The 72,089-nt window shown below is 41.9% G+C and overlaps 1 protein-coding gene across 3 annotated transcripts; it reads right to left on the bottom strand.

Annotated features, from left to right (window-relative positions):
- Positions 1-11,951: 11,951 nt before the first annotated feature.
- Positions 11,952-71,535, bottom strand: LOC124545436 (fatty acid-binding protein, muscle-like). 3 transcript variants are annotated; one of them, XM_047124357.1, is made up of 3 exons: positions 71,469-71,535; positions 22,931-23,214; positions 11,952-13,155 (listed from the first exon to the last, which is right to left on the bottom strand). In XM_047124357.1, exons 1-3 carry the CDS (start codon positions 71,491-71,493, stop codon positions 13,099-13,101), a joined length of 366 nt encoding a protein of 121 aa, XP_046980313.1. In that variant the 5' UTR covers positions 71,494-71,535; the 3' UTR covers positions 11,952-13,098. The 3 variants fall into 3 exon arrangements, with proteins under 3 accessions (XP_046980313.1, XP_046980314.1, XP_046980311.1); XM_047124358.1 differs by lacking the exon at positions 71,469-71,535 and adding an exon at positions 57,219-57,293; XM_047124355.1 differs by lacking the exon at positions 71,469-71,535 and adding an exon at positions 43,567-43,650.
- Between the last annotated feature and the right edge of the window lie 554 nt (positions 71,536-72,089).

The raw sequence follows: 72,089 nt of genomic DNA, 5'->3' as shown, positions 1-72,089 counted from the left end.
TACAGGAGATAGAGGAGAGGGGAGAGGACAGAGCCCTGGCGGACGCAGCAATGGGATAAAAGATACCAGAGTTGGCATCGTGGAGGGCGACAAAGAAAGGACGGCGTGAGAGGAAGGAAGCTACCAGATGGACAAAATTGATAGGCAGGGCGTAGGTTTGGAGTTTGAGGAGGAGACCGGGATGTCATTCATGGCCGTAGGCATTTTGGGATGATAGGAAGAGGTATAAGAGTATGCGCAAAGTCTTCCACAAGTTCGGGTAGAAGCCAATAGAGAGGATGACGTTGTATAAATCGGCAAGGACAGTCAGGAAGGAGAAGGGGCATTCGCTGAGGTGACAGTAGGTGACACAGTCGTGACCAGGGGCCGTGTTGCGTTTTGACCAGAGGATAAGATGAATGTCCTGTGGTGTGATTGAATTGTTTATGGCGGTGGGAGCAACCGCCCCAAGTACTGGAGACTGGGAGAAGGTGGAGCAACTGAGGTATCGGTGCGTTCTATGATGGTGGGGAGAAAAGGGAATAATTAATGGTTGTTACTGTGATCTTCATTTTAAAATACAGCTTCATATGGAAAGTATGAGAAGTTGGTTTTATTATACAGTTTTTCTTCAGACGACTTGTGATTTTTTATTTTGATTTTTAAATTTGAGAGTTTTTCATTAAAAAAGATAAAATTGGTTTTATTACAAACTTTTGTTTAAACTATTTGTTTGGTCTGGGCTGTTCTTGTTTGTAAACGATAGCTCATGTAGTGTTTTTGTGCGCCGAGTGTGGCGCAAAGTGTGTTCCTTTATAAATGAACTCCCTGTTTTGATTTGAGAAACTCTGTACAAAGAAACGATGTATAATTTCTCAGCGGTGTGACTCATACACTACTTTAGTCATTATTGTGTTATATTGGTCATAATTATGGTATGCAACAAAGACTTCCTTACACGTTCGATAGGGGCGCCACGTGCAGGAAAATTTCCTCAGGCTGACTGAAGTTAGACTGTCATTTTCTGTTTGTATCCGGTTTCATAATCACTTGCATTGTACTCCTTTGGATAACGATTGTCGTGATTTTTTCTGTGTGGAGTAATATTTGTTCTCATTGGATGGTACATATTTTTATATGTTAGACATTGCACTTTGTCACACGCATTGACTGTTTGGTACTTCATGTAATAAATAGTAATATTAGCCTGTTGTTGCACAGGATGATTTGAGAATGGGTTATAAATAAAAACCCGAAACTAGTCATCATCTAATAAGAAGAAGAGATATTTTGTAACTTCGTCTGTGTGTTTTATTGAAATTGAACATAATTGGAGACACCCGCCTTCTTTAGTTGCAAGCTGTCCCCATCAAAGCAACTCTGCACAACTTACTATCAAGAACTGTACACCGCATGTTCTGAGGTTCGTTAGTTACGACACTCGTTAGAAGGTGGCTCCTTACACTATACACGGACCATAAATGCTGAGGTACACTTTCAATAAGAACTCAGAGAAAGCATTACCAAGACAACTTCAACACTTGGACTATGTCAGTTTACGACTCACATAGTCTACGAGCAAGGGAAATCCATTACGAGGTCCTCACTCAGTCCGGCAGCACGATGCAAGTTATTGGATCACCCAGGGGGGTAGAAGTTACAACTCATGACGTTACCAGCAACAAAATTCGTATAATACTGTAAGCAAAAGTACGACCGTTCTTACCCCACCAATTTAGTTCACAAGTAACAGCTTCTGTGCACAACATGGCTCATGACGGGATCTGAGACACAGCGACATTAGTCAAACAGAGTTTCGTCTGGCCAGAAATGGATGCGGACCGTGAGATGTGCGTCACACACTGCATTGCGTGCCAGAACAATAAGGCCACTCGGCTCGTCAAGGCGCCATTAGTCACAGTCCTCCCAGACCGCCAGCGCTCAGAACGCGTGCACACAGACACGGCGGGCCCCCTTCCAGTGAAGGCACAGCTCCTTTCTCAAGGCCGTGGATCGATTTTCGAGATGATCTGAAGCTTTTTCTATGTAAGACAATACAGCCGAGACAACAGCACAAACGATATCCCGCGGATGGATCACGCAGATTACAACAGATGAAGGACGCCAATTCGAGGGATACGTATTCAAAGCATTGGCCAGTTTGTTGGGCACTAAGCGCTTTCGCTCTACTACTCATCATCCGACAGCAAAGGGAATAGCAGAACGCCTGCACCGCCAACTCAAGGCAGCAGTTCAGCGTCACGCCATATAAAATTGGCTGGAGACGTTACCCATCGTCCTCCTAGGTCTCTGTACATTATTTACGAGCGATCTGAAGGCTACAGAAGCTTAATTAGTGTATGGACAAGCACTGCGCCTGCCAAGAGAGTTCATGCATAATATGACGTATGATACGGTCGATGCGTCAGTCACCGAATTATGAGGGCACATGTGACAACTCCGGCCAGTGCCACCTAGAGAACAAAGTTGACGAGACATGTTCTCATTCGAGAACCTCTCTCTTCATTTATTCTTACGGAACGATACGGTAAGCAAGCTGCTGCAGCCTCTATATAAAGGACTATGTACAGTATCTGGTAGAAGCAACAATACCTTTTAAGTTACAGATCAGGGTTGTGCCTACCACCGTCTCCATTGACAGACCCAAATCTGGCTTCTTTGATACGACTGCCAAGTATAAAGATGTAATTCCAGAAGATACACATATCCAACATGATGACGATAAGATAAAACACACGGGCGCTGTGTTGAAGAAAGTGACGTCCAGTGCAGTCCCCCCACAACCCGCTGGTATCATCAAGCTCAACAATATGCTACCAGGTTTCCAAAAAACAGCGACAATGGGTACAGGACTTCATGTCCGATTCAACATCAGATACCGTTGATACTTTTGGGGGGGGGGGAGGGAGGGAGGGGGGAGTCATATAGAATGTCACACCACGACAGAAAGCACAATCATAGCGTACGTAAATACTGTATCACGCCCATGATTCTATGTGTTATTTTTTGTCTCTTGATTTAGTTTTAGTATTCTATGCTACATGTATTGGAGGTCACAACGTATCCCACCAGAATTAACGTAATAATGTGGAAATAAGTGATTAATTATCAAAAGATAACCAAAACCGTCTTGTGTCTTAGTTGGATGAACGTATTAAAGGTTACAGCGACTACTTTTGAAATAATAAAGAGTTTACTTATTTTTACCATGGGTCTCCTTTTTCTTTTGGCTACCCTTGTATTTCTTTGTCTTTCCGGATAGACACATCTTTGCTTCTAGAATCGCTAAAGAAAGGGCAACTAGGGACGGAAATTTAATTCACGTAATAGGGGATAAGTAAGTAATGAGGTAAGTTACGATACCTGTATTTCATCTCTTATATTAGTCCTTTTTAATTATAAATCTATAACTGCTATTCAAGGTTGAGTGATATTTGAATTTGTTTAAAAATTACAAATTACACCCATTATCTGCGGTAATCAGTCTTTGTAGCTCAACATAGTAAGCTACATACTACGGAATATGAGTTGAAATTGCATTATCGGTACACAGTGTCTGCAGCGACTCCATAAAATCAGCATTCCCGTATTACATAGCTGTACACATTGGATAAGCTGTTCACTTACCTTGGGAATAGAGACTGATGTTAGCGACCCTGTAAAACAGAATATTCGCACAAGCCGTCTTGTAAAAGAACCTGATCTATCTTCAACACTTATATGTCAAGGTTTGTTGCGCACAACAGTGCATGAACTTAATAAGAATTTTTTATTGGCAAGAAGGGAATATCTGCAGAATGACAGAGCTTAATTTTCGCACAAGTACAATGGCTTCAGTGGACTACAGTAAAACATACTGTTTTTCGACGTAGTTCAGGACAGCAAGGGTAACATGCGGTCTTGTGTTATCTTGTTGAAAGTTAACACCACGGATATCTCGAAGAAACGGCACATCCCTACCCCCACCATACTGTATTAGAAATGCAGCAGGTGATCCAGATTTCAGGCTTTGCGAATCAGAGATGACTGTGTTGTCAACCCAATGCTAACTTATTCCTTCTAACCGGGTGGTTCACCTGAATCATAACAAACTCAGTCTGACAAAGTTTATTCCCCTCGGAGCATAGATACCTGAATACATCTGTCGTGATGCTGTGAACACAACAACCAGAACTCGTCCCGAAAATCATAGTGCCACTCTTGGGTCGTGTCGCCCGTCCACATGTGTTCCTTGGTTTGGAATTATTAGTATTTCATATCTGTGTTCCATGTAGTGCTAACGCACCTTATGCAAAATAAACACACCTGGGCATGTCTGCACACTTCGTCGCCAGCGATTCATAAGGCGATCTACGGATTGGTTTGTAAGTTTTTGAACCATCCTGTAGCTGCTTTTTGTGACGTAGTGCTGTAGACAATATGGGGAACTGTCTGCTCGCTCTTCATTTTATAATTCTATCGAGGAGGGTAATGCATGGTAACAATCTAGCGAACTATCTTCCCTCATGCTTTTAACCTCCACCCCCACCACCGGAAGACGATTTACCTCTTTTATGGCTCTACCACACTAAGATGTGGTACAAACATTTAATATTTGTTCTTAACCAACTTTTTTTTTTTTTTGACAACATTAAAACTAACAGGACCGACCGACCGCCGTGGCGTCACTGGATTCACATATGGAGGAGAATGTGGTCAGCACACCGCCCTCCCGGTTGTATGTCAGTTTACGATAGTGGAGCTGCTACGTGGAAACTGCACTAGAGAAAAGATTAATGGGATATTTGTTGTGGAAAATTTAATGTACTTTTGCTCTGGAAAACATTTTCGCAAGAAACTGCCTTTTTTTACATAAACGATAACAACCTTAAAAAGTTATCTTCAACGGTATTTTTTAGCATATTATTCATGACACTCCCTCCAATGACTGTCCAAAAATTTGAGAATACATGAATTTTTCCACCTCATTTTTCTTCTTTGACTGAACAGGTTTTCAGATATTTGAATGTAATTAGAAGAAGAGCAGTGATATAACTATCATATAGTTTACATGTACATCTACATGGATACTCTGCAATTCACATTTAAGTGCCTGGCAGAGGGTTTATCGAACCACCTTCACAATTCTCTATTATTCCAATCTCGTATAGCGCACGGAAAGAATGAACACCTATATCTTTCCGTACGAGGTCTGATTTCCCTTATTTTATCGAGGTGATCGTTTCTCCCTATGTAGGTCGGTGTCAACGAAATATTTTTGCATTCGGAGGAGAAAGTTGGTAATTGGAATTTCGTGAGAAGATTCCTTCGCAACGAAAAACGCCTTTCTTTTAATGATTTCCAGTCCAAGTCCTGCATCATTTCTGCGACACTCTCTCCCATATTTCGCGATGATACAAAACGCGCTGCCTTTCTTTGAACTTTTTCGATGTACTCCGTCAGTCCTATCTCGTAAGGATCCCACACCGCGTAGCAGTATTCTAAGAGGACGGACAAACGTAGTGTAGGTAGCCTCCTTAGTAGGTCTGTTACATTTTCTAAGTGTCCTGCCAATAAAACGCAGCCTTTGGTTAGCCTTCCCCACAACATTTTCTATGTGTTCTTTCCAATTTAAGTTGTTCTTAATTGTAATACCCAGGTATTTAGCTGAATTTACGGCTTTTAGATTAGACTGATTTATCGTGTAAGCGAAGTTTAACTAGTTCCTTTTAGCACTCATGTGGATGACCTCACACTTTTCGTTGTTTAGGGTCAACTGCCACTTTTCGCACCATTCAGATATATTTCATAAATCTTTTTGCAGATTGTTTTGATCTTCTGATCACTTTATTAGTCGATAAACGACAGCGTCATCTGCAAACAACCTAAGACGGCTGCTGAGATTGTCTCCCAAATCGTTTATATAGATAAGGAACAGCAAAGGGCCTATAACACTAACTTGGAACCGAGCGAGGTGGCGCAGTGGTTAGCACACTGGACTCGCATTCGGGAGGACGACGGCTCAATCCCGTCTCCGGCCATCCTGATTTAGGTTTTCCGTGATTTCCCTAAATCGCTTCAGGCAAATGCCGGGATGATTCCTTTGAAAGGGCACGTCCGATTTCCTTCCCCATCCTTCCCTCACCCGAGCTTGCGCTCCGTCTCTAATGACCTCGTTGTCGACGGGACGTTAAACACTAATCTCCTCCTCCTCACTAACTTGGGGAACGCCAGAAATCACTTCTGTTTTACTCGGTGACTTTCCGTCAGTTACTACGAACGGTGGCCTCTCTGACAGGAAATCGCAAATCCAGTAACATACCTGAGACGATATTCCATAACCACGCAATTTCACAACGAGCCGCTTGTGTGGTATAGTGTCAAAAGCCATCCGGAAGTCCAGGATTACGAAATAGATCTGAAACACCTTGTCAATAGCACTCAGCATTTCATGTGAAAAAAGAACTAGTTGTGTTTCACAGGAAGGATGTTTTCTAAACCCATGTTGACTGTGTGTCAATAGACCGATTCCTTCGAGTTAATTCATAATGTCCGAACACAAGATATGTTCTAAAATCCCGCTGCATATCGACGTTAACGATATGGGCCTGTAATTTAGTGGATTACTCCTACTACCTTTCTTGAATATTGGTGTGACCTGAGCAACTTTCCAGTCTTTGGGTACGGATCTTTCGTCGAGCGAACGGTTGTATATGATTGTTAAGTATGGAGGTAATGCATCAGCATACTCGGAAAGGAACCTAATTGGTATACAGTCTGGACCAGAAGACTTGCTTTTATTAAGCGATTTTAGTCGCTTCAGTACTCCGAGGACATTTACTTCTACGTTGCTCATGTTGGCAACTGTTCTCGACTCGAATTCTGAAACATTTACTTCATCTTCTTTTGTGAAGTCATTTCGGAAGGCTGTGTTTAGTAACTCTTCTTTGGCAACACTGTCTTCAACAGTATCTCCATTGTTATCGCGCAGAGAAGGCATTGATTGTTTCTTGCTGCTAACATACTTCACATACGACTAATGGTTCAAATGGTTCAAATGGCTCTGAGCACTATGAGACTCAACTGCTGTGGTCATAAGTCCCCTAGAACTTAGAACTACTTAAACCTAACTAACCTAAGGACATCACACACATCCATGCCCGAGGCAGGATTCGAACCTGCGACCGTAGCGGTCGTGCGGTTCCAGACTGTAGCGCCTTTAACCGCTCGGCCACGCCGGCCGGCCACATACGACCAGAATCTCTTTGGATTTTCTGCCAGGTTTCGAGACAAAGTTTCGTTGTGGAAACTGTTATAGGCATCTCGCATTGAACTCCGCTCTAAATTTCAAGCTTCTGTATAGGATCGCCAATCTTGGGGAGTTTGCGTCTGTTTAAATTTTGTATGTTTGTTTCGTTGTTCCTGCAACAGTTTTCTAACCCGTTTTGTGTACCAAGGAGGATCAGCTCCGTCGTTTGTTAATTTATTTGGTACAAATCTCTCGATTGCTGCCGATACTATTTCTTTGAATTTAAGCCACATCTGGTCTACACTTATATTATTAGTTTGGAACGAGTGGAGATTGTCTCTCAGGAAGGCGTCAAGTGAATTTTACGAGTATGCATCTTAAGTTTTCTGATATTACGAAAAGTAACTACTTAGTGGAACAGGAAATTATATCCATTACAGGGGATAACTTATCTTTGTAGCACAATATTCGAGGTTAAGTACCTGAGAAAATACAGAGTGAAGAAAAATTCGCGTACGCGGACTTCACAGCGCGATTTCTCGAGTACTAGCAACGCAAAAATAACTCTCACAAAAAAAAAAAAAAAAATAAAAATAAAAAAATAAAAAAAAAAAAAAAATTCGTCCTGCACATATTCCCGGCCGTAAATGGACGTTAAATATTGGCAATCTGGAAACACTGTAATCACATGTACGGTAACTACCTGTGTCAGCGTACAGCAGCAGTAGCGCTGTGCAGTTGGTGCTGTGTACAGCGTTTTGGCTAAACATAGCAGCAGGTCGAGGAGTAGTTGTTTTTATTCGCCAGTTTCATTCTGCTATGTAATACTGTAGTATACACTGTTTCTTAAGCCACATGTATTCAACGTTTAGATAGTACACGTTTCGAAATTATTTGCAAAGCACGTTGCTGGGCCTACTGGGTACGTAAGGCCATAACGAAATGTAATGGTCCTGAACATGGAAAGAATAATAATTGTTATTAATCTATGGGACCATTGAACGAGGATACACAGAAAACAGGTTTGGAACCTAATAGTTACAGTGGTATGAAGTTTTTCGTGTCCAGTGTTTGTAGCGAGTACGTAAAATCTGCTTTCTCATATTAGACTGCGTGCTTCGGCTGCCACTTTTTACGTAACTCACAACGCCTTCTAATACCACGCAGGAAATTCTCATGTTTTCTGGATCGCTACTTGCTAATTGTTAGTCATACAAAAAAAAATGAACAGGACTTTTTGTAGGAAATAGATGTAATTAAATTTTATACTGGAATACGATTTCGCTAGAGGTCGTTATTTTAGAGTTATTCAAGAAAAACATACAAAAGTGACCTTAAACGCACTACCGTCCCGTTTTTTTTAATAACTAAGAAACTGTGATTTTCTAGGAAAACATGTCCCAATATAAAATTTAATTACATTAAATTTCCTACGAAAATGTCCTGTTCATTTTTCTGTAGGATTGATAGTTCGTACTGAGCGAGAAGATATCAAAATCGCGTGTAGTTTTTAAATACGTCGCAGTTTGAATAAACTCTGTTGGTAGAAGCAGCTGAATCACCTTGTGTAAATGTAAATAATAGATAAATTGTTTGCCTAGCTTGGAAGTAAAATCTGGTATTAGTGATCCTATATAAGTGAATATTCGTACAGACAACCATGTAAAAGAACTTGGAACAGCTTCAATATCTGTAAGTCAGGTGTCGTTTCACACAAGACTGACTGAACTTAAATAAACGAAAATTTTGTACTGACAAGGAAAGAAATGTTTGCAAGAAGAATAGGGTTTATTTTTCTTAACAGTGCAGTGGCTTCCGTGGTGAACTAAAACACCGTGTTTACCGACATAGGTCAAGACAGAAAGGGTAGAATGCTTTTCTGTTTTATCTAGTTGAAAGATAACGCCACGGAGATCTCTAAGATAGTGCACAACCACTGACCCTAATGTGCGAGAAATGAAACAGCTGCTCGAAATCACAGACTTTGCGAACCGGAGGAGACACTGTTGTGTAACCAGTGGCAGCCTGTACCTTCACGACAGGTAGTTGACCTGATTGATGGTGAACGCAGCGTCCTACTGTTCGTTGTTTCCGTAATATCGACACGTATTACATGTATCGTGATGCTGCACATGGAACCAGCACTCGTCTCAAGAAGTGTGGTGCCACTCTAGTGCACTCGTTGGGCAGACCACTTTCGACACGTTTCTCTGTTCTGACGCGACAAAGAAAGCCGGAATAATCGTTGCCGTGTTGATGATATTGGGCTGTCCCTGTAGATGCATGTCGTGCTTGGAACTAGCCCATTTCCTAGTTCTTTCAGCTACCCAGGCTCGACTCAGCAGGGGACATCACAGCTTCACTTCCTCCAGTACTTCATCTCATACTTTGCAAACTTCACAGAAGTTCTCCTGCATACCTTGCGCGACTAGAACTCCCGGTAGAAAAGATAGTGCGCAGAAATAGCTTTTAATCTGTGAGGAAGTTCCAGATCAATGCACATTGTATAGCAGATTGAAAAACTCATTCTCAAAGTAGCTCCTTACTTTCTTTTAAAGTTAATAAAGTGGAAGTTGAATATTAATTTAAATTGTTGTTTCTCACCTTTTTTTATGTAGTTCATGGTTTAAAACCGACCTTCAAATGAAACACTGTTCAATGTATTTACAATAGCTTTTAATTTTGTAAATTTTCTGTATGTTCTTCGTCCTATGCCCTGTAGTTTAATCTCAATTTTCTTCATTTTATAACTTGTTGTATGACCCATTGCTGGAAGATATTTGCAATAAAGTCAAATCTTCAGAAAGAATTTTTCACCCTGCCGTTGGGTGTGTGCTGTTTTGAAACACTACGCCAAATTATGTGCGGAATCTATAATTGAACCCAGAACCTCTGGCTCCGGTTTCAAGTCCCACGTTGACTAGTCTGGCAGGACTAGTGTGGCTGGAAGCCCCAAAAGAAACAAAAAAATTAAGCTCCGCATTACATTGATACGTGTTTTTATCTCACATCTGTACTTAATTTAAAGTATAAATATATTTCGACAATGTTACCTTTACCTGTTTGTCTCACACCATTCTTGTAAACCTCAATTTACAGTATCCAATTCGCCTTGAACATCTTTGCTGTTAGCAGTTCCTTTTTTATTGTAGGGTGAGGGGTGGGGGGAGTCATCAGTCTCCTGACTGTTTTTATGCAGCCGGCAACGATTTCCGCTCCTGTGACAACCTCTTCATCTCAGAGTATCACTTGCAACCTATGTCCTCAATTATTAGCTGGATGTATTCCAGTTTTTGTCTTCCTCTACAGTTCTTGCCTCTACAGCTTCCTCTAGTACCATGGAAGTCACTCCCTGATGTCTTAACGGATGGTCTATCATCCTGTCCTTTCTCCTTGTCAGTGTTTTCCACATATTTCTTTCCCCTACGATTCTGCGCAGAGCCTCCTCATTCCTTACCTATCAGTTCACCTAATTTTCAACATTCGTCTGTAGCACCACATCTCAAATGCTTAGATTCTCTTCTATTCCGCTTTTCCCAGTCCATGTTTCGCTACCATACAGTGCTGTACTCCAGATGTACACTCTCAGAAATTCCTTCCTCAAATTAAAGCCATTGTTTGATACTAGTAGACTTTTCTTGGCCAGGAATGCCATTTTTGCCAGTGCTAGTCTGTTTTTGATGTCCACATTGCTCGTCCATCATTTGTTATTTTTTGCCTAGGTATCAGAATTCCTTAACTTCATCTACTTCGTGACCGCCAATCCTGATGCTAAGTTTATCTCTGTCCTCATATCTGCTGCTTCTCATTACTTTCGACTTTCTTCGATTTACTCTCAGTCCACATTCTGTAATCGTTAGATTATACATTCCATTCAATAGATCATGCAATCCGTCTTCACTTTCGCTGGGGATAACAATGTCATCAGCGAACAGTATCATTGATATCCTTCCACCTTGAATTTTAATTCCACCGCTGTACCTATCTTTTAATTCCATCATTCCTTCTTCGATGTATAGATTGAATAGTAGGGACGAAAGACTACATCCCCATCAGCGAATAGTATCATTGATATCCTTCCACCTTGAATTTTAATTCCACCCCTGAACCTACCTTTTAATTCCATCATTCCTTCTTCGATGTATGATTGAATAGTAGGGACGAAAGACTACATCCCTTCTTAATTCGAGCACTTCGTTCTTGTCCGTGCACTCTTAGTCATTACGAAAGCGTTCTTAAATTCGATCTGTGTGGCTAGGGACTGGAGATTGCCCAGAGGCAAAGGTAAATAATTCATTTAATAAATAAAATAATTTAACAGCAATAGCGTCTGTTACTGGAATATCTACATACTTTATTCTGATAAAACATAGTTGTGATATTAACACACTGTTGTTTCCATTTTCAAATAGAAACACAAATGTAGAATTCGTAAATGACCTTTTCCATTGGTGTAGCGCGACAGATTACAGCTTGAACCGATAAAATTATTAGATACACAACTGTGGATCAAACAGGTAAAAAATAGAAAATTTAAGGCGCTTTCGACGAAATTCCAATCATATCACACACAAATGCAAATAGACATTAAAATATGCAGCTATCAAACAAGTAATAACCGTTAGAACCATGTTAAAAACTGGATAGGATTGATTGTCGAGGATATAAGGAACAAGTTAACCAGAGAGTGCCTTCCACGAAAAGAAATTTCCAACATCCGAAATTTAGTATTATTCAGTTTAATTTCCATTAACAGATACTGAATGTAACAAATACTATGCATTAAAGGAACTTTGCAGAAAATACTTATGCTAGTTACAGCGTACAACGTAATTAACAATATCAAATTTTCTGTTGTTGAACTCCAGTTTTAATAATTTACTTGCAACTTTATTTTATCCACTTAGGTGAAGCATCTGTGCTAATAGACTAGGAACTCTTCAACGTAATTAGTCGAGTTAACGTTAGTCAAAAGTGATATTTCTACTGACTGTTAGTACACTGTTTATTAATGGTGATTGTCAATAAGTTTCATAGAAGCATGCTATTCATACTGTAATAACACGCATTACAGAGAGTATTTTCAATGAAGTTATCAACTGGGTTGTGATAGCTCATGTAGTAAACCAATTCACCTAGTTTAATTTCGTATAGTAGTACGTTCTAACTCAATTAATTTCATTTCAGTGATGACGTTTACTTTGATTGCATCTCTTGTTCAAAGCCGTCGGAACCAGAGGTAGTAGCATTATTCAGCCCTATAGTTCATGTTCCACTTTCACCACAGCGAGCCTGAGTATACACAGTATGACAGTGTTATTGCACTCCTATAGCCTCGTTCAAATGTCCCCGTACTTTTTTTAGTTTACGTTAGACTAAGTGTTCACAGTCGATTAACATTATCGAGTACTTATTATTTGATGACTATTCGACATACTGCACATTTTTAGTCTAGCGTCTATGTTGCATCAGTTTTTCTGGCTCTCAGGTGAAACAGTGGGTTGCGCGTCTGTGTCACTGCAGATGTCGAGCACAATGAATTACAATGGATAAACGAAGATAACTCCATCGATGAAGGACCGAAGCTGTACGACGCTCATTAATGTTCAGTTCTTCCTTGCAGGCGCTTAGGCACTAATCTTCGAGTAGACCACCTCACTTGCCGATTAGCATTCTTAGTGTAACCCATAACAACAAAAGACGTTGAGATGCAATCACATTGCACAGATCGCACTGACTTTGTGAGCAGATCACACCACGCCACGTCATAGTAGCCGTGTTGGAGAACTCAGGTCTACTGCTTTTAAAACTTAAAATGTCTTCAAGAAAATTCAATTTCAAGTGGTTCTTGAGATTTTAGTAACTGAATGTCACTTATTTACAGCGAGGTATTCTCGCCTTGCGACGATATCCTTGAGGGTGAGAGTCTGAAAAAAATAAAAGAAAACCAGCCATTAGTCGTACGCCCGTCACGTGAAAAGTAGGAAAGTGGAACTACAGCAGTAAAAATTGAATTCTTGACTTTATAGTAAATAAATTTCTACATTATCACTGTTTCTAGCTTTGTCACTCATAGAGCGCATCTGGGACGCTATAAGGAAACGCATACTTTATGTCAACCTCAATCCAGAATTCTGCACCACCTATCCATCACAAGTGTGTCAGATGTGGGAAGAACTTCCTCGAGATGATATTCGGAGGCTGTCTACTTCCACGGCTTAAAGAATACCAAAGTGTATTTATGCCTGTGGGGCCACATCTCATACTGATGTTTACGATGGATATTAGTTTTGAATGTATTTAAAGTTTAATTAATTGATACGAGACTTATAATAACATCTCCAATGATTAAGAGCGGACTAATGCTCCGTGGTAAAATACCCTCCCCTACCCTCCAGTCTATGTGTTTAAGAAATGTTCTTCTGGCTCCGTCCAGATTATAGCGCTTCGTTTGGCCGGGAATCGTTTGTTTTGCAAACGTGTCGTTTGCTGGAGGAATTAAATTAGGAAATAATGCAGTAAGCTGCTATAACTGTTTGACTATTTCGGCAGGAAAGTAACTGATAACAGATGAAGTAGAGAGTATATAAAATGCCGACAGGTAGTACTAAGATTCTGAGAAAGATGACTTTGTTAACGTCTAACATAAATTTAATTGGTAGGAAGCCATTTGCGAAAGTTTTAATCTGGGGAGTAGCCTTGTGCTGAAGTGAAATGTGGACTATTAGCAGTTCAGTCAAGAACAGACTAGCGACATTTGAAAAGTGGTGCCAGAGAAAAGTGCTGAAGGTTACATTGGTAGATTTGACTAACTAATGAGGAGGTACTGAACAGATTTGAGGGAAAAAGAAATTTATGGAAAATCTTGACTAAGTGGTGGAGTCGGTTGATAGGACATATCCTCCACACTTGCCTCCAGTACCAAATTCACAATTATTTAATAATATTAAATATATAACTATAATATAATAATATATAAATTCACTGTTATTTAATAATAGTGAATTTGGTACTGGAGGCAAGTGTGGAGGGTAATAAACTTACAGGGAGAGTTAGGTATGAATAGTGTAAGTATGTTCTGTAATTATTCCGAGATGAAGTGACTTTTACAAGATAGAATAACATGGCAACTTGTCTCCAACCAGTATTCAGTTTGGAGATACGCAACAACAACAACAATGACAACATAGTCATTAAGTTATACTGGACATTGGCTTTTCCGCAGTTATCATCAGCTCCAGATGTAATTTAAGCAATTTTGGTGACCAACTCTCGTTATTCGTTTTGATAAGTGAATGTCGCCGTAGTGGGCGAGCGGTTCTAGGCACTTCAGTCTGGAACAGCGCGACCGCTACGGTCGCAGGTTCGAATCCTGCCTCGGGCATGGATGTGTGTGATGCCCTTAGGTTAGTTAGGTTTAAGTACTTCTAGGAGACTGATGACCTCAGATGTTAAGTCCCATAGTGCTCAGAGCCATTTGAACCATTTGAATACAGAACCTCTTCAGAGATTTCTAACGAATGTCTTGAGAATTCTCTGGTTACCGGAAGGGATAGTGCATACCGCAGGCATTAATGTTCGACAGTACCGACGGGGGACAAGCTGTGGGACGTTGTCTCAATTCTATTTTACGATCTCATCTATTAGTAAACTGTGCGGGAAGTTCGTCTCTTAGATTTCTGTAAAATTCGGACACTGAATACTTCGTCTACTGAATATGCGGCTTCAGCTGCAGATCGACGGCAGCTGCTATGACGATGAATGTTCTGATGTGAACAATATGCAGACTGAAGGTATACAGAGGACAGAGTCTACTTCGACAGTCACAAGGAAAGAAATGAGGAACTGTTTGGCCTACGTATTGACTCTAGAAAATGAAATGACTGTGACTCACTTTATCGCTCGACTTGTGTAGCGCAACATTCGCTCAACTGCCTTATCAATAAACACGTACCTGTACTGAAAGCCTACGTACGCGACAACAGAGTCTGTTTCATATTACGAGACGGAGCGTGAGTAATTCTCTGTATCATTATCTCTGCAGATGAAACACGAAAGCACTTCAAACCGAGTACGAGCTGATAGCAGACAAAATATCAGAATAATGACTCATATGTGGAAATACGAAATAAATGAATAAATTTTTAGGGAAAAAGTGAACACTAGTGAAAATTAGAGATATAAGAAAATAATTGTAAGCAAACGATACCAAAAACTCGGAAATAACAGCAAAAAAAAAAAAAAAAATTTGAACAAACTACTAAATTTAGAAGGTTCTGAAAATAGAAAAAATAACAAAACATTGATGGAAGGAAGGGGAAAATCAACTCGGATAGAAGATGAAGCCGGCCGTTGGTGGCCGAGCGGTTCTAGGCGCTTCAGTCTGGAACCGCGCGACCGCTACGGCCGCAGGCATGGATGTGTGTGATGTCTTTAGGTTAGTTAGGTTTAAGTAGTTATAGGTTCTAGGGGACTGATGACCTCAGAAGTTAAGTCCCATAGTGCTCAGAGCCATTTGAACCATTTGAGAAGATGAAGGAGTGTTGGAAAAACAGTATTTAAGAGAGAAGAGGAATTTTTCACTTGATTCTAGTTGTTCACTGCAGTGGGTCTTATACTGAACTTTTTAAATTTTTTAAAATTTTGGCTCTATTACAATAAACAATGATCTGCGCTATATTTGGACGCAGTAGGATAAAGGGAAAGAGTGAACCTTACAACTCAGGAAATCATGAAAAAACAATCCATCTTCTTCATAATATATAACTTCCGCATAAAGGTTCATATATCACTTAATGTAGACAAGTTGGCTACTTCACGTTTCGTTAACTGAATGCTTTCTCATTTCAGAGATTGCATTGGTCGAATAACGTAAAGAGTCAACGATCAAAAGAGAGGGAGACAAAGGGCACAGCGAGGCGAGCCGGTCTCAGGGCAGACAGCAGTCCTTATATTTGTGTATATTGTGCCCCATCTGACGCCAAAGCACCGTATTTGGATTATTTGGATTACCGTATCATTTCAAAGCTTTGTTGTTGTTGTGGTCTTCAGTCCTGAGACTGGTTTGATGCAGCTCTCCATGCTACTCTATCCTGTGCAAGCTTCTTCATCTCCCAGTACCTACTGCAACCTACATCCTTCTGAATCTGCTTAGTGTATTCATCTCTTCGTCTCCCTCTACGATTTTTACCCTCCACGGTGCCCTCCAATGCTAAATTTGTGATCCCTTGATGCCTCAAAACATGTCCTACCAACCGATCCCTTCTTCTAATCAAGTTGCGCCACAAACTTCTCTTCTCCCCAATCCTACTTAATACCTCCTCATTAGTTACGTGATCTACCCACCTTATCTTCAGCATTCTTCTGTAGCACCACATTTCGAAAGCTTCTATTCTCTTCTTGTCCAAACTAGTTATCGTCCATGTTTCACTTCCATACATGGCTACACTCCATACAAATACTTTCAGAAACGACTTCCTGACACTTAAATCTATACTCGATGTTAACAAATTTCTCTTCTTCAGAAACGCTTTCCTTGCCATTGCCAGTCTACATTTTATATCCTCTCTACTTCGACCATCATCAGTTATTTTACTCCCTAAATAGCAAAACTCCTTTACTACTTTAAGTGTCTCATTTCCTAATCTAATTCCCTCAGCATCACCCGACATAATTTGACTACATTCCATTATCCTCGTTTTGCTTTTGTTGATGTTCATCTTATATCCTCCTTTCAAGACACTGTCCATTCCGTTCAACTGCTCTTGCAAGTCCTTTGCTGTCTCTGACAGAATTACAATGTCATCGGCGAACCTCAAAGTTTTTACTTCTTCTCCATGAATTTTAATACCTACTCCGAATTTTTCTTTTGTTTCCTTTACTGCTTGCTCAATATACAGATTGAAAAACATCGGGGAGAGACTACAACCCTGTCTCACTCCTTTCCCAACCTCTGCTTCCCTTTCATGCCCCTCGACTCTTATAACTGGCATCTGGTTTCTGTACAAATTGTAAATAGCCTTTCGCTCCCTGTATTTTACCCCTGCCACCTTCAGACTTTGAAAGAGAGTATTCCAGTTAACATTGTCAAAAGCTTTCTCTAAGTCTACAGATGCTAGAAACGTAGGTTTGCCTTTTCTTAATCTTTCTTCTAAGATAAGTCGTAAGGTTAGTATTGCCTCACGTGTTCCAACATTTCTGCGGAATCCAAACTGATCTTCCCCGAGGTCCGCTTCTACCAGTTTTTCCATTCGTCTGTAAAGAATTCGCGTTAGTATTTTGCAGCTGTGACTTATTAAACTGATAGTTCGGTAAATTTCACATCTGTCAACACCTGCTTTCTTTGGGATTGGAATTATTATATTCTTCTTGAAGTCTGAGGGTATTTCGCCTGTCTCATACATCGTGCTCACCAGATGGTAGAGTTTTGTCATGACTGGCTCTCCCGAGGCCATCAGTGGTTCTAATGGAATGTTGTCTACTCCTGGGGCCTTGTTTCGACTCAGGTCTTTCAGTGCTCTGTCAAACTCTTCACGCAGTATCTTATCTCCCATTTCGTCCTCATCTACATCCTCTTCCATTTCCATAATATTGTCCTCAAGTACATCGCCCTTGTATAAACCCTCTATATACTTCTTCCACCTTTCTGCCTTCCCTTCTTTGCTTAGAACTGGGTTGCCATCTGAGCTCTTGATATTCATAAAAGTGGTTCTCTTCTCTCCAAAGGTCTCTTTAATTTTCCTGTAGGCAGTATCTATCTTACCCCTAGTGAGACAAGCCTCAACATCCTTACATTTGTCCTCTAGCCATCCCTGCTTAGCCATTTTGTACTTCCTTTCGATATCATTTTTGAGACGTTTGTATTCCTTTTTGCCTACTTCATTTACTGCATTTTTATATTTTCTTCTTTCATCAATTAAATTCAATATTTCTTCCGTTAGCCAAGGATTTCTATTAGCCATCGTCTTTTTACCTACTTGATCGTCTGCTGCCTTCACTACTTCATCCCTCAGAGCTACCCATTCTTCTTCTACTGTATTTCTTTCCCCCATCCCTGTCAATTGTTCCCTTATGCTCTCCCTGAAACTCTCTACAACCTCTGGTTCTTTCAGTTTATCCAGGTCCCATCTCCTTAAATTCCCACCTTTTTGCAGTTTCTTCAGTTTCAATCTGCAGTTCATAACCAACAGATTGTGGTCAGAATCCACATCTGCCCCAGGAAATGTCTTACAATTTAACACCTGGTTCCTAAATCTCTGTCTTACCATTATATAATCTATCTGATACCTTTTAGTATCTCCAGGATTCTTCCAGGTATACAACCTTCTTTTATGATTCTTGAACCAAGTGTTAGCTATGATTAAGTTATGCTCTGTGCAAAATTCTACAATACGGCTTCCTCTTTCATTCCTTCCCCCCAATCCATATTCACCTACTATGTTTCCTTCTCTCCCTTTTCCTACTGACGAATTCCAGTCACCCATGACTATTAAATTTTCGTCTCCCTTCACTACCTGAATAATTTCTTTTATCTCGTCATACATTTCATCTATTTCTTCATCATCTGCAGAGCTAGTTGGCATATAAACAAAGCTTTATACATCTCATATTGTCACTTGTGACATCCCTATTGTGGCTTTACAAAAACTCACTCTGCCCGTCTTTCATCCCGGTCATCTGCTGAATGAAAAACTAAAATGGTCAATGCACTGAAAAATGAGGCACGACAGTCTGACACAAATATTTAAAGGTCTGATGCAGGAATCGATCAAATTTCAGAAATGACCAATAATTGGGATGAACAGTTTCATAATTTTTAACATTTTTATGCAGCGACAGCAACTGATGTTGTTTATATAAGAACATACAGCCTACAGTTGCAGGTTAACTTTATCGTTTACCTAGGTTTCAACGTTAGTAATAACGTCTTCTTCAGAATGGGGCTCGTCGTGTGACGAGGCCCATACAACGGGCTTAAAGTGAATTTGCTACAGCTTCTTTTATATAAGTGACAAAACCTTATGGTTGACTTAGGACATGGCCTGTTTTAGGCAAACGTTTAATAATATTTTATGTTCTGAAGAAGACGTTATTACTAACGTTGAAACCTAGGGAAACGATAAAGTTAACCTGCAACTGTAGGCTGTATATTCTTATATAATGAACAATTTGTTTCTAAGGAAATAGGACAGTTGAGTACTCAGTTCTTTAAGACACACACTTCGAATTAGCGTATAAATTAAGACATTTAGCTGTCAAACTGAAAGTAGTAAACTGTGATGAATTATTTGCAAATAAATAAATAAATATAAAAGAAGAGACAGACAGAGAGAAGCAGAAGGAATATCTTATTCTGTTAGTATCCAAATACATAGTTTCCTTGAGAATAAAAAATGATTTCATCACAGAAAAATAATTTTTAAAATGAAATCTCATTTCCCACCGTATTTGCCTCACAGACGCTGTACTCATTAGGTTTCATTAGTTTCATATATTATGTTCCCGTCGTATTGGTCAACCAACTAAATCTGTACAACATTTTCAGTGTTAAAAAGTGAATAAGAATTTTATGGATTTTTTCGTTTTTCTCCAAGTATAAGGACCCAAGGCACACCTTCCCGGGGACGAAATTGCACACAGTTCTTTTCTGTGCAACGAAACCGAACAGGAGGGTAGGATTAACAAATAATCAATCTCGGAAAATAAGAGTCAATGTTACGATGGAGAAATTAAATAGTAATCAAGATAACCTTTTTAAGAATTGATGAAAACTCAAAACCAGGAAAAATCACCTTTCTGAAATTTACCGAGGAAACACAAAAGATCAGTCAGTCACTGTGTAAGAGACAAGTAGGTGTGCAAAATCAACATGAGTCTTACGATTTCACGCCTGTATCCCTTGTTGTGGTCTTCACTTTCCCAGCTAGACTGTCCTGCGCAAGTCCCGTAGCTACTGCAACATAAAGCCACTTGAATGTGCTCATTCTCGTCAAACTTTGGACCCCCTTTACAATTTCGATCGTCTATATATCCCTTCATTATCAAAGTAACTAATGCTTGACGCCTCAAGATATGTTGTGTTAAGCTATCCCTTATTCTGAACAAGTCTGCCTTAACTTTATTTCCTCCATGATTCATTTGAGCACTTCTTCATCGGTTATCGAATCTACACATCTAACTTTCAGTATTTTTCAGCAACAGCAGGGTTCAAAAGCTGCAGTTCTCTTCTGGAATGTAGAGTTTCCATCTTTCACCTGCATGTATGGCTACACTGCGGACAAATACTCAGTAATAAACATTGTAACACATAAATTTGTATTCTTAGTGACAATGCCCCCTTTTTCTGAAACGATTTTATTGTTTTTCATAAGATGCTTTCTATAATTTGTTTATTGTTGCCGTCGTCTGGTATTTTGTTGTCCAGTTGGTAGAACCGGTGAACTACATCTCATTTCCTCATTCCCTCTTTTGACTTATTGATGTTCACTTTAGAAACAATTTTCAAGAAATTATCTTTTCTTTCGGTTGATGTACCAGGTCCAATGCAGTCTCTGACAATCACAATATCATCAGCAAACCTAAATAGCAGCCCTGTCGAATGTGAGCAGTGATGATAAGACAGTCTCTACTCGGATAAGTAACATGCCACGGTTTTATAGAGCTATATATTTTTGACTCTAAAGACCTCACCATGTAATATTCGCTGAAGATGATCATATGACTGAAACCAGTTTCGAAAAATAAAATAGAAAATACAGCATCTTAGTTTTTAATTCCTTTCCCTACAAATGGGTTGCTTTTCTAAATTTCTTCTTGATTTTCTCCACTCTTTGTTGAATATACAGGTCGAACAAATGGGAGACAGGCTAAGCCCTATCCCATTTCATCTCTTATGCCTACAATCTGGTTTCTGTACAAGTTGTAAATAGCTTTTGTTTGATTGTATTTTATTAGTGATAACTTCAGTATTTCAATGAGTACAGCCCCTTTACCATTGTAAAGAGCTGTTATAAATCTACAAATGCTACAAATGGTTAATCTTGTTCATTCCATCTTTCCAGATACATCATAGGGTCAGTATTGCCTCTACTGCACCTACGTTTCTTCTGATGCACCTACATTTCAACTGATCTCCCCGGGGTCGGATTCTACCAGTCGTCCAAATCTGTACTCCATACGACTATTAATTAAATTTCAATACGACAGGCAGATTTTCAATACTTGGAGAAGTACATGATACACACTGTGCTGTCTTACGAAACATCTATTCAATACTATTAGTGCCAGAGTTGTAGCGTGTCTCCTGTGTTATTCAATGGCGTAAATATTGATCAAACAGTAAAGTAAAGCGAGGAGAAATTTGGCAAAAACAGATTAAAGTTCAGGGAGAAGTAACGAAACTTTAAGGTTTGTTGATGGCATTGTGCTCGTGACATAGACGGGACAGGACGTGGGAGATCATTTGAATGGAACTGATTACGTCTTGAAAATATGTTGTTATTGCTGCTGTAGTCTTCAGTTAGAAGATGCGGCTGCTCAGAACTGTAGTCTTTATCAATTTGAACCTTCTTACTTTTGTAATGTCTTGATTTCCCTGTACAATCTTCAGCCGTTGCAATTTATTCCGTTATTAAATTGACGATTCCTTCATGTTTCAAGAACTGTTTTATTAACCTATCCTTTCATTTACTCAACTTTTGTCAAAAATTAGTTCTACCCGCTCATTAGTTGTCCGATCCACATGTCTAATCTTCAACACCCACTTATAGCACCACATCTTAGAAGCTACTATTCTTTTTTTGTCTGAACTGTTTATATTATAGTATGAATACTTAAAAAGTGAAAACAAGTTGATATAATATAGAATTAAATCAGACGATGTTGAAGGAACTAGATTAGGAAAGTACACATGTATTTGTGCAGATAAAATAAATGTAAACAGGTGATATAGAGAGGATATAAAATGCACACTGAAAGTATCAAAGAAACAGCGTTTCTTGGAAAGAGAAATATAAGAGAGATAACACATATTTGAGACTTAGAGTGTATTTTCATAAACCATGAATGAGAAACAGCCGGCTGGAGTGGCCAAGCGGTTCTAGGCCCTACAGTCTGGAGCCGCGTGAACGCTACGGTCGCAGGTTCGAATCCTGCCTCGGGCATGGATGTGTGTGATGTCCTTAGGTTGGTAAAGTTTAAATAGTTCTAAGTTCTAGGGGACTGATGGCCTCAGAAGTTAAGTCCCATAGTGCTCAGAGCCATTTGAACCATTTTTTTTTTTTTTTTGATGAGAAACAGTATAGATCTGAAGAGAATAGGTCTCTTGAAATGTTGTGCCACAGATGAAAATGAAATTAGGTGGGTAGATCAAGCAAATAATGAAGAGATACTGAACCGATTTAGGGGAAAAAGAATTTTTTTGGTGCAACTTGACGAAAAGGATAGTTCTGTTGAGAGGACACATCCTGAGACTTCATGGGAAGCTCATTTCAGTAATTGAGTAAAGTGTGGAGTGTAGGAGTGTGTAGAGGGAAATCAAGAGTCGTGTACAGTCAGTTCAAGCGGATGTAAGCTGCAGCAGTAATGTAGGGAAGATGAGACCAGTATGGGAAAGACGAGTGTGGTGAGATGCATCACTCTCCGGGCGGGAGACCACGAGAAGGACAACGGTGTTTTGCTGGATGCTCGAGGAAGCTTACGCACCAGGACGAGCTTCTCGGGGCTGAAGCACTTCTCTATTTTCATCTGCAAGCCGTCCTCGTAGTCCTGGACGTGGCAGTGTGTCGTAGGGCCCACTGCCGTGATGACGCTGCGGATCTTGACACCGTTGTACGCCACCTGGTCGAAGGGCTCGCCCAGCCGGTACGAGAAGGACTCCTTCCAGTCGCCCGTCTGCGAGGTCTGCGTGAAGCGGTCGCCCTCCACCGTCAGCATGAACGTCGAGTCCAGCGTCACCGCGTTCCGGATCACCTCCAGGTCGTGGATGCCTGCAACAGCCGGATGACTCACACTCACGCCCACAGTCACAGCAGACGATCGGATTACAGGCCGTAGCGCAGGTACTAGGTAGGCGGAACAAGTAAAATGACTTGGAAAGTGTTTCATGCGCCCCATCCTGGGAACCCGTCTTACATCATCAGCGTCACGGGCGAGTTGCCTGCCTTAAGATGCGTGAAATACTCTGCTCTAAAAAGTTGAGAGCCAGATAGATAAAGTAACGTAAAATATTAATTACTCGGCGAAAATGATCGAAAGTGCGGGAGTATATAGCCAGAAATCTCCCAATCGTACACAAACAGTTGGACGTCACATGACGTGTGATTAGCGTGAGTATAGCGCCATATGAACCAGGTCCCACAATACGAGGCGGCTGCATGAACGGAAAAGATACTCTGTGACTCGAACTCGCGACCTTTGCCTTGCGCGGGCAAGCGCTCTACTATCTGAGCTACCCAAGCACGACGCACGCCCCGTCCTCACAGCTTTAATTCCGCCAGTACCTCGTCTCCTACCTTTCAAACTTCACAGAAGCTCTCCTGCGAACCTAGCAGAACTAGCACTTCTGGAAGAAAGGATATTGCGGAGATGGCTTACCCATAGCCTGGGGAAGTTTCTAGAGTGAAATTTTGACTCTACAGCGGAGTGTGCGCTGATATGAAACTTCCTGGCAGATTAAAACTGTGTGCCGAACCGAGACTCGAACTCGGGACGTGGGGCGTGAGTCGTGCTTGGGTAGCTCAGTTGGTAGAGCACTTGCCCGCGAAAGGCAAAGGTCCTGAGTTCGAGTCTCGGTCCGGCACACAGTTTTAATATGCCAGGAAATTGCATATCAGCTCACACTCCGCTGTAGAGTAAAAATTTCATTCTAGAAACTTTTGTATGATTTGTTTCAGGGAATAAGAACGGATTCGGACGGTTGCAAGTCAGGTGTTTGTTGTTGTTCACCGCATTGTTTCACGTGCATGGGGGAAGGGGGAGGTGGGATGACTTCCGAACCATAGACACTGCTGCCGGAAGGACAGGAAGTGGTCGACCACAGTCATCTACACCAGCATATGACTGCTGCATCTTGCAACAGGCAAGAAAGCACCGGCATCCAACAGTGGGAGCAATTGGAACCACTTTATCAGAACTGCAAGGCACACAATCTCAGGCTCCACAGGAGGACGGCGGCTGCGTGGGGGTGGTCACTTTGCTCAATTACCAGTACGCTGTGTACCGTTGAGGCTCGCACATCGGAGGCGCCGTCTGCTATAGTACCAAGAACATAGGCGCTGCACCGACGAGGAGTGCGGTGGGGTGCTCTCCGCGGGTGAGAGCGTACTCCATCTGAATGGTAATTCTGAAAGTACCTTCATATGGCGAGATATGGGATCAGATAATGCATCCAGGAACATTGTCTAATATGACAAGGACTTACTGACTTCCAAACCTTTGAACGCGATAACTCACCTGCCAACGTTATTGTGACACACCACTCCTTCCCAAAGTGCGCCTTTTAAGGGCTACGTTCAGCCCTGACCTCGTTTTTATGGATGAGTTACCAGATCGAATGGTGCAGGTGGAGGAATTCTTCGAACGAGAGGATATTCAGCGAATGGCTTTGTATTCCAGTTCCCCCCGACTTAAATTTCATCGGGCATATGTGTGCTAAGATGAGGGGAAGTAGTACAGCGCTCTCACATGCAACAAAGATCATCCAGCAGTTATCAATCCGGCATGGGAGCTCAGTGCAAAACGTGCACTGCTCTTCGTGGTGAGCACACACCCTCTAAAGAACAGTGTCCCGCCGTTTGTAACGCCTAGAGGATGATCATAAATTGCGGCGACTTCGGTTTAGTTACAGTCTGTGAAAATAGGGTCACTTCTGTTCCTCTCATTGCTTGTTTCTTTCATTTACCTTCTCTACTGCATTCTCACAGTTCCTCCTATGTATGGCGCAAGTTTCATCAGGCTTTGTTACTTGACAGTAACAAATCATACAGTATACGATAAATCGCACAAGTCTAAGGATTGTCAATTCGACTAAATACCTAGGAATTACAATAACGAGAAACTTAAATTGAAAGACCACATAGATAATATTGTGGGGAAGGCTGCGCTTTGTTGGCAGAACACTTAGAAGATGCGACAAACCCACTAAAGAGATAGCCTACATTACGCTTATCCGTCCTCTGCTGGAATACTGCTGCGCGGTATGGGATCCTTATCAGGTAGGATTGACGTAGGAAATCGAAAAAGTGCAAAGAAGGGCAGCTCGTTTTCGTGTTATCGCACAATAGGGGTGAGAATGTCACTGATTATACGCGAGTTGGGGTGGCAGTCACTGAAACAAATGCTATCTTCTTTGCGGCGAGGTCTATTTATGAAATTTCGATCACCAACTTTCTCTTCCGAATGCATAAACATTTTGTTGACACCCACCTACTTAGGGAGTAATGATCATCATAATAAAATAAGAGAAATCAGAGCTCGAACGGAAAGGTTTAGGTGTTTCTTTTTCCCACGCGCCATTCGAGAGTGGAATGGTAGAGAAGAAGTATGAAAATAGTTCGATGAACCATCTGCCAGGCCTAAGTGTGAATTTCAGAGTAACCATGTAGATGTAGATCATACAAAAGCTACTTTCGTTCTTACGTCTTTCACGCCAGTGTATTTTTCCTCATTAGCTTTATTTTTCTCACCCAGCATACTGTTATCTATTTTGTCGAACAAAAATTCCTTCTTTTATACTAAATGCAACGTCCTTAACATGCTTATTTTGTTTTCTCTGAAGCCATTGTAACTGTCAACGATTTAATTTCATGGTGTACCACCCGGCTGCGGTTACCGAGCGGTTCTAGGCGCTTCAGTAAGGAATCACGCTGCTGCTATAGTCGCAGGTTCGAATCCTGCCTCGGGCATGGACGTGTGTGATGTCCTTAGGTTAGTTAGGTTTAAGTAGAAGTCTTGGGGACTGATGACCTCAGATGTTAAGTCCCATAATGCCTAGAGCCATTTGAACCATTTGTACCATTTGGTTAATTCTTTCGACATTTATGGTTTCCGGTGGTTTACGGAAATAATTACAGTATTTCACATCAGAATGGCTTATGATAAGGTAACTGCCAGAGTGATTTTCTTCATCGTCATAATAATCACAGCAGCACCAGTAACACCACCACCAATTCTGTAACTCTTGACATTTCCACAAACGTCTGAAATCGAGTTATTAAAGAACAGTGTTATTTATAAACTTCCTGGCAGATGATAACTGTGTGGAAAACCGGCCTTGACCCTTGTTTTTTGCGGGCAACGATTTAATGAATTCAATTATCCAGGTACTCTTCCCAACGTCGCCTTCACTGTATCACGTCTGCCATGTACCTCTCTCCCACTTCCCCTATTTCGCAGAAGCTTACTGGCATATCTCGCTGGATTAGCATTCCTGGAAGAACGATTACCGCGTACGAGTGGCTTAGCCATGGCCTTTACCTTCTTTCCAGAGAGAATCTTTCATTCTGTAACAGAGTTTTCATTGCTTTGATAGTTGCCCGCAGATTAAAATAAAGAAACGATTTCTTTAAATGACAGGTATGTTGTAACTCGTCCTTGATATTCCGAGACGGGGTTCAGGACCACATGTTCTATATGGCACAGATGTGAGGATGTTGCTTGCCATGGCCGAGCGGTTCTAGGCGCTTCAGTCCGGAACCGCGCTGCTGCTACGCTCTCAGGTTCGAATCCTGCCTCGGCCATGGATGTGTGTGATGTCCTTAGGTTAGTTAGGTTTACGTAGTTCTGCGTTCTAGGGGACTGATGGCCTCAGATGTTAAGTCCTACAGTGCTCAGAGCCATTTGAACCACGGTGTACCAGCTTATAGCTTAATAGCAAGCTGTATTTCTTTCAGTAGTTTAAACCACTAGCCTTTCAAGATGTCACACTCACCACGAGTAAGTAGACAGTGGTTCGCCCTTACTGCACCCAAGAAAGGTATGGTTACCTCTTCCACTAGCTGCTCTTTACAGAAAGTTTCCTCTCCACAACGCTGTCGTTGTGGTCTTCGGCGTATAGCTGGCAAGAGACCGCTACCAAGGTGCTACCAGCCCCGATGCTTGTTGTGTCAAGAATGTAATATGAAGATCTCTACAGACAAGACGATAGTAATGGTATGGATAACAGTCAAAAAATCTAAGATCTCAAATTGCAATTTACAGTGAGACAAAAGAAATTAAGTTGTTTCAACTGTTTTGGAAACCAAACTAGTTATGTACAACATTAGGGGGTAGATAAAAAGCTATCAAAATGGCTCTGTAAGTTTCATAATGTGAGCTGAACTTTAAAAAATAAGATAAGAATGAATTAATCTTACATTTTGTAAAACTATGGCAGCCTCCTGTACTATACTGCAGTTAAATATGGTCACTTGCGCAACGACAGAGAAACAAGATTCAAGCATATGACTTGAGATTCCTAAGAACTGGGGAATAATGTGCAATAATATAAAATAAAAAACTAGAGATCGTAGGAATCAACTAAAGCTTGAACCAATAAATGATATAAAGGATGAATAAAGATAAATTGAAGGTCGATATAGAAGGACCAGAGTGGTCTTCGTTACAACAAGCCATGACCTACGTACCATGTGGAAGACCCACAATTACTGACGAGGTGTCAAGCCTATTTTTCCAAAATGAACATGATACTGATGATTCTCGATCTAGAAAAACATTTGGCAACTTAGTGGTCGAAGGTGTATGGAATCCTTCTAATAATGGATGTACGCTGTAGGGAAAAGAGAAGATAAAGAATATTTCTAATGTGTGTTCCCATATTCTTATGGGAATTCCATTTTCATTCTCTGTTTCCTGGATATAGACGTCTGTATGAGACTCGGCCCGCTATAGAACTTCGTCTCTTTTCAGCCGAATATCAGGCGAACTAGTGTGGGGCCATAGTCTCCAGGTGGAAATAAATTGAAGGGAATTAGCAGTTCCTTCATTCGCACCACAAACAGAAGACATCTCCTGAAAAAGGTTTTAGGTTGCTATTTGTATAACTTAGTCTATTAGATTTTTACAATACTTATTTTTTAACAACTTATTTTTAAACAATTTATCAATTTAATGAGTGAATTTTCTTGTTCCATTAGTATCGCTTGTTTACATTTGATGCTATCTAAATTCTTTACTATAGTCCACAATGTCGCTCCTCGGCATGAACTGGGAGACTGAATTTGTAATAATAACTACATCCCCAATTTACCACATTAGGCGTCCAATTACGAAAAATGCTTTCTCAAAAGATGGTTAACTAATATAACAAAACCCTCCTCCAAATTTTGTGTTTCGAGGAAGCTGACCGTTGATTCTAAGATTTTATCATGTTACTGCCCCAAAACAACATTGATACCTATTTCAGCCTCTTCGAGATTGAATTTCATTAAATTAATAAATGACAATAATAACAATAATAATAATAATAATAATAATAATAATAATAGTAATCTATACTACTACACATAGTCAAATCGTTCTTTAATATTGCTAGAAAAACCCTCGAAAGGTTATTGACCGATTTTCTAAATGTATTTGGTATATAAATACATATACATTGCATAAAGGGGAAAGGTTGTTATCAAAATTCTCGAAAAGTTCTTGACTGATATACTTCAAATTTCTACATGATACTCCAGTGAACGTTCATACATACATATGCTACACATTTTTTCGAAACTATTAAACGTTGTTACTTAAAATACCGAAACCTTCTTGCCTCATTTAGTTCAGATTTTTACACAATCATCATTGCGAGTGACGTGATACGTAACATAGATTATTTATCAAACAGTCGCCACCCTACTCTATTACACAGGAATTATTCTTGACGAGGAGCAACAAAAGGTGATGCATGGAATCACAGTAAAAGTTGTGGAAGTTGAATTTAGTTATCACACAATGCTCAAATAATAAATGGACTCCAATACTATCATTTCAGAATCTCGTGAAAACATAGTACACTGTTCTCTTCACTGAGCAAACAGTTTCAATAGTCACTGACACTTACACGCTATAAGTTGTTTGGTTTGATCATTTTCTCTCCATTATATCAGATGGTATCGTATATAGGAGTTTTTCAGAAAATAAAAAGAGTGGTTCAAATGGTTCAACTGGCTCTGAGCACTATGGGACTTAACACGTGTAGTCATCAGTCCCCTATAACTACTTAAACCTAACTAACCTAAGGACATCACACACATCCATACCCGAGGCAGGATTCGAACCTGCGACCGTAGTGGTCACGCGGTTCCAGACTGAAGCGCCTAGAACCGCACGGCCACACCGGCCGGCTTAAAAAGAGTGTTTTAGCTAAGAAGGAAATGAATCGAAGTCCTGTTATTGGTATGGAATTCCTGCTCTGGTGTCCATGTATATTTACTTTTGTGAATATAGATCGTTTCAAATATAAATCGTTTCAAATATTATTAAATGTAAACTGTCGACATAATAACGATTTAATGCCATGCAACTGTGTCTGTAATAGACTTCGAACAGAACTGTAAGTTTTAAATAAATCCGAGTTTTTAAAACCGAAGTTGAAAAGCTAATTTTTGGCATGCTCCTATTAGTGTGTAGTGGAATTCCTCCTAATGGTTTCTGGGCCTTTCGATGTATCCCGTTACTCATTTCTATAGAAGATCTCATATCTTTCGTTTTCGTACCTATCCTACTGTTTACATCAACTTTGTGTCAGTTATCTATATTTTATAAATAGCTGAAAATTTACTTTACGTATTTTATTGGTATGACCGTTTCAGCCAAAGTAGTCTATCTTCAGTCACTGCCATCAACTGGTGCCCGTAGTCAAAACAGAGTTCAACTCGGTTTTGACGACATACATCAGGTGTTGTTAGTGGGAGATATCCCATTTAGAGTTCAACTAGATTTTGACGACGCGCAGCAACTGATACCAATGACAAATTTCCCACCATACATACTTTAGATCTGTAGATGGCCTACTTAGGTTAGAATCAGAGTCGATAATGAATTGAAGAGAATTGTAGAGATGAAAATTTCTTCCAAAGGAAAGATATGAACTGGGTTCTTCTGCGCTGAGTGGATCGTTGCTGTACTATTATACGCCAAAGGACTCAGTTTCAGAGGTGGGTAAGGACAATAATGTAGAGTGATCCTGATCTGTGTCTTGGCATTAGCTCAACTATAACGAATCACAATATAAAAAAAAGTAAACAGTAACAGATAGAGGGGAGATTAAAAACTGTATTGTGCCTCATTCTTCTCCATTCTGAGAACAACGAACAGTCGATGACTGTTGTAAAATGGGCATGTTTTGGCCACAAGAATAAGGATAGCACTATATGCGAATAGTCCACTACAGTTCACCTGGTGAGTGTGTGTGTGTGTGTGTGTGTGTGTGTGTGTGTGTGTGTGCGTGTACGTGTTCGAGTCAGATTCAGCAGTTGACAACAGGATGCACGTACCTGCCTCTGAGCACTCTTACAGTAACTGATAAGGGGATATCAAAGTCCCAGGAAGTGTATCAGCACTTTGAGATTGCGATACCGATATGATAAGGGTCTCATAGCCGACAGGTGACACAGCACAGCTTAAAGCCAGGCCTTTACGTCACAGTTCCGAGAATGATAGTGCAGTCTTGCTTACAATACGAAACTGCAATGCCTGTGTTGTCAAAAACTACAATGCAATGTTCCTTCGGACATCCATGCATGTCCAAAGGAACATTACTTTGTACTTCTTCGTAGCACAGGCACCGCAATTCCATATTTATCGGCCGATATCGGACCTGCTACTCAAAATGTCCCTCCTGTATGAGGGTAACATTAATGTGGTTTACGAGTACAGGTAATACAGATGAACGACCACTTAAGTACGTTTGGGTCTGGCCGTAGTCGTGATCGGACAACCGCTCGTGTGAATCGAGGAATCCGTGTTCGAATACCGGTCTTGCACAAATTTTCACTGTCGTTATTCCATTATATAGCTGGAGGTGCTTCATATTCGCAACTGCCAATACATTTCATGTCTTGCTCACAAACGTTTACTAGAGTCTTGAGCAACAATATCACTTGACATAATTTCCTTATTCTACGCTAATTGAACTAACACAAAGCTCTACGAAGGTCATTATTTTCATCACGGCAGCGGCAACAGCAACCGCTACGAAATTGTCACGAATGAAAAACAGCCCACAGTAGCACTAAATTATGTTTATTTTAAACAGTATGAGTATAACAGAGGTAGTGGCGGAGGACATACGGTGCCATATGTAATTTTATGAGGCTTATGTCTGTTGAAGTTATTTTATTGGTCTTGAAGCAGCCGCTGGAGTAAGAGCTTTTTCATTTATTTGTGTATATGACTTCTGAAGAATGCTGTATTATTATATTAGAAACAATGGTAAAGGCTTAAAATAAACATAATTTAGAGCAACTGTGGGCTGTTTTTCACTCGTGAGTCTACGAAGGTCACCTTCCTCTGCAAACAGCGTCTTCGACTAGTAATCTAACCATCCAGGGTCCGTGATTCGATTCCCATTGCTGATTAAATTTTGAAAAGAAGAAAAAGTATCATAAGCAGTGGCGACCCAGGAATTACAGTATAAGTAGTTGTCAAAGAAGGTGGAGACGTGAACAGATGATCAGAGCAGTCTGCATCCCTTGGGGTGGGAAACTGCCTAAAAGTGCAGAAGAATTAGCAATGATCAAAGGCATAAAGATGCAGAAATCAATAGAAATCACTGCTTTAGGGACTCGTGAACTGTATCCACAGGATACCTGTCCTGTAAATAAAACAGTGTCATCATGAGCTCTGCATTGGTGAAAGATTCGGGATTTTTATCCGATTCGCATCTCCTGGAATAAGAAAGCTAAGCAGTGGAAGAAGAAATGGCTGTCGGATGGACTGATGCAGCTTATAGAGACGTACAATGAAATTAAAAGGAAAGGTGTCAACAATAAAAGTGCAAGGGGAATTTCACTATTAAATGCAGAGGAGACAGTGGATAGATGAAATGGGCACACTGAAAGCCTCTACGTTGATAGGAACTGATGACGTGATAAAAGGAGGTAGGAAAATCGTTAGTGGAGCACAGGGGATCCAGTGTTTGCGTCACAATTTAACAGAGCTTTGGGAGATCTGCGAGTAAGTACGACGGAACGCTGAGATAACAGTCCTTCGGAATTCCTGAAATCTTTGGGAGGGGAGGGGGGGGGGGGGGTATTCAAATGACTATTGAAGTAGCTTTGTGGAATCTATGAGTCCGGTGACTAACAGAATTTCAAAAACATGTTACACTCTGCACACAATCCCCAACATAGCAAGTGCAGGTCAGTTCGAGAACTATCACACAGTCACCTTAACATCTGAAGCAACATTTAGGTACAGAAGAGTGAGAAAGAAAATGATGATTTGTTAGGTGACAGTCAATTTGGTTTTAGAAACGACAGAGGTACCAGAAAGGTGCTTCGGATATTGCTCTTGATAATGAAAGAATGACTTAAGAACTATCGACACACATTCGTAAGATCTGCCAGTCTACAAAAAGCGTTGCACAATATAAGATGCTGCAAGATTTTCGAGATTCTCGTGAAAATATATGTAATCTGTAGGGAAGGACTAAGATGAAGGGTGAACAATAAGACTGGAAGACCAAGGACGAAGACTTGAAAGAGTATGAGGCAGAGATGTTATGTTTCCCCTCCACTGCTCAGACTAAAAATTGAAGAAACAATTACGCAAATTTTTAAAAAAGGGTTTTGGAATGCGCTTAAAATTCAGAGTGAAAGAATATCAATGGTAAGATTCGCTGATAACATTACTATCTTCAGTGAAAGGGAAGAAGATAAGTCGGACATACTGAATACAATGAACATTCTAATGAGCACACGCTGTGGATTGACAGTAATCAGCGGAAAAACGAAAGTAACGTGGAGCAGGAGCAATGAGATTAACGTCAAAATTGGTGACCACGAAGTAAACGAAGTTACGAAACTATGTTGCCCACGGAGCAAAACATACGTAATGGATGAAGCATGGAGGACATAAGATAACACAGTGGCACAGGAAAAGAGGAAATTTCTGACCAAAAGAAGTGTACTAGTACCTAAAATTGGCCTTAAATTGAGGAAGCAATCTATTACAATGTACGTCTGGAGCCCACGATCGTATGGGGAGAATTATGGATTAGGTGAAGAGGTGAATCGAAACGTTTAAGGTGTAGTGCTATAGAGCAATGCTGAAATTCTGTCGACTGATAAAATTAGAAATGCGAATATTCTCCACAGTTTCATAGAGGAGAGGGCCGTATAGAAAACACTGGCAGAAAGAAGGGATACATTGCTACGACATGTATAAAGAGCTCGGGGAGTAACTTCCATGGTACTAGGGGAAGATGTAGAGGGTAAAATACAGGAATCAGACTACATCTAACAGGTAATTGAAGACGTAGAGCGCAAGTGCTGCTCTGACATGAAGAGGTGGGCACAAAAGAGGAAGTAGAGGCGGGTTCCCATAAATCAGTCAGACAACCGATGGACCAAGTTCTTTATCTTTGGTGGAAATCTTGTCTGATAAGATTCGCTGCTGACACAGCAGCAATTACAATAAGTGAATAAGAATACACTGAGGTTACTAAAATCGTGGGCTACATCCTTACATGGTGTCATATCTCCTTTTGTCCGGCAACTCAACAAGTCGTTGCAAGTCCCCTGCAGAAATAATGAGCCATGCTGACACTGTAGCCCTCCATGATGGTGAAAGTTTTGCTACCGCAGGAGTTTGTGAACGAACTGACCTCTCGATTATGTTCTATAACTGACCTAGAGGGGGTCAAACCAATAGCTCGAACTGCCCAGAATGTTCTTCAAACCTATAACGGTCAATCGCGGCCCGATGACATGGTGCATTGTCATCCATAAATATTCCATTGACGTTCTGGACCACGAAGTCCATGAATGGCTGACGATGGTCTCCTAGTAGCCATGAGTCCAGACTACACAGTCCTTTTCATGTTAACACAGCTCTCACGATTATGGAGCCACCACTAACCTGCACAGTATCTCATTAACAACTTGGGTCAACGTGTATATGGGGTCTGTGTCACACGCTAATCCAATATCAGCTCTTAACAAGTGAAATCGATGGTCAGCTGATCAGACCATTGTTTTCCAGTCGTCTAGGATCCCAACCAATATGGTCACGAGCCCAGGAGAGCTTCTGCATGCGATGTAGTGCTGTTAGAAGAGGCACTCTCGTCAATAGTCTACTGCTTGCCGGCCGCGGTGGTCTCGCGGTTCTAGGCGCGCAGTCCGGAACCGTGCGACTGCTACGGTCGCAGGTTCGAATCCTGCCTCGGGCATGGATGTGTGTGATGTCCTTAGGTTGGTTAGGTTTAGGTAGTTCTAAGTTCTAGGGGACTGATGACCAGAGCTGTTAAGTCCCATAGTGCTCAGAGCCATTTGAACCATTTGAATCTACTGCCATACCCTATTAACGTTGTATTTCACCTCTCTATTCTAATTCTTAAATAGAATTACACATATACAATAAACTAATTTAAAGAAGAATATTTGTAGGTCAAAGACGAAGTAGTGGAAGGGTTATGTTGACAACACTACAAAACACAAACATCAACACACACTTGTAGTACGAAAACAAACAGAATACAGATGTATGCATAAAAGTGTGTTGTGAGAAATGCATAGTGCTGTAGAACATCTAAAAAGTAGACGAAAATTATCAGTGTCTAATACAGAAAAACAATAATGTGCTAGCAGACGACATTTCCCGATGTAAGCGAGAAAGCAGGCAAAAAATAACCTTAAGTACAAACGAACCTATTCTTAACGAACTTTTTCTCGATCTAAAAAGCAAATCAAAGTATAAATAAACTTCATTACAGACCACTGATGACGCTTTACCTCAATAAAACGAAACGCGTCTGGTGAAAAACTCACGCATTTTTGTAGTTGCAACGACGGGTCTAAAATATCCTCATGAATTATAAAGTAACTACGATCACTATAGCCACACAAATGAAGAATTTAAACATTAAAAGTATTTGGCTATAGGAACGATCTCCGGAAATTACCTGTGGCCCTAACGAATATCCATAAGCAGACGTCAGTAAAGGCACGTGCAAGGGGCTCTTCCTGACTCTTCTTCACAACGCACGGCGGATACAAACATCTGCATCTAGATACAAAGCAAGGTAAAGTGTACTTGGCACTGTAGCACATGATGATATTTCTTCTTGTTCCAATCGCTTATGGTGCGTAGCAAGAAGAACTGCATATATGCCTCCGTGCAATTACAGAGTGAATCATCTAAAACTTGCACTATAAATACTGCGAAAATGGAAAGTGGCATCGATGTGCGGTTTTCACAAAATGGATTGGTAGTCAGGCGCTCGTATTGTTAGGCAATAAACAAATTTTAGTAATACTTAGAACGTGGATTTTTTATCAAACATACACTTTTTAAATGGAACATTACCTATTCACATTAACAAACTAAAAGTAGCGTAAATCAGACTGCCAATAGTGTTTGTTCCATGCTTCTAGTGCGACTCCCACACCGGCGTTCGTTTTCTCAATTTAGTCCGCATAGTTGCAAGGTACGAAGTTGTTACGTTTGCTTACAGTGTGCCTGTGTGTTCGTTGATTGTATTGCAACTTGCTTGTCAGTTAGTGCACCACAGTCAATGCAGATGGTCTTGAGTGGACAATGGAATTCACCAATGAAGAAAAGCCGACATATTCATGGTGTATGAACAGTGTAGGAAGAATGCAGTTCGTTCTTGTGTACTGTATGCGACAAGAAAATGGAAATGGCTCTAAGCACTATGGGACTTAACATCTGAGGTCATCAGTCCCCTAGACTTAGAACTACTTAAACCTAACTAACCTAAGGACATCACACACATCCATGCCCGAGGCAGGATTCGAACCTGTGATCATTGCAGCAGCGCGGTTCCGGACTGAAACGCCTAGAATCGCCCGGCCACAGCGGACGACTATGCGACAAGACATCCCAACAGACGTCATCCATCTCGGTAGTTATTTGTCAGGCTCTTCAATCAGTTACTTGAAAGTAAGAGGTGCAAACAATTGACGAGAGAAAAGATAATATTCTTGCTGCAGTTGCAGATGATCCGCACCTTATCCCCCACCCAATCGCACGAGGAAGTGACATGTGTCATGCAAGTGAACCAGTCGTTATCCATCCACATACGTTCTACCCCTATTAAATCTCTCTCCATCAACAGCTCCATGGAGGCGATTATGACAGTCGTGTTAACTGCCGTACATGGGCATTAAGACAGGATACTTCAGACGCATCACGTTTCTTGTTTACTAATGAAGCCACATTTATCAATCAAGGACACGTAAACTGTTGAAACATGCATTTTTTACTATTCCCGTTGGCGTCGTCAGGTGGAACGTCAGCGTCGATGGAGCGTAAGTGTGTGGTGTGGGATAGAGAACCATTAGCACATAGGCCAGTTTATGATAGACGGAACACTGAACGCGCACGAGTATCGCAGCCTCCTTGCAGACCATCTTCCGCAGAAACTAGAAGGAGTTCCTCTGCCTGCTGGGAGGAACCTGTGTACCAACATGATGGCTGTCCAGCCCAGTGCACGAAGTACTACAGCGTGTCTTCATGAACTGACTTCCAAATCGTTGGACTGAACGCAGAGGACTTGTGCCATGGCGGGCCCATTCCCGAATTTGACGCCTGTAGATTCTTTTTCTGTGAGGAAAGCTGAAAGACGCAGTCCGAAAGGCCATACCAATTACATCCGATGACATGCCGCAACATCCCTACTGAAATGGTAGCACGAATGCAGCAGTCGTTCCACACCAGACTGGAAGTGTGCGTTGGCACTGCCGGTGGTCACTTTAAACACAGCCTGTGATGGTCCGTTGTCTTGTTAGTGGTCAGAATCCACATAACTAGTTCATGCACTTGTGTTGCTAGTCAGGGTGTGTTACCGCAGGTACCGTACAAGTGTCGGTGTGAGACCTTTCAAAATACGAAAGCCGGCCGGTGTGGCCGAGCGGTTCTAGGCGCTTCAGTCTGGAATCGCGCGACCGCTACGGTCGGAGGTTCGAATCCTGCCTCGGGCATGGATGTGTGTGATGTCCCTAGGTTAGTTAGGTTTAAGTAGTTCTAAGTTCTAGGGGGCTGATAACCTTAGCTGTTAAGTCCCATAGTGTTCAGAGCCATTTTTTTGAAACGAGATGGGAAAAAACACCATAACTGTTAATACATTTATCTCACTGTGACCCTCATGCAAAAATGTATTCGGTAGTCACGGGAACTAAGGTTATACCCAGTCGTGCATCTGTCATCGTCAGCAGACGGACGGCAGCGCATTTCTTTGTTCAGGGACCAAAAATATTGAAAATGCTAGAGGAGAGATCGGAATGATATGGAAGACGCTTAGGGATTCCCAGCGAAACAGCTTTGGCAGTATGTGAGCGGGCATTCTCCTGCAGACAGAATGATACCATCCGTTAACTTTCCTGGGTGTTTGGACTTGATAGTTTCCTTCCATTGACTGCATAGTGTCCACGAACTGCTGTGCGTTAATTGTTGCGCCGTATTTCAGAAATTCGATGACCAGCGGACCGTCGCAGTCAAAGACTGGCAAGATTGTTGTTTCGACTACGCCGCAGAAACTTCGCTGGAAAGTCCTTACATATACTACATACTGTGCCGATCTCACCCCATGCGATTTCCGTATTTTTGGAGTCCTGAATGAACACATTCGTGGATGTCGACTCGCTTTGGACGACAAAGTGCACGTCCGTTTTTCCATCGAGACACTAGCTGTCTTGACTCGCAGTAGGCTGGCCGTTGTGGTCGAGCGGTTCTAGGCGCTTCAGTCTGGAACCGTGCGACCGCTACGGTCTCAGGTTCGAATCCTGCCTCGGGTATGGATGTGTGTGATGTCCTTAGTTAGGTTTATGTAGTTATAAGTTCTAGGGACTGATGACCTCAGATGTTAAGTCCCATAGAACTCGCAGTAGCACCCCTGTATCACCAGTTATGGCGATTACTTTTGATATAATACACAGTTTCCTTGTTTTTTTTCCCATCTGTCTCGTTTTCATTTGACTGCCCCTTGTATTTAGACGGAGAACACGTCAAATTCAATCATCGACAGATCGTCGAGTATCTCTCCGGGCCAAACCTGGAGTCAGCAAGTTGTTTCTCAAGTCATGACTCTCTTTCATTGGTTCGTCCCTCAAATTATTCATGCACATTTCGATCAATGAGCATCATTTAGACGAAGGAGGTCAATGAAACCATTGAGATTTCATTTTACATACGAATTGCACTGAAGAGCCAGATAAACTGATACACCTGCTTAATATCGTGCAGGGCCCCCGTGAGCACGCAAAAGTGCCGCAACACGACGTGACATGGATTTAACTAATGGCTAAAGAAGCTCTGGAGGGAAATGACACCATGAATCTTGCAGGGCTGTCCGTAAATCCGAAAGGGAACGAGGAGGTGGAGCTCTCTTCTGAACAGCACGTAGCAGATATGCTCAATAATGTTCATGCTGTGGAGTTTGGTGGCCAGAGGAAGTGTTTAAACACGGAAGAGTGTTCCTGGAGTCACTCTCTAGCAATTCCGGACGTGTGGGCTGTCACATTGTCCTGCTGGAATTGCCAAGTCTGTCGGAATGCACACTGGACATGAAAGGATGCGGGTGATCAGACAGCAAGCTTATCTGCGAGTCATCTGTCAGAGTCGTATCTAGACGTGTCAGGGGTCCCATATCACTCCAACTGCATACTCCCCGCACCATTACAGTGCCTCCATCAGCTTGCTGACCTGCTGGGTCCGTGGACTCAACTGGTTGTCTCCATACACGTCCGTACACGTCCATCCGTTCGATACAATTTGAAACGAGACTTGTCCAACTTGTTTCCAGTCATCAACAGTCCAATGTCGGTGTCGACGGGTCCTGGAGAGGCGTAAAACGTTGTTTCGTGCAGTCTTCAAGGGTACACGAGTGGGCCTTCAGCTCCGAAAGCGCATATCGATGATGTTTCGTTGAATGGTATGCACGCTGACACTTACTTGTTGTTGACCCAGCATTGAAATCCTTTTGAAGAAGCGTTGCGCTTTTGTCACGTTGAACGGTTCTCTTCAGTCGTCGATGGTTCCTTTCTTGCACGGTCTTTCCCCGGACGGAGAGATGTAGGAGATTTCATGTTTTATCGGATTCATGATATTCGCGGTACACTCGTTAAATGGTCGTACGGGAAAAATCCCCACTTCATCGCTACCTCAGAGATGCTGTGTCCCAATGCTCGTCCGCCGCCTATAACACCACTTCCGTAAGTGGTCACTCAAATCTTGTTAACCTGGCATTGTAGGAGCAGTGACCGATCTAACAACTGCACCTAATATATAGGTTACCGATCGCAACGTCGTATTCTGCCTGTTTACATACCTCTGCATCTGAATACGCATGCCTGTATAAGTTTCAAATGGCTCTGAGCACTATGCGACTTAACTTCTGAGGTCATCAGTCGCCTAGAACTTAGAACTAATTAAACCTAACTAATCTAAGGACATCACACACATCCATGTCCGAGGCAGGTTTCGAACCTGCGACCGTAGCGGTCACGCGGTTCCAGACTGAAGCGCCTTTAACCGCACGGCCACACCGGCCGGCTTGTATAAGTTTCCTTGGCGCTCCAGTCTACTTAATTTTATGTTAATCCGGCTTCTTCAAAAAAATGGCTCAAACAGCTCTGAGCACTATGGGACTTAACTTCTAAGGTCATCAGTCCCCTAGAAGTTAGAACTACGTAAACCTAACTAACCTAAGGACATCACACACATCCATGCCCGAGGCAGGATTCGGACCTGCGACCGTAGTGGTCTCGAGTTTCCAGACTGCAGCGCCTAGAACTGCTCGGCCACCCCGGCCGGCAATCCGGCTTCTAGTTGGTAACCCTTAGAAAAGTAGCAATAACTCCTTACATACTGGTTTGCATGAAAAAACGATATAAAATTTTTCGATTCCTTTGAGCTTTATATCTGCATCTTTTGATTTTTCGCACGCTTCGAAAAGTCTCCTTCTCTTACTGTCACAAGAGCTCCTCCACTCTCCCCCAGAACGGAATTCGTGCAACCCACCTGCTGCTTTTTGTGTCGTTACATGTAAATGTGTGAGAACGTTTTCAGAGTGTTTGCTCATCGCGCAAAAGAAGGGAGATATGAGTACACCCGAATCCTTTTATGTCCATTGTGATTCCGACAGACTTGGGCAATTCCAGCAGGACAATGTGACAGCCCACACGTCCAGAATTGCTAGAGAGTCACTTTAGCAACACTCTTCTGTGTTTAAACACTTCCACTGGCCACTAAACTCCCCAACATGAGCATTACTGAGCCGGCCTCGGTGGCCGAGCGGTTCTAGGTGCCAAGTCCGGAACCGCGGGACTGCTATGGGCACAGATTCGAATTCTGCCTCGGACATGGATGTGTGTGATGTCCTTACGTTAGTTATGTTTAAGTGGTTCTACGTTCTAGGGGAGTGATGACCTCAGATTTTAAGTCCCATAGTGCTAAAAGCCGTTTGAGCCATTTGAACATTATTGAGCATATCTGCAACGTGCTGTTCAGAAGAGAACTCCTCCCCCTCGTACTCTTACGGATTTACGATAGTCCACTCTTGTACCCTTGAAGACTTCACGACACAAAGCTTTACGCCTCGTCTCGGCGTGTCGACACCGACATTGGTCTGTTGATGTCTGGAAATATACTACCTGGTTGGACGAGTCTCGTTTCAAATTGTATCGAACGGATGGACGTGTACTGGTATGGAGACAACATCTTGAGTCCACTGACCCTGCATGTCAGTAAACTGATGGAGGCTCTGTAATGGTGTGGGGAGTGTGCATTTGGAGTGATATGGGACAGCTGATACGACTAGATACAACTCTGACAGATGACTCGTACGAAAGTATCCCGTCTGATCCACTGCATCCATTCATGTCCTTTGTGCATTCCGACGAACTTGAGCAGGACAATACGGAGTCATTATTAAGTCATAAACTAACCTTGTTGGTTTTTATCGTCCATTCGAAAATGGTTTAAATGGCTCTGAGCACTATGGGACTTAACTTCTAAGGTCATCAGTCCCCTAGTACTTAGAACTACGTAAACCTAACTAACCTAACGACACCACACACATCCATGCACGAGGCAGGATTCAAACCTGCGACCGTAGCAGTCGCGCGGTTCCGGACTGAAGCCTCTAGATCCGCTCGGCCATCGCGGCCAGCTACTGTCCATTCCTCCCCACCGCCCCGCCCCCCCCCCCCCCCCCCCCAATCAATCATAAAATTTAATTTTACTCTGCAGGAGATTTTTTCTCTTAGATAACAACCACAGTTAAGATTCATTCATTGGGACTGAGTAAATATTTACCCAATGTTTCTGAAGGAATAAAGATGTTAATAGCCACAAAACCGTCTTTAGGAACCAAAGATTTAATGGTGAACTGTTATGTCCGTACGTTCTATCAAGACATGCACCATAGAAACTTTGTAGGAACAACAGTTAATAAGATGTTAAGCCAGTGATTCAGTAATTGATAGCATAGCATGATATCCAGCATTCCCAAACAGATTTTCTGAAACTCATTGCCGTTCCTCTCAAGACACTTGAGGTCTCATACATTGGTCAGTAAGTATGAGTATTGTTCTGCTTCCGCGATCCTGTCTGGCGTCTGCGGTATTTCAAATGATCATGGTCCATTTCATCAGTGACTCTAAGCGCTACAGATTCGAAATTTCAATAACATAGTAACTGCAGTGATGTTATTCTGCCCATCTAAAGTGAGGGTTTTTTCATAAATACGAAAGGTTTTATAAGGTTTTCACTCGATAAGTACATTTATATTACAATTTATCATTCATAAAATCGCTCAGTTCAGTGCACATTTATGAGTGTTTTACGTGGAACATTTAAAATCTTTTAAAGTTTGGAAGGTATCTGAGAAAACAGGACATTCGCAGTCGAAAACGCACCAAATTGAGCAAAACGTGTTACAATTATTAAGTAAAACTTATTTTTATTGTTGCATGAAGTTAATTAAAAGTACGCTGCTCCATATTGTGAACTACCTTCCTCATCTGCGTTAACGTTTAACAGTTGTCTTCATTTTTTTCTATCTTGTTTGATTATATTTTTTACTGCAACCTCAGTTTTCTCTTACCAAGTGCACATTGTGATGTCCTTCCACAGTATTCTTCTTCAAAAACACACCTACCTTTTTAATAACTCTGTATAATACTAGAGGCATTATTTGTGGTAATTACAACATCACAGGTCTCTGATTTCCTTATCCAAATAAGTACTCATATTGGTAAGAAATGATAATATGTAAATTATTACACTTTTCATTTCCTTGCCGATACACCTTCAATGTTACTGCACCACCACAACGGAAACAGTTTACTGCTTCACGCAGAATACAAGCCAAAATGCTTAATTCCACAATTGTGTTGGCTTTCACGTCATTTTCTACACTTAGTTCCTCGTAAACGCTGCAGTGCACTATTTTTTTCTCATGCTATAGGGAACGAGAGGAGAGGGGGGAGTGTGCTAAGGGTGGAGGTGGAGTTCCGATTACGCTTGTTTTGTTTCAGCCATCACACTTTCTTGTATTATACACTGACAGCCGAGCTTAACTTCAAAAATACATCTGCGGTACAACCTTTAGACATTTGCTTTCACGTTTCTTAACATTAGTTTTCGGGGGGGGGGGGGGGGGGCGATGTCTGCTTTATATACTAACCCATAACTCTAAAACAAACGTACTTTACGGAAAACACCGCGTAAATCAAGCAAAGCTCTTCGAGATTCGAGAACAAATCACTACTTAGAGCAAGCTGGCCATAACAAAATAACGAACATCACAGGCTTCTAGCGTAAACAGTTTAGAAAACGTGAGCAGTCAAGTGTAATTCTCGAGGAGGCAAACTGACTATTCAGGTGTAAAGAAACTGTTTTTTCCCAGAAATAATATATGAAACCGTTCAGGACTTCCGACACTTTTTTAATGAAAAAAGGAACATTCATCCCCTTTTTAAAATTATCTGCTCTTGTTCCTCCATGAAATCGTAGTAGAAATAGTCATAAGTTACGTGTAGGTCAGGTTCCGAAGCCGAGGCAGAGGTCACTGCATGAAACATCCATGTTGCCCCCTGAACCGTGACCCGGCCAAGCAATTGTGTCGCTGAGGAAGAGGAAAGGACTGCGCTGCCCCAGCTGTTACTCACCGTAGGCGTACAGCAAGTCCTCCATGTTTTCCTGGCTGTCAACATCCAGCTTGTACGTGATGCCAGAAATCTTCTCCATTGCGGCCTGCTGTGATATCAATTCGCGATTCTCGACCCTTTCATACCACGAAACTCGGCAGTTTTCGACTCAAATTCAAGTGAAACGACTTTTTTTCTTTATTTTTACGGTACGCGTGGCCAAATGAACCGGCCACGAAACGTTCACTGCTGTAGATGGCCGGCCTTCACAATCTCGCGACTCCGGGCCTCGATTAGATAAGGGCGACGTTTAATGTGATAAAGCGGCTCTTGTAACGAGACCGCCAGAAAACACGGCGATTTTGCCACAGATGAAAGGATATCGCTCCTTGGAATCGGACTAGTTTCACCGATCATGACTTCCGGCGAAATCGATTCTCTTTGTGATAGCTTACAAGTAGTCGCAAGGCGCAGTTCAGCGAGCATGTAAGAAATTTTACCTTTGGGAGCTTCCTTGGATGATTCTGCGCATCATATGCTTGATAGTAGGTGTACGATTGGAGTATCTGAGTATCTCCTGGAGAGTAATTTTTTTTTCACATCATCTACTCCGTACGCTCGAGATGCAACGAGAGAGAGCAGTGTAAAGATACTGAAAACCTCGGCAGGAGGAGTACGCCAACCATGAATCGTAATTGAATCGTAATATGTCATTGAAGAGAGATAACACACCAACAACAACTAGCGCCACCATACAAACGAAAATGACCACGCCAGAAGTTGTCCATTTGTCCGTAGTGTATGAAACCAACAACGGGTGAGCAAGTAGCGTTAACTTTCGTGTTCTTTGTTGTGGCCAAGGAGAGAGCATGATTCCTAGTCAAATTTAAGGGAAAGTCTCCGTCTCTGAAAAGATCATTTGCTTGTTTAATCTCAACTGTTTACTTAATGAAATTATCGCAATAGCTCGAAATGCACGCCAGAATCTCTATGCTGTCATATTCCATAACAGGAATGGTAGCAACGAATTGTTCTAAAAAAATAAGAAAAAAACACTCCGTCTTCAGGCCACGAGTAGCCTACCGGGACCATCCGACCGCCGTGTCATCCTCAGAGGAGGATGCGGATAGGAGGGGCGTGGGGTCAGCATACCGCTCTCCCGGTCGTTATGATGGTATTCTTGACCGAAGCCGCTACTAGTCGGTCGAATAGCTCCTCAATTGGCATCACGAGACTGAGAGCACACCGAAAAATGGCAACAGCGGATGGATGGTCACCCATCCAAGTGCCGGCCACGGCCAACGGCGCTTAACTTCGGTGATCTCACGGGGTCCGGTGTAGCCACTGCGGCAAGGCCGTTGCCAACGAATTGTTCTGCAGTAGTAAATTTGTTCGCCTGTTGTAAGGTGTGTGACGCTTATCATCTCTACACTGTACACCGATCCGCGACGGTCTTGATGGTCTGAGCAATGAATGACATACCATAACTGTACGGGTCACGGTAGACTTCTGTCTTACGCAAACCTAGATCAGCGTTTAGGGGCACGAAAATGTCTCTAATCTTAGATGTTGGTAGAGAAAATCTCTTTACGCCCTGTTCCCGCAGAATGCGAACTCCTCTGTTGGAAATGGCACTTGAGTGACGCATAGAGGCCGTAGGCTTAGATACCACCTCGATATTTTCGTCATTACTCGATTCACAGTTTCTCGACAGTGAAATACGCTTTTTATCTCTCTTTCATTGTAACCATTCTGGCAAAAGGTGATACCGACGTGGAATAACTCAGCTGACAAATTTTCAGGGTCTGAGACGTCTTAGGCACTGTGAACCCGGGTATGAAGTATACCCCTTCACGCAGGTCACAACCATCAACCTGAAGCTACTGATCAGAGTGAATTAGGTTCCTGCAAACGGCTTGTCCCAACGTACCTTCAACCTTGGTCAGGAGGAAGGTTAGTATTACGTTCTGTTTAGCGTCTAGAATTCAAGCGTGATGATGGTCATCTTAAATTTTGCGAACATCACGCCAGCAGGAATGAGAAGTGTGCTTCGAACAACAGTAGTATTATATCAGTTTAAGTTCCCAAAAGAGGAAACAAGAATGTTTCTTGTGGGTAAATTTTGGTTGAAATGCGGCTGAAATATACTAGGTTTTTCATAAGCACCCTCCAAATTGTAGAAGATGACTACGTGAAAACCAGAGTACATTCAGAAAATAGACATATCAATTGATACAGCATGTCTCCAAAATTTTAACCCACTGTACGGGTGCCCATGCGGGCAGGTCATAGACGTCACTGCTACAGCTGCTTCTTGCGTAGCCACTGCGAAGGCATATTTCTTTGTACGTCTGTTCATTGGCATGTATGTCTACAGATGTGAAATAATTCGGTGCGGCAATACGGAGCGGATGAGTTGTCTACATCTTGTGACATGTCTGCCACCTAGTGGTGCTCTTTGCAAACTACTCCATAGATTTTTATCAATCACTTATCGAAACTTGGAGAGATGCTCTATCTAGTGACATGTGTCTGTTTACTATACGCCTTGTACTTCTCATGCAGTCGTCTTCTGACACCCAGAGATATTCATCAACAATGCTGTATAGAACGACGTAAGGTGACTTCGGGATTAAATGCCAGACTATAGATCCAAAGATCTGGAGATCGATGCTCGGTCGGTTTCCTGATTTTTATCTATCACTTGTCAGCCCTTTCATTTCCGGCAGTTTTTGTAAATGTGGAAAACGCCGACTTGCTACTTGGTTGGGAGTCCATGTTAATCTGTAAGTCCCCCCTTTAACTGGCTGGGTAAGTAAGTTGAAAGGTCGGATAACGACGGGAGCATCACTGCTACATCATGCCTAGGAGAGAACTGTGGTTTTTAAACCCTGCACCGCTGGGAAAGTTAAAAGCCACCGTATTTAGAAAGACAACACATACACTAGGCCGGCCGCGGTGGTCGTGCGGTCCTAGGCGCTTCAGTCTGGAACCGCGGGACTGCTACGGTCGCAGGTTCGAATCCTGCCTCGGGCATGGATGTGTGTGATGTCCTTAGGTTAGTTAGGTTTACGTAGTTCTAAGTTCTAGGGGACTGATGACGTAAGATGTTAAGTCCCATAGTGTTCAGAGCCATTTTTTAACATACACTAGACAACAAGCTCCAACACACAACCAAAGATGACCAATGTCAGACGTTATCGATAGTGAAAAATTAAGGAACAACAGGTCAGAATATAACATGTTTTAAGTTAGACGGGAGCTTTCGGCTAGAATACGCAACTGCGCTCCGAACCCTTCACATAGATTCATTTGAATTCAGTTTCAGTTTCCTGCCACAAATTTTTAACCGGCTGTCTCCAAAACCCTAAACAGATCGTACATATTCAATAACCATGGTGACATGCAATAATTTGTATTTTTTAAATAGTTATAAGTTATGTTAACAGTAACCGTTTGTGATAGTAATGTAAAAATAAAATGGAAAATAGGAGTAATTTAAAAAACATAAAATAAAAGAAATTAATCCACGTTCCAAGTTAATAACTTCCAGCTTATATTCATCTTACTCTATAAGAAAACTGCTTTTGTCTCTTGCATTGTGATTACGAAGATTACAGTTCGGCTTGTACTGACATCTGTTGTCAGCCACAAAAACCACTACGGAGTAAATGTAATGTAAGTGACAAGGGGAAGCCGCCATTGGTGGCTCTCTGATGCAATCGAAACTTGGCATGGTGATAGAGGGGTGACAACACAGGTACACCAATTTCAACTTAGGTGCCAACACTCAATAGTTTTCGAGAAAACGACGGTCAAACTTTCGCCGCGACATCATTAGTTGACTCACGCATTGCAAAATTAAGGGAGTTCGCGTCCCGTCTTCAAACCCGATATTATGTTTTGTTTTTCTTTTGTCATCACGAAAGTATGTGACATAGGTACGTTTTGTGACATCACAAAATACGATAGAATTATTGACAAAAAACATAACCAATTCAGATCTTATCATCAAAAATCTTGTACAATTAATAGTAACTAAAACTCAAAAACATTTCAATTTTTGCTTTGTATTTTATTTTTATGCTTCAGGAGAACCATTGTATCCATAAAAACATTCAAAGGATAAAATTCGGAACAAAGGGAGGAACGCAGGAAGGCATATGCCACAGTTCACAATTTTTGGTGTAAATCCATTAGAAAAAGACATCGCGATATAAAGATAAATCCATGGTAAATCACACACATCGAGGCATTTTCTCGAAAACTGGACCATGCAGCTGATTACACATCAAGGCGCGTATCTTAGTTTCAACGCTTCCACTTTTGATTTCCCTTTACTGTGTGATGGGAGTAAGGCGCTTCCGTATCGGGGAAAGTAATTGTTCATGTGTCAATAAAAGTATACGTTTAGTAACGGCATGCACTTTGATGGCATTATTTTTAATGGACCTGGCGATATTCCTATTTGGTCGGCAAACAGCTCTTCGTATAAAGAGGAATCGTTTTGCTCATCTCACGAGTAAATAATGTGCAGAAACGGTTCCATTTTTACGTAATGTTGCAAAGTTTCTACAGAAACTGATTATAGGTTTCTTTTGTCCCCTTTCCAATTCTGTGGTTACTACGTGCACATTCTAATGTCATTTCATTACATGGTTTACATAGCGATGGACTCTAGGACCAAGCATGTAACCAGTTTCTTGGAAACAAACGAGACCTGTCGGTAGCTGTTTCCTGGAAGGCGTTAATCCATGCCAGTTGTGTGATACAAACAATTTTTAAAAGATTTTAAATCTTTGTTTTTTGCCATTAATTCCATGGTGTACCACGATGTCATAAAAATATAGATGTCACTTAGTAGAAAACAAAAACGTAAGACTGGATTTGAACACGGTGCGCAAAATTTCGGAGATCTGCTATTTAGCTACTGCGCTACCATCGCGTTGGAGTCGAGGCCGCGTGAGTAGCCTGATGAAGTCGCGTCGAAACTTTGGTCATCATTTTCTCGGAAGCTATTGGTCGTTGGCACCTAAGCCGAAATACGTGTCACTTTATTTTCATCCTTCCATAAACCAGCCAAGTGTCCACCGCATCAGTGGGAGATGTATGGCGGGTTACCCTTGTTAGTGTAAGAATTCTAAGATACTTAAAATGATTTCTGCAAGGTATTTGGTTAAATGCTTTACATAGTCTTCTTACAGCTTGCTACTGCTAATAAACACTCTGTTTACACTAGGTGTACAGCCTACTAAGATAGTTCCATAAGGCAACAAAGAGCGAAAATATACAAAAAAGATATTTCTCTTCACTTTAGGTCTGCATTATGAGAGGTGGTTTTGAGAACAAAACGTGTTTAACTGAACTTTTTGATTAGTTCAGCTATTTATTCATTATGTTTCAACTTGTTATCCAACTGGACCGCAAGAAATTCTATACATTGAGTTTCATTTAATGTTTGGACATCAAAGTTCACTTCTTTATGTCCCATCCGAGTTTGATTAGTTTACGTACATGTGGCTAACCTAACGAAATACATGCTGTAAACTAACGTCTTTTTTTATCTGTGTGTGTGTGTGTGTGTGTGTGTGTGTGTGTGTGTGAGAGAGAGAGAGAGAGAGAGAGAGAGAGAGAGAGCGGGAGACTGTACGTGTATGATTTTATGTGTGTGTAGGGGTGGGTGCGGGGTGGGTGGTTGTTTCAGTGGTTATTCAGGGCGAGTTGTAGAAAGTTAAATGTGAATGTGATAAATGTCAGACAGTGGTTGAATGTTTTGGTGTTCAGCTGATGTAAGTTTTGGTTGAAATGTTTTGTGGAGGGGTTTATCGATGAGTAAGTGGAAAAATTTAGGGTGGTAGGAGTGTTACTCTATTATTTTAGCTGTTGATTAAGTAGTGAGTTGGCTGTCACATACACTTGATCATTCAACATGATTTTCTTTTCTGTTTTGCCTTTTTGTATATGATAATTTTCTTGCAAGGTTAGGAGATTTTTCATTGTTGATTCTGATTGTTGTCATGTCTTCTTCTCTACAGGTTGATTTGTGCTTGTGTTCTCTTAGGTGTTCCGTAAATATAGTTTGTCCTATACTTCCAGGCCCTCATATGATCTTTGTGTCTGCTATCAAATGTACTATTTGTCCATGTACTGCTTTCTCACTCATCACGCAAGTGTTACATTGCCGTCACAAGTTCTGTATTGTCATTGATATACACCTGCTTGCTGGTACAGCCCGCAGCTCGTGGTCGTGCGGTAGTATTCTCGCTTCCCACACCCGGGTTCCCGGGTTCGATTCCCGGCGGGGTCAGGGATTTTCTCTGCCTCGTGATGGCTGAGTGTTGTGTGATGTCCTTGGGTTAGTTAGGTTTAAGTAGTTCTAAGTTCTAGGGGACTGATAACCATGGATGTTAAGTCCCATAGTGCTCAGAGCCATTTGAACCACTTTTTTGCTGGTACATATCTATGTCCTTTGTTAGTTTTGTGGTATATTTTTGGACAGAATTGTTTGTAGTGTATTCTATTTTTACGCCCAGTCTTTTGAAAGTCATGGTGATTTTGTCTGTGTGTTTGTGTCTGTGTGTCATTGTATACCATCTTCTGTGTTCTCTTATATTTTCCTGATTATTTTGTGTAGTCGTTATGGTAATGGGTGTTTGTGATAGTGTTTGGTTCTGTTGTGTTGTTGCCTGTGGATATATGTTTTTATTTCACTTTCAGTTTTGTTGTTGTTCTTTGTAACATGTTACAATAGAAGCCATTGTTTTTGGCTATCTGCATTATTACGCCGGCCGCGGTGGCCGTGCGGTTCTGGCGCTGCAGTCCGGAACCGCGAGACTGCTGCGGTCGCAGGTTCGAATCCTGCCTCGGGCATGGGTGTGTGTGATGTCCTTAGGTTGGTTAGGTTTAAGTAGTTCTAAGTTCTAGGGGACTTATGACCTAAGATGTTTAGTCCCATAGTGCTCAGAGCCATTATTATGTGAAGCTCTTTTTGGTAGTTTTCATTGTTGAGTGACATTCTGTTGAGTCTATGGAGCATATGTAGAAGTTCTGCTTGCTTCAGTGAGTGTGGGTCGTTCGAGATTGGGGAATGATAATGTCAATTGCTGTGGGTTTGCAGTAAATTTCAATAACATGCTACGGTTTTTTATACTGTTCTCTTTCAATTGTGAATTTCATATTTTTATATATCTTGTTGACATCAGCATGTGGGTTTTCAGTTTTAATTGTGATTCATTTTGAAGCACAGGATGTCATCCATATATTTGTAAGAATACAATTTTTTGCTACTATTTTTTCGAAAATGATGTGTTCAATGTGGTTTATAAAAATATTTGCTAGGACTCCTTAGGCTGGGGACTCCATTGGTAATCCACCTTCTTGTAAATAAGGTTCATTATTGAAATGGAGGTATTTGTTCTATTATGAGCTTTATCAATGTATTTCATTAATCTAGTCATCAACTGACTAAGTGTTTTCAAATTTTTATCTACAATGTGTATTGGTTCTGCTACTAGTACAATGGAATACACGCTTTCTATATGAAATGAGAGAGTTGTTGTTATGTCTGGGATTTTTATATCTTATTTGTTGGATTAGCTGAGAAGTTGTTTTAATGGTTCTTTGTTCTTACAGTGTGAAGTTTTCAGACTGTAATTCTAACATTGTAAGTGGGGAATTTTCTGAGATCAGTCTTTGGCTTTATAGGGATATTCGTTTTATGGATTTTGGGTTGGCTTCGGAGGACAGGTGAAGTGGGACTATTGTCTGACAGTTTTCTCTTATCCGTGTTATTCAGAGGGTTTTTTACTTTTGTCTGCAATCAGTTTGTTGGGCCATATTTTATTCTTGTAGAGCTATTCAGTGAGATGAATTCTTGTATTTTTTCAACATATTGTTCTTCATGTATAAATACTACTCTGTTACTCTTGTCTGCTTTTGAAATAACGACATTTTCATTTTGAAGTTTTGTCCTAAGTTTTCTCAGTGTTTCGGATTCTGTGTTGTTTTCTTGCGTTTTCATGTTGGTTATTATGTTATGTATTCCTTTTTTTTATTATTTCTCTATTTAATCCAATGTTGACACTGCTATTTCCTCTTCTATCTAGGTGAAGATTACACAGGAAATCTAATTATAGAAGCAGAAAGCATATGGAGAAGGGAAGATATGAGAGAAGACAGCAGTGTCAACATCGGATTAACTAGAGAATTAGTAAGAAAACAACGTTAGTTTTCAGCGTGTACTTCGTTAGGCTGGCAATATAAAAATATATGAACAAACCGAACAGAAAGAGACCTGCTGTGAACACACAGTAGTTACGACTTTAAATCACAGTTCTCGGTAAAATATCTACAACTAGTGACAGAAGACTAATAATGCTCCACACAAAATTTGCTTATGTGTCGTAAGCGTAGTTATAATGCAACCTCCAGCATGTGACCAGGTAGAAGGAAACACAGATGCCAGCCAAATACTCAAATAATTGCAAGTAACCGCTTACTTATGTAAAAAAAGTGAACTGTTTTATAATCTACAAATATTGAATATCAAAACAAAACTGTATCATTTTAGATTCCATTGAAGATGCCTTAAAGAAAAAGGTGAAACGCTTCTGGAACAAATAAAATACACTGGAATAAAAAGAAGGCAGCTTTTGTTTACAAAAGATTTCTGATCGAGAAAACAAATACCAATTTTCGTGGTTCCGTCTTCAAAATTGCCTTAATAGTGGCATATTTCCAAAAACCGTTAGAGGTGGAATTCCGAAAAATCCATTCTTTGGGACGCCTACAGTGTAAGATCAAAACTCTGTCCAACTTTCAGGTTTTTATCCTCAGCGGTTTCATCTGGGCGATGATGAGTCAGTCAAGACGTTGCCTTTTATATGCGTAGATTGGGTGACTATGGAGTATCGTCTCAGTTGTGCAACTGGATTCGAGATTTCCTGTCGATAAGATCACAGTTCGTAGTAATTGACAGAGAGTCATCGAATAAAATGTGATATTTGGCGTTCCCGAAGGAAGTGATACAGGCTGTTTGCTCTTCCTGATCTATATAAACCATTTAGGAAAAAAACCTTCTTCGATTGTTTTCAGATGAAGCTGCCATTTACTGTCTGGAAAGCCATCAGAAGGTCAAAACCATTTGGAAAATTATATAGACAAAATATCTATATGGTTCGAAAAGTGGTAGATGACCCTAAATAAAGAAAAGTGTGAGTGCATCCACATGAGTACCATAAGGAATTCGTTAAATTTCGGTTATGGGATAAACCACATAAACCTAAAGGCTGCAAATTCAACTAAATACGTCGGAACTATTCGGATCGAGGGAGAAAATTGGAGAAGTTCAAAGGAAGGCAGTCCGTTCTGTACTATCGCGAAACAGGGCAGAGAGTGCCACGTATATGATAAGCGAATTGGGATGTCATTCATTAAAATAAAGGCTTTTATCGTTGTAGTAAGGTATATTGCCATAATTTCAGTCTCCAACGTTTCCCTCCAAATGCGGAAACATTTTGTTGACACCCACCTACATACAGAGAAATGATCATTGTAATAAAATAAGAGTAAAAAACTTTCTGGCAGATTAAAACTGTGTGCCGGACCGAGGCTCGAACTCGGGACCTTTGCCTTTCGCGGGCAAGTGCTCTACCGACTAAGCTACCCAAGCACGACTCACGGCCCATCCTCACAGCTTTAATTCCGCGAGTACCTCGTCTCCTACCTTCCAAACTTCACAGAAGCTCTCCTGCGAATCTTGCAGAACTAGCACTCCTGGAAGAGAGGATATTGCGGAGACATGTCTTAGCCACAGCCTGGGGGATGTTTCTAGAATGAAATTTTCAACCTACAGAGGAGTTAAAGCTGTGAGGACGGGGCGTGAGTCGTGATTGGGTAGCTCAGTCGGTAGAGCATTTGCCCACGAAAGGCAAAGGTCCCGAGTTCGAGTCTCGGTCCGGCACACAGTTTTAATCTGCCAGGAAGTTTCATATCAGCGCACATTCCACTGTAGAGTGAAAATTTCATTCTAAAGTAAGAGTAATCAGCCCTCACATGAAAGATTTAAGTGTTTCTTTCTCCCACGAGTTGCTATGGAGTGGAACGGTAGAGAAATAATGAGAAAGAGGTGTCTATGAGCGCTCTGCCAGGCACTTAAGTGTGAAGAGCAGAGTAGTTACGTAGGTATAGATATAGATTAACAGCCATTTGACTAACGTTTATGGTTGAATATAAGGTCTCATTCTGAGTCTCTACAATTACTATCATAGTGTCATTCAAACCTTCTCCCTCTGTTCTCTAGTAATTTTAAAATAATAGTACAGCTGCAAGGAATACTTCGGCGGACTGCTTTGCTGACCGCCGTATTTTGCACGTGGATCAAGGGAAGTGAGAACGTATCTAACTTTAAAAGTCGGGGGCTTTCGGCATAACATAAGTGGTTGTAAGAGCCAATAGTCTAAATAGCACCAAGGCATGTAAGTTGTTTGATGATCGAACATTGACATGATGTGAATTCCATTTTCATGAAGTCATAATGGTTGCTAATAAACTACATCGTCCTGTCATATTAACGTGACATTGCCCATGTTCGACGTCAACGTGCGATAAGGATTCATAGACGGCAAGTGGCAGCATTGCCGAGGCAACTGTGGCGAACTAAGGGCTGCAGATGGCAGAGATACGCGTATCACCGTTGAGCGACTGATTGTCCAGATGAACCAAAGGGCTACCAGCAGTCTCTCCTCAACGGCCGTTCAGCTAACCTTGTTGCGCATGGGCTTCAGCAGCTAGCGCCTGGTTCATCGACGACGAAGTCTGGAATCTGCACGCAAATACCGCATCTGGGCGTTCACTGAGTGGCGATAGGTGGTCTTTTCAAATGAATAGATTCTTATGCTCCATCAGACAGATGGGCGTTGGCGTGTTCGGTGTGAATCGTCTAAAACCAAACTCCCTGAAAGCAGGAGGGAGTGTTATGGCGAGGGGAATGTTTTGGTGACATTTCCTGGGTGATGTCGTCATGTTTGACTGCTTCCTTCAAACGTTTGCACCACACTGTGGCTTCTGGCTGTGGGTGTCACCTATTAAAGGGTAGACACAGATGGCGCTCTGTTACCTATGACACTATCCTATTGTTGGCGAACGGCGAACGGCGTTTAAACTATTATCTGTACCTCCACTACCCCTCATGTGGCATATGCCGTCATCCGAATAAAATCGACGTCGTCTGTCCAGATGTACTAATCTTTTTTTTTTTTCAGCACTGTATAAGTTGCCGCTGATGGGTATGTACTTCCTTCACTAATACGACAATAAATTAAGTAAAGGTATAATAACATGACATATTTTCCATATCTGCAAGCTATAGGTAATCACAAACACAAGAATTTATCATTTAAGTTTCCTCAGCCTCTGTGATACTTTTTCGTTCTCAGAGATCTATATATACAGGGTATTTGAAAAAGAACTCTGTAGTTTTAAGTATAAATTTAATAGGGAAATTAACGAAAAATTATGTCAATGAGTACATATCATGAAAGAGAATTCCTTCAAGTTTTGTTTAATGTAAATAGACTTCAGCGTGGACGCCATTTGTTGCCCTACACACATCGAGAGGATATTCCACTTTGAAAGGTGGCTACACTGAGTCACAGCGCCAGAGATTGCGCCAAAGAGTTTTATTCCGCCGCCTCCACTGGCAGTGCTTGTTCAGAAGTTGTGGTGGTTAGTGCTTTGCTGAGAGGATGTTAATAGCTGTACTATTTGAGGCCATGTCGTGTGCAGTTGTTTTGAAGAGCTAGACAGCAGATGTTGTTCGAATGGAGATGTTGTAATGATCAGAGTGTATTTTTAGTCAATATATATGAAGGTAAAAAACATTCTTTTTATTTTTTTTTTTTTAATTTCCTAACTAACAATGCCTCTTGGTCACAGGTTCAGTCAACAAAGCATCTGGCTTGTGTTCATGTATTAGACTGTAATTCGGGTTTCTATGTGCAATTATAGTATTTCAGTTTTATTTAATTAATTCAGTGTAAATGGTATTTAAAATATCTTGTCTTATTGAGGAAGAACAGTGCCAGATGTGTACGTTGATTCACACTTCCACACACAGAACAGTTACGCTTGTGCTTTGTTGTTTCGTAGCATTTATAGTTGCTGGGGACTTAATTCATTAATTGTGTTAACGGAAGTTTCCTTTCATTCTTTGTTGTTATTCTATGCAGTCAGATTGCGTACTAATACTAGTCAGGGCCAACCGGTTACGAGACAGCGTAACCGAACAGACAGCTACTAAATCTAAAAACTAAAATTATTTGCATTTTATTTAATTAAGCCCCCATGCAACTTCTCGCCACGTATTCACCAACATTTCAAATGTAACTGTCCCAACCGCCACGACAATTCTTTCTCATAAATGATTGATGTCTCTGATCACCTACTCTGTGTAGAAAGTCAACAGCAAACTCATACCTTTCGATTTTATCAATAGGTTTTATTTCATTTAACAGCTACAATTTGTAGCCGTACAACTTAAGTCTTTTATGCACATCATACACAGTACATATAGGCACTTCTAATTGTAGACTACGTCTGGCAAATGATTTCTTCGGGCTCCTAACACACGAAACAAGAATCTGTTCAACAATGTCTTCAGAAATCCTCGGTCTACCTGGTGATTTTACTTTTAAAACATTACTGTTTTCCTTGAAAGACTGTAGCCACTGACGGATAGTTTTTGCTATAGGTGGTTCACCACCATACTGACGTCTAAAATTAGATTGCACTGTTATAACTGACTCAGTTTTCACAAGCCAAATAACACTCTGCGCTTTCTGTTGCGGAGCACACATGGTTGCTCAGTTGCTCTGCATTGCATTGCACGCACGCCAGGACTGAACTGAAGGAACAGAGGGAAAGAAGGGCACTGGTGCCGCCTCAAGGTCAAGCAGACCAGCCAACTACAGGGAGATAAATTTGGGGAGTTGCTGAATCAAACACCACAAACTAGAATAGTGTACGTCATCTTGTACAGTTTCTAGGGCACATTAAAACTAGGGATTTATTTTTCAGATACACTGTACTTTCGTTATCTGCTGTGAAGCCTATTTCTTAAGAACGCCAAACGCTGGAGAACAGATTCATGTATCGCCGATTTCGGAAACCCTTCTAACAAATATCAAGTCTCCTCTATTATTAAACTTCCATTGTTCTCTTTTCCTACCGCTTCGTAGCATTTTACTCAAGGTTATCAAAATAAAAATTGTGTGACATGAATGTGTGGGTGTCTGTACAACATGAAATGGAAGTTCAACAACATAACAGACACAATTTTTTCTAGGGCGGTGGTAATTACGAGATCAGAAGAATATAATTTGGAAAGATAACAGTTCGGTTTACATCTATCTTCCCGACAATTTGACAATAAGCGCCTTAGGCGAAACTAAGAAGCATTATGTAGATTTCCAGTAAATGTTCGTAGACAGCAGAAGTGGCAGAGGATACTCCGATATAACAGAAATACAAAACGTGGGGCCTCATATGAACGCCACACAGCTGTCAGTGGAGAGGATTCGGAAACACTGGAAGTTTATTCATGAAGTGAATTACACTGCAACACTTCGGCCTGCAGTTGTCAGCAATCGTAGTTTATGCAAAGACGTGTCACTCACCCATTTCGTAGACTAAGTCCTCCAAGTTCTCTTGAGTGTCAACGTCAAGTTTATATATTATTCCAGAGAACTGCTTCATCGATACACGGTTGGAGACGGCGTCGCTGGCAGATTCTACGGCTGAACCAAGAGTCATGATGGACACGTGAACAATGGATGTTAACAAGTTGCGCGGAGCTGCACTTGAATATATAGCTGTGTAGCTGCCTTACTTCTCTGCAAAACAGGAAGTACGATTAGATAACTGTGTTATCAGATAGCTAAAGCACAGTGCGCTGGAACCTGAAATTTGAGTGATATCAACGTGTAACGACATACGTTCTCCCGAGGTAAGAAGAGTACCTCAGGCATATACTGTTCACGTTACTGACTGCGTATTGAAGGAAGCAGTTCACAGCCAAATATGTGTTTTAGGGACCAACGACGTAATTGAGCTCATACGAAACTTTGGGCTTAATTACGCTGATCACTGCTTAGTCCGCCAGTCAACATCATGAATGTCTTAAAGTGAGCATCACACATATCACTCCCAGTATTACAAAGGAAGTGTTATGTGGTGTTACTAGCTTGGGAGTCCGCGAAAGTTGGTTCAGTCCCCCCCTAAATGGAAAATACTTCACACATTGACATGTTTCCTTCTCGATATGAGAACGTTACCTCCCATGTACAACATATCGGATGGACACAAAAATACGGAAACACAAAAAAAGAACACATTACCGTGCGTAATACGATGCAGGGAAAACGTTGACATTCAAAACAGCATCCATTCGTTCGGAAAGGATAAATGAAGGTACCGCACAGTTTTCATGGGAATCTTATACCATTCTTCGAGCAAAATAATGGCAAATTCAGATGACGTTGATGGACGTGGATAGTAAAATGGTTCAAATGGCTCTGAATACTATGGAACTTAACATCTGAGGTCATCAGTCCCATAGACTTAGAACTACTTAAACCTAACTAGCCTAAGGACATCACACACATCCATGCCCGAGGCGGGGTTCGAACCTGTGACCGTAACAGCAGATCGGTTCCGGACTGAAACGCCTAGAACCGCTGGGCCACAACGGCCGGCAAGTGGATAGTAATAAAGCACCCATTTCTCCCAAGCAGGTCACAAAGGCTTAATAATGTTGGCGTCTGATGACGGTGGTGGCCAGTGGATGTGCGACAGTCCTGCAGGACTCGAGCTGTGTGACAGTGGTCCTGTAATCTTGGAGCGCAGCATCACCACTGCAGAACAAGCAATGCTCCATGGGATGGACCTGATTGGAGAAACTGGTCACATACTGAAACTTCCTGGCAGATTAAAACTGTGTGCTGGACCGAGACTCGAACTCGGGACCTTTGCCTTTCGCGGGCAAGTGCTCTACCAACTGAGCTACCCAATCACGACTCACGGCCCATCCTCACAGCTTTACTTCTGCCAGTACCTCGTCTCCTACCTTCCAAACTTTACAGTAGCTCTCCTGCGAACCTTGCAGAACTAGCACTCCTGAAAGAAAGGATATTGCGGAGACATGGGTTTCATATCAGCGCACACTCCGCTGCAGAGTGAAAATATCATTCTGGAAACATCCCCCAGGCTTTGGCAGAGCCAAGTCTCCATAATATCCTTTCTTTCAGGAGTGCTAGTTCTGCAAGGTTCGCAGGAGAGCTTCTGTAATGTCTGGAAGGTAGGAGACGAGGTACTGGCAGAAGTAAAGCTGTGAGGACGGGGCGTGAGTCGTGCTTGGGTAGCTCAGTTCGTGGAGCACTTGCCAGCGAAAGGCAAAGGTCCGGAGTTCGAGTCTCGGTCCAGCGTACAGTTTTAATCCGCCAGGAAGTTTCATATCAGCGCTCACTCCGCTGCAGAGTGAAAATGTCATTCTGGCCACATACTACTTGGCAGTACTGCCTTGCAGATCAACTTTGGGGTCATGGAATACCGCAGTAAAGCTGTCAAAATCCTCACCGAGTCGGCACCTAGTTTCATTCTTGGGACGTAACGCCCGCCAGTAGTTGGAAACAGTGTGAAACAAGACTCATCTGACAAAATGATATTTTTTCATTGCTCCATCCTCCAGTTTTATGGCTTCTGCACTGTGTCATTTCGGTCACAGGCATTTGCATCACTGGTGAGTATTGGAATTCCAGCTGCCTTTGTAATTCCCAGCGTATGAAGCCCTTTCCTGTTGTTTTGGTGCTGACTGGGTTCACGAGTGTGACATTCAATTCTGCAATGACTTTCACTGCTGTCCTCATCTCATTTTTCATCAAAACCCTCTTCAGTGACCGTCTGTCGCTATCATTCAACGCACACTTTTGTCCGTGTTGTGACTTAGCGGACTTCCGCTTTCCTTGTACGCCGTACAAATCTTGAATACATTACGTCCTGAAAATCTTCGATACAATGCGTCCTGAAACCCCAAACACTTCAGCTCCCTTGGTGACGGAAGCAAGCACCATACGAGCACCAACAATTTGTCCACGTTCGAAGCTCCGACATAATACGCTCACAACTACACAGAACACTACTCTGATCGCGATTGACACTTCCAACGTATTGGCGACATTGGACAGGTGCCGTTCGTAGATAAATACTGTCCACATCGCTAACCAAACTTGCCACTATTTTGCACCAAGATGATTCAAGATTTCCATGAAAACTGTACAGGACTTGTATTTATCTTTTCCGGAAGAGTAGAAGCTGTTTTGAATGTCAACGGTTTTCTTACACCGCATTACGCCTGGTAATGTGTTCGGTTTTTGTGTTTCATTATTTTTGCGTCCATCCTGCATGTGGTACGCAGGAGGGAACATTGTCATATCGAGAAGGGGACATATCAGTGTCTGAAGTACTTTTCATTTAGGGGACTGAACCAACTTTCATGGTTTCCCAACACAACTCTTCTTTTGTGATACTGAGAGTGATATGTGTCATGCTCACTTTAAACCATTCATGATGTTGGCGGACTGTACAAGTTGAAGATAATGTTTGCGATCAGCGTAATTAAGCCCAAAGTTTCGTATGAGCTCAATTACGTCGTTAGTCCCTAAAACAGATATGTGGCTGTGAACTGCTTCCTTTAGTACGCAGTTAGTTATCGCGAACAGTATATGCCAGAGATATTTACAAGAGTTCTAATTTAGCTTTCACAAATGTTCAACATGCTGCCCATCGGACGCATGACAGTTATCCAGACGAGTGTGAAACTTCAGGAAGCCTGTCATGATTTGTTGCATTGCTTCCCGTTGCTTACGGCGTTGCAGGTAAGCCTAACTTGCTCTAGGGGAGGCAGACTAAGTGTACCAGAAACGTCCACGAGAAAAGAATCACGTGTCATGATTTCAGGTGACCTTGGAGGCCAGCAGTGGAATGCCGTACACGTTGGGAGGTGGGGGCTGCAGATTCGCAACCCCGACCACGCCGCACGGTTGGAATAGAAATGCACCGGCTGAAGTGAGAACAGAAAACGCCTTTTGTTCCTGTGTTGTCACCGTCTCGGCCCGATGTACGTTGGGTGATGAACAAGCAAGTGAGCGAGCTCGCTAATGCTTGGAGTCCCCTGACAACAACCGCTTGAAAATGCAATTTACAACCGGCGCAAAGAAACTATTGGTTTCGGAGTGTAATTTACTATCCACTCGTACTTCGGTTTTAAACAAAAGTAGAAACGAAAAGATTAGGTCTAGTTAGAAAGACACAGGCTCCTCCCCCTCCCTCCCCTTGCAATTCTATTATTTAAATAACCGACTCTCATACATAAAACATCCGTTTCACATATTTCAGTGTTGATGACGTCATATGCCTCAAGCTATGTGTCTCTCAATGATATAATGTATCAGGTATATTCAATGGCATATACAACCAGAAAACGTGTTATTAGTGAAGAAGTAATACAGGGGAGGACGAGGAGATTAGTGTTTAACTCGTCGACAGCGAGGTCATTAGAGACGGAGCACACGTTCGGATTAGGGAAGGATGGGGAAGGAAATCGGCCGTGGCCTTTCAAGGACTCCATCCCTGCATTTGCCTGAAAGTATTTAGGGAAATCAGGGAAAACCTAAATCAAGATGACCGGATGTAGTCTGAACCGTCATTCTCCCGAACGCGAATCCAGTGTGCTAATCACTGCGCGATCCCGTTCGCCCGATGATGAAGTTTTGCTGTGTGAGCAGCGAAAATATAGCAAGCAATAAAGTTTCTCCCTTTCCTTATTTTGTGATTCGTGTCAGCGAGAAATTTCAAAAACATGGGAGATTATGCGTAAAGTTTCTTCAAAATGGCTAAGCCCTCTTATTCTCAGATACTGGGTGAACATTGAGCAATTTGTGAGCTGTGGGTTACGGTGCTTCAAGACACATGCACAGTTTCTAACTTTAAAACTGAGTTGGTGTGTTAAATTTTTAAACACAAGGCTACGACTCTTCATAAGTCGAATACTATAGCATTTTAAATTTTTAAATTCGTTCTATAATTCATGAGTTAATAAAAATAGTCAAGACCACAACAATCATTTATTTAAAAATGATGACATGTTTCGGGCTCTATGCTCCTCATCCTCAGATCTAACTCACTGTAAATCTATAAAGAGTCTGAGATCAAATAGGTATGTCATAAACTAGCATTGTGTGCGACAAAGAAAGATCAACAACATCGCATTTAGCCTGCCGGAGTGGCCCAGCGGGTTCTAGGCGCTACAGTCTGGAACCGCGCGACCGCTACGGTCGCAGGTTCGAATCCTGCCTCGGGTATGGATGTGCGTGATGTCGTTAGGTTAGTTAGGTTTAAGTAGTTCTAAGCCTAGGGGACTGATGACCTCAGAAGTTAAGTCCCATAGTGCTCAGAGCCATCGCATTTACCCATTTGGCAGATGGCTCTGAGCACTATGGGACTCAACTGCTGTGGTCATCAGTCCCTTAGAACTTAGAACTACTAAAACCTAACTAACCTAAGGACATCACACACCCATGCCCGAGACAGGATTCGAACCTGCGACCGTAGCAGGAGCGCGGCTCCGGACTGGAGTGCCTAGAACCGCACGGCCACTGCGGCCGGCTTACCCATGTGGCTGCAGCCGGAAGTGCACGGGACAGTTGCGTGAAATCACACTCGTTTACTACTGCTGATGGGTTTTTATTATTGATATTTCTTCAACACTTGTCCCACACGGGCGGGTGAGGGATGGGCTGTCAGTAGTAAAGGGCAAATGATAGTAAAAAAAATTAAATTACACGAAAAAAATAATAAATGCTGGAGATATTTACATTGAATTTAAAGCTTTTTAAAGGTGAAAAGTAAAATGGAAGTTTTATAGATAAACTATAGATGACTTCTTGCACTTTTAATTAAAACAGTAGTAATAACAGGTAAAACGAAACGCAATAAGGGCACATTTAAAACATGTAGCTGAATCATTGATACGTGAAAGATGCACTTTTCTGTCAGTAGAAACTTGAAAGATCTGCTATGAAATAGGGAGTCAGTTGTTGAAAGGGAGAATGTTGGGCAGGGAGGAGGGCAGGAATGCAGTGATATAAGGATGGAGGACTGCCGTTTAGCAGCAATGGGGTAGGAGCGGCTGGTGGGACAGAACAGGAGGTTATGTAGATAGGGGGAATTGGTAAATAACTCATGGTTATTGGGGAAACGAGGGGGTTGGGGGGGGGGGGGGGGGGAGAAGAAAGGCAGATGGGGCAAAAAGGTGGGCTGAAGGAAGGTGGATTGGGTGGAGTCGACTTATAGATATTAGGATACGCAAATGACAAGGCGGGGTTGGCGGAGTTCATGATTTGGGAGGGGACAATGGTTGAAGAAATGATTGAAGTTTCTTTGGGAGAGTATGTTGAGGGTGTGTAGTTGATGGGATATGTTGATAAAGGCGCGGCGGAATATGAAGATTGGAAAGTAGAGGGGAAACGATAGCATTATTGAGCTGATGGCTGATCTGCCACGAGTTAAGTAAAGTGGAGAACGCGCATTCGCGCCACGTGACGTCAGCCTCAGCCAATAGACAATGGTTAACGAAAGAAGTGTCCATATGAGTGAATAAAGATATGGAAGAAAATATAAATATTTTGTATAATGTTATACAAATAGCAGCTTACAAAAACTATATATTAATAGTGTGTTCTATAAACAATTCATATTAAAAGAGCCAGTGTGACAAGCTACATGGTAACCGGTCTCCGCCTCGTGGTGTTGGTTGGCAGTTTCAGGATCGCTGTTTCCACAGACATGTCGTCGTCAAGATGGCTGCTGGTAGCCAAAGATGCACCAGGAGGACGCTGCCTGTTGTTATGGCGATGACGTATGGTTATCGATATGCTCTGGCAAGGATGAAGCACCATCATTTTGAAATAAATGGTTATTGCCATTTTGACTATCTTATTACCTGATATTTTGTAATGGATCTCTGTCAAATCCGCGAACAATGTTATCGTTCAAGAATTATACGAAACAGTTAATATCAATCTTCACTTGTCCATGGAAGCAGTTAGACAAGGTACGGCAACTAGGCCTGGTCATTCTTTTATCTGTTCAGTGATATGGCGCTATTATTCAAATTAGTTCAAAGACTGACGACATTAAAAAAATTCGTATGGTTTTGCAGAAAATAAAATTTTTCAGATGTATCAGAGTTATTACAACTGGATACAACAAGTATAATGAAACGTTTCCCTAGTATGAGAAAAATTCCGCCATATTCTACTAGAGCAGATTGCTGATTTTGGTAGCAAGCTACTTTGATAAAGGTGTTTTGATCATTGTTATTTATTATTTCTTTTGATGCCTAATTTACGAATTGAAGAAAAAGAAGAAAAGACAGAGAATACCAATAATTTTAATCATAGCATACGTGCATGTTTATCATCTACATTTTATACCGAATTGTCGTCCTGCTTATCCAAATGTACATTTTCCCCATTAGTTCAATTGTTGGGAGAGGGTAGAGGCTGAAATATTTGTAAGAGTGTATTAATACGGCCAACGAAACGTATGGAATTATATAAGAGTTCGGGTGAGTTGTAAAGGGCTTGTCTAAAGTCTAGTAGTGGCAGACCATCCAAGATATCGATAACAGCTATTATTACGGAAAGTGGACCTAAACAATGATAAACAGTCATTATGGTGGATGCGTAGAGCATGGGCATTTTCTTTGCTATTGTGATGGGCAGCAACAAAACATTCAGTGCGTGACTTGGACAATGTAAAAAATATGTAAACGTAAATACTACTGTTTCTTTCCAGTATGGATCGGATATTGTAACCATAATTTAAGTATACTAATGAATGTCTTTAGCGCTGCGTTGATTTAAATTTGTTCAATGATCTTATTTCACGGAACACCATTTTTTACCTCACAACAATGATCGAGTTCGCATAAGTGTTACGCCAATCCTTTGGTAATTGGCTCAGTGGCTCAAATCCACTTTCGGGCATCCTTATGACTACCTGCATAATAGGTTGCTGGGACATGTTTTCAACGAAATATATCACCGATTCTGTTGTCGGTAGATTTGTGGAGCCATGTGGCAACGGATGCCTAGGGGGACCGGATGCCTAGCACAAGTCACGTGATTCCAGCTGGCTTGTGTACGCGATGACGGCGCTCGATACATACCCAGATGGGAACCATCGGTTTCACATCAGGCGAATTTGGTGACCAAGAAATTTCACTATCATGCTCCTCGAACCACTGCAGCACGATTCTGGCTTCGAGACACGGACAATTATGTTGCTGAAAGATGACATCGTTGTCAGGGAAGGCATCAGGGGCGAAGGGATGCAGGTGGTCGGCAGCTGACCCGGTCTTCTTATACTACCACAGCTGGAGAATGCAAGCGCAGGAGAATGTCTATCATAGCATAATACCGTTCCCACCAGCCTGCGTCTGTGGTTCGGTGCACGTTTTGAGCAGCGGATCGCCTGGATGGCTGTGTTTGTGGAGATTACTGTTGCCATGGTGTAGCAAAAACGTGATTCAACCGACAAGCCGACATGTGTTACTGTTGCGAACATCTATGGAAAGAGAGGGGTGAAAGTATACTAGGTGCTAAATAACTGGACGTGCACGATTCTTCACAGAACGTGACATGGGGTCGGGGCTTGTTTGTGAAGTAGAATAGATAGTGATCTGTGGCATCTCTGCTGAAAGAGCAAATTGCTGGTAACGCGCGAGTGTTTCGGAGCCCACCATTCATCGTACACTGTCGAACATGGAGATACGAAACAGACCATCCATACTTCACATATTGACCCAACGGAGTCGTCAGTTAGAATTGCAGTGAGCACGGGACCAGCACTTCGAGCGAATTATATTTTTGCTACGCTAGGTCAATGTAGGTCTACATGAACGCCATCATTGAGGTGAACGGCGCCTCTGAACGTCCAGCACGCCACGGGCGTAGGCTGGCGGCAGCAGTATCATGTTATGGGAGACATTCTCCTGCGCTTCATGAGACCCGCAATAGTAATCGGCGAATCACCAGCATCCCTTCATGCTTGATGTTTTCCCCTAAGGCGATATCGTTTTCCAGCAGTATAATTGTCAGTGTCTCGGAGCGAGAACCGTGCTACAGTGGTTTGAAGAGCTTCATAGTGAACTTATGTCTCGGCGGCCAAACTCGTTCAATTTTAAACCTACGGAACCCACCTAGGTCCCTATCTGGCGCCATTACTGCGTTCCAAATCAGCGGCCCATTATTTAAACGATTTACTTGACCAGTGAGTAGACATCTAATGCCGCGTATCTCCACAAACCTACCGACAAACTGGCGGATCCCTTACACGCTGAATCAGTTTTGTATTTTATTCCAAAGACAGAAAAACAAGGGCTGGAGCAAGTGGTCACAATGTTTTGGCTCATCAGTTAGTTTGATAGGAATCATTTTGATTTGTAGGACACAACACGTTATGGTCAACATTCGCATTTTCATATTGATCTTGGTGAATGATTCCATGTTTCTCAAAATGTTTGTTTTCGACAAGATAGTGAGAAGAAATGTTATGTTAATATATTGGTTGGAAAGTATATGACCATCTTCTTAATAGCACATTAATCGACCTTTGGAACGCTATACACCTGCTATTCGACAAATCTTTGGTAACTTTTCTGGAGGTACGTGGTGCACTAGATGTCTAACATAGGTAACGCAATTTTAGTAAATTACAGGCCGGTAATTTTTGTGCACTTAGCTGGTGGGTGATAGCGTCCCATATGTGTTCCATTGGGTTCATATTACGCAAATCTGGTGACCAAGACATCAACGTAAGTTCTCTATCGAGCTGTGACACGATTCTGCACGAATATTTGTTCCTGCTGGAAGGCGCTATAGCCCTCTAGGAAGACAGAAAGCGAGAAAGGATGAGGCTGGTCCCCAATAATATTCACGTAGTCACCTCCGATTACTATCGTTGGTTCAGTGTAAGCCCAGGAGACTGTCCCCTATAGTATAACACTGCTAAGTTACCTAATCACAAGAAATGTCATTCATCCGATTGACCAATACTTTTCGATTGATCTGATGTCGGATCTGCAAGATCAAGTGTCCACTTCAATTAAAATTGAGGATGTAGCTGAGATCAACATGGGAACACGTAGTGGTCGTTTGCTGCCGTGGTCAACAATTTCCTCTGAACGGTGTGCTCCGAAACCCATGCACGTGACCAGCATTATAGTCCACCGTCAGATCTGCCACAGATCGCCGCATATCCCGCGGCATCTAACGTCCAAGCTTCTCAACTCGTTCTGCCATGTGACGTGGACGCCCAACACTTCGTAGCGTGCAAGTGTCTTCAACCAGATTCTACACACGGTCACGACGGAAAGAAGGGAACATCTGACCAGCTTCACCGTTTCCGAGACGCTCGCTTACAGGCGAAGCTCCACACTAATCTCTCCTTCGTCAGAGTAGAAAAAGTGGTTCAAATGGCTCTGAGCATTGTGGGACTTAACTGCTGAGGTCATCAGTTCCCTAGAACTTAGAACTGCTTAAACCGAACCAACCTAAGGACATCACACACATCCATACCCGAGGCAGTATTCGAACCTGCGACCGTAGCGGTCGCGCGGTTCTTTAGACTGTAGCGCCCAGAACCGCTCGGCCACCCTGGCCGGCTGTCAGAGTAGCTTATGGCATTGGAACTCTACATTTTCGGCCCGTATTGTCGCTAGAGTGATTCTTCAGCCGCCTCTGCTCTTCTTTCTTACTTTTCATACCGCGTTATGTGTCCGCAGCGGAACCAGGTGGCATTTAATCTTGGGGTAGGTAGCGATCCTAATGTTTACGTACATCAGAGTAGATTATTAATTCTCCAAATGAAACTTCATAACAAGTATCTCATGACGCAGCAAATAACCGCAGATTGCTCACATTCTTTCCGCCAAATTATTTATGTATACAGAGAACAACATCGGTGCTATTACTCTTTCCTGGGGCACCGTTGGCGATACCCTTGTCTCTGATGAACACTGACCATCGACAACAACGTACTGGGTTCTACTATTTAAGAAATCCTCGTGCCACACATATCTGTGAACTTATTCCACATGCTCGTACCTTCGCTAACAGCCGGCAATGGGGTGCCGCGTTTAATGGACCACCTTCATGCTGTCTCTCTACCGTTCCACTCTCGAACGGCACGCGGAAAAAACGATCACTTAAATTTTTCTGTGAGAGCTCTGATTTCTCTCATTTTATCGTGATGATCATTTCTCTCGATGTAGGTGGGTGCCAACAGAATGTTTTCGCAATCGGAGGAGAAAATTGGTGATTGAAATTTCATGAGAAGATCTCGTCGCAACGCAAAACGCCTCTGATTTAATGATTGCCACTCCAATTCACGTATAATGTCTGTGACATTATCTCCCCTATTTCGCAATAATACAAGACGAGCTGCCCTTCTTTGTACATTTTCGATGTCATCCGTCAGTCCCATCTCATGCGGATCCCATACCGCACAGCAATACTCCAGAATAGAGCGGACAAGCGTAGTGTAAGCAGTCTCTTTGGTAGACCTGCTGCATCTTCTAAGTGTTCTGCCAATAAATCGCAGTCTTTGGTTTGCTCTACCAACAATATTATCTATGTGATCGTTCAAATTTAGGTTATTTGTAATTGTAATCCCTAAGTATTTAGTTGAATTTACAGCCTTCAGATTTGCGTGACTTATGGCGTAATCGAACTTTAGCCGATTTCTTTTAATACTCATGTGAATAACTTCACACTTTTATTTATTCAGGGTCAATTGCTACTTTTCGCACCATACAGATATCTTATCTAAATCATTTTGCAAGTCGTTTCGATCATCTGATGGCTTCACAAGACGGTAAATGACAGCATCATCTGCAAACAATCTAAGACGGCTACTCAGATTGTCTCCTATGTCGTTGATATAGATCAGGAACAATAGGGGGCCTATAACACTTCCTTGAGGAACGCCGGATATTACTCGATGACTTTCCGTCTATTACTACGAACTGTGACCTTCCTGCCAGGAAGTCACGAATCCAGACGCACATCTGAGGCGATACACCGTAGGCACACAGTTTGGTTAGAAGACGCTTATGAGGAACGGTGTCGAAAGCCTTCTCGAAATCTACAAATATGGAATCAATTTGACATCCCCTGTCGATAGCACTGATTACTTCATGAGTATAAAGAGCTAGTTGTGTATCACAAGAATGATATTTTTTGAATCCGTGTTGACTATATGTCAATAAATCGTTTTCTTCGAGGTACTTTATAATGTTCGATCACAGTATATGTTCCAAAACCCTACTGCAAATGGACGTTAGTGATAAAGGCCTGTAATTCAGCGGATTACTCCTATTTCCCTTTTTGAGTATTGGTGTGACTTGAGCAATTTTCCATTCTTTAGGTACGGATCTTTCTGTGAGGTAGTGGTTACATATAATTGCTAAATATGGAGCAAAATATTAGCATAGTCTGAGAGGAACCTGACTGGTACACAATCTGGACCGGAGGCCTTGCCTTTATTAAGTGATTTAAGCTGCTTTGTTACACCGAGGATATCTACTTCTATGTTTCTCATCTTGGCAGTTGTTCTAAATTGGAATTCAGGAATACTTACTTCGTCTTCTTTGGTGAAGGAGTTTCGGAAAACCGTGTTTAATAACTCTGCTTTAGCGGCACTGTCATCAGTAACTTCACCGTTGTTGTCGCGCAGTGAAGGTATTGACTGCGTCTTGCCACTTGCCACTGGTGTGCTTTATATATGACCAGAATCTCTTTGGGTTTTCTGTCAGATTTCGAGACAGAATTTCGTTGTGGAAATTATTAAAAGCGTCTCTCATTGAAGTACATGCTATATTTCGAACTTCTGTAAAACTTTGCCAATCTTGGCGATTTTGCGTTCTTTTAAATTTGGCATGCTTTTTTCGTTGCTTCTGCAACAACGATCTGACCAGTTTTGTGTACCATGGGGGAACAGTACCATCACTTATTAATTTATGTGGTATATATCTCCCAATTGCTGTTGATACTATCTCTTTGAAAACATTCCGCAACTTCTCTGCACCTACATCATCAGATCGGAAGGAGTGATGACTGTCCCTTAGAAAGGCTTTTTTAAATAGATATACTTTGCGTTTCTTTTTGATGGTTGTAGGTGTTACGCTATTCAGCCTAGTAGCAACTGTCTTGTGGTCGCTAATCCCTGTATTCGTCACAACACTCACTATTTGTCCAGGATTATTTGTTGCTAAAAGTTCACGTATGCTTTCTCAAACAATTACGCTTCGAGTGGGCTCATGAACTAATTGTTCAAAATCATTTTCTGAGAATGCATTCCGTACAGTATCGTATGATTTTTTTATGCCTGCCACCGGCTTTAAACGTATAATTTTTCCAGCATATCGAGGGTAGATTGAAGTCACCACCGACTATAATTGTATGAGCGGCGTCCTTATTTGAAATGAGACACAAGTTTTCTTTGAACTGTTCAGCAACTATGTCTTCTGAGTTGCGGGGTCGGTAAAACGATCCAAATAATAGTTTAGTCCAATTGTCAGGTATAACCTCTACCCATACTATTTCACGTGAACTGTCTACTTCAATTTCACTACAAGGCAAACTACCTCAGACAGCAATAAACATTCCACCACCAACTGTATTTAATCTATCCTTTCTGAACACTGTTAGATCGTTTGAAAAAATTTCGGCTGATTTCTGGCTTTAGCCAGCTCTCTGTACCTACAACTATTTGAGCTTCCATAGTTCGCAGTATATCATGTGAAAAAAGGCAAGCTGAGTTTCGCACCAGCGATGTTTCTAACACCATGCTAATTCCATAAGTGTTACAAGTGCACATGTACGAGTGCATTATTTAGTTTCTGTCTTCTTACATTGGTGACACCGAGAAGCAAAAGCACTCCGTCTTCAGGCCAAAAGTGGCCCATCGGGACCATCCAACCGCCGTGTCATCCTCAGATGAGGATGCGGATAGAAGGGGCGTGTGGTCAGCACACCGCTCTCCCGGTCGTTATGATGGTTTTCTTTGACCGGAGCCGCCACTATTCGGTCGAGTAGCTCCTCAGTTGGCATCACGAGGCCGAGTACACCCCGAAAAATGGCAACAGCACATGGCGACTCGGATGGTCACCCATCCAAGTGCCAACCACGCCCTACAGCGCTTAACTTCGGTGATCTGACGGAATCCACTGCGGCAAGGCCGTTGCCTACCGAGACGGGTAGGATGTGTTAAATGGATTTTAGTAAATATTAACTGTCTGCCTGTAAATATTAACTGTACCAGTAAGAAAATGAGGCAACGGCCTTGCCACAGTGGATACACCGGTTCCCGTTATGCGCTGTCGGGCTTGGCCAGCGCTTGGATGGGTGACTATCCAGGCCTCCATGCGCTGTTGCAATTTTTCGGGGGGCACTCAGCCTCGTGATGCCAATTGATGAGCTACTCGACCGAATAGTAGCGGCTCCGGTCAATGAAAACCATCATAACGACCGGGGGAGTGGTGTTCTGACCACACGCCCCTCCTATCCACATCTTCATCTGAGGATGACACGGCGGTCGGATGGTCCCGATGGGCCCCTTTGGCCTAAAGACGGAGTGCTAGTGCTAGTAAGAAATTGAAATAAAATATTCGAGCCTCACATGGAAGTGACACAACAGTCAGTAACTTGGAAGATAGAACGTGCGTAGTTTCTGCAGGAAGTGGCTTAGATTGTAAAATTTCCACTTGTTGCTAGTGATCATGATTTATCTTAAGACGAGCTACTTACCGAACTCATAGTAGAAGTCCTCCATGTTCTCTTGGCTGTCGACATCAAGTAGATATATTATTCCGGAGAATTGTTTCATCGATTTGCGGTCGAACTCTGCGTTCTTGGCAGATATTGCGGATACACGAAGAGTCATAGTGCACCGGTGTAGAACTGGCGGCAGCCAGTTACATCCAACAGCCTCTCTGCATGTGGCTGCTTTGTTACTTTGCAGCACAGGATGGAAGGCGAGATAACGTTCTTATCGGATTACTTGATCCAGCTATTTATGTGATATGACAGTGTGAGTGCGTATTTCCGCGATAGGTGAAAAAAGTAGTGGAAACATTAAGGGAAGTGGATACTCCAAACACCAATAGTGCTCATGTACTGAGCCAGGCAGTTCACAGCCGTACAATAAACAAAGGAAGAGTGGCCTGGGAAACCAGAGGGTCAGGTCCAACAGCCTGATATGACTGATTTTTCGTCCTCCGCTCTTAACGATCCCTTTACTCGAGGTGTTTGAGAATAGTGTCGCAATTTTATGGATGAGCAAGTAAATGTAATTAATCGATTAATAGTAACTATTCTCGTAATCGATTATAGATGTGCCGATATTTGTTTCACGCCAGTTAGTTTTAC

The sequence above is a fragment of the Schistocerca americana genome, chromosome 8 (genome assembly GCF_021461395.2).
Source record: "Schistocerca americana isolate TAMUIC-IGC-003095 chromosome 8, iqSchAmer2.1, whole genome shotgun sequence".
NCBI classification, from domain to species: Eukaryota; Metazoa; Arthropoda; class Insecta; order Orthoptera; family Acrididae; genus Schistocerca; species Schistocerca americana.
Note: the sequence above shows the minus strand (reverse complement) of the source record. Positions and strands in the feature narration are given on the sequence as shown.

Coding starts and splice junctions, on each gene's coding strand:
- LOC124545436 (XM_047124355.1), bottom strand. CDS start 43,645: ATGGAGAAGATTTCTGGCATCACGTACAAGCTGGATGTTGACAGCCAG. Junction 23,215..43,566: donor GGACTTGCTGTACGCCTACG/GTGAGTAACAGC, acceptor CGGCTGTTGCAG/GCATCCACGACCTGGAGGTG. Junction 13,156..22,930: donor GCCCCGAGAAGCTCGTCCTG/GTGCGTAAGCTT, acceptor TATTTTTTTCAG/ACTCTCACCCTCAAGGATAT.